Source organism: Medicago sativa, chromosome 3, assembly GCF_051527215.1.
Source record: "Medicago sativa cultivar Bolivia chromosome 3, Bolivia_mono, whole genome shotgun sequence".
Taxonomy (NCBI): Eukaryota; Viridiplantae; Streptophyta; class Magnoliopsida; order Fabales; family Fabaceae; genus Medicago; species Medicago sativa.
Window position 1 is genome coordinate 86062418 of NC_140751.1, and position 70430 is coordinate 86132847.

At 33.5% G+C, this 70430-nt stretch overlaps 6 protein-coding genes and 3 long non-coding RNA genes across 17 annotated transcripts; 5 read left to right on the top strand and 4 right to left on the bottom strand.

Annotated features, from left to right (window-relative positions):
* Window positions 1-701: 701 nt before the first annotated feature.
* On the bottom strand, window positions 702-5481 carry LOC146941302 (3-oxoacyl-acyl-carrier synthase-like protein (Protein of unknown function DUF455)). The gene is made up of 4 exons (XM_085755062.1): window positions 5257-5481; window positions 5050-5169; window positions 2710-2940; window positions 702-1209 (listed from the first exon to the last, which is right to left on the bottom strand). The coding sequence occupies exons 1-4, from the start codon at window positions 5437-5439 to the stop codon at window positions 847-849; spliced, it is 897 nt and encodes a 298-aa protein (XP_085611188.1). The 5' UTR covers window positions 5440-5481; the 3' UTR covers window positions 702-846.
* Window positions 5482-7812: 2331 nt separating this feature from the next.
* LOC146941303 (S-adenosyl-L-methionine-dependent methyltransferases superfamily protein) lies at window positions 7813-13305 on the top strand. The gene is made up of 10 exons (XM_085755063.1): window positions 7813-8029; window positions 8106-8203; window positions 8304-8375; window positions 9011-9120; window positions 10638-10760; window positions 10857-10949; window positions 11261-11329; window positions 11466-11554; window positions 11668-11765; window positions 12833-13305. The coding sequence occupies exons 1-10, from the start codon at window positions 7825-7827 to the stop codon at window positions 12962-12964; spliced, it is 1089 nt and encodes a 362-aa protein (XP_085611189.1). The 5' UTR covers window positions 7813-7824; the 3' UTR covers window positions 12965-13305.
* Window positions 13306-17572: 4267 nt separating this feature from the next.
* LOC146941304 (type-1 restriction enzyme mjaxp r protein (DUF668)) lies at window positions 17573-21613 on the top strand. 2 transcript variants are annotated; one of them, XM_085755074.1, is made up of 2 exons: window positions 17573-18423; window positions 19154-21613. In XM_085755074.1, the coding sequence occupies exon 2, from the start codon at window positions 19211-19213 to the stop codon at window positions 20990-20992; it is 1782 nt and encodes a 593-aa protein (XP_085611200.1). In that variant the 5' UTR covers window positions 17573-18423; window positions 19154-19210; the 3' UTR covers window positions 20993-21613. The 2 variants fall into 2 exon arrangements, with proteins under 2 accessions (XP_085611200.1, XP_085611199.1); XM_085755073.1 differs by having other exon boundaries at window positions 17573-17700.
* Window positions 21614-22435: 822 nt separating this feature from the next.
* On the bottom strand, window positions 22436-27700 carry LOC146941305 (GHMP kinase family protein). The gene is made up of 10 exons (XM_085755075.1): window positions 27420-27700; window positions 27182-27335; window positions 26996-27093; window positions 26177-26286; window positions 26026-26078; window positions 25509-25889; window positions 24919-25023; window positions 24271-24498; window positions 23685-23807; window positions 22436-22951 (listed from the first exon to the last, which is right to left on the bottom strand). The coding sequence occupies exons 1-10, from the start codon at window positions 27425-27427 to the stop codon at window positions 22685-22687; spliced, it is 1527 nt and encodes a 508-aa protein (XP_085611201.1). The 5' UTR covers window positions 27428-27700; the 3' UTR covers window positions 22436-22684.
* Window positions 27701-29339: 1639 nt separating this feature from the next.
* Window positions 29340-31837, bottom strand: LOC146941306 (putative RING-H2 finger protein ATL21B). The gene is made up of 2 exons (XM_085755076.1): window positions 30925-31837; window positions 29340-29893 (listed from the first exon to the last, which is right to left on the bottom strand). Exons 1-2 carry the CDS (start codon window positions 31643-31645, stop codon window positions 29448-29450), a joined length of 1167 nt encoding a protein of 388 aa, XP_085611202.1. The 5' UTR covers window positions 31646-31837; the 3' UTR covers window positions 29340-29447.
* Window positions 31838-33857: 2020 nt separating this feature from the next.
* On the bottom strand, window positions 33858-54141 carry LOC146941307 (uncharacterized). Of its 7 annotated transcripts, XR_015032317.1 has the most exons (7): window positions 53684-54141; window positions 52975-53105; window positions 51949-52057; window positions 50735-50782; window positions 50387-50472; window positions 49900-50041; window positions 48596-49321 (listed from the first exon to the last, which is right to left on the bottom strand). It is a non-coding gene; the product is annotated as an uncharacterized LOC146941307 (long non-coding RNA). The 7 variants fall into 7 exon arrangements; XR_015032314.1 differs by lacking the exons at window positions 48596-49321; window positions 50735-50782 and adding an exon at window positions 33858-34286 and having other exon boundaries at window positions 49900-50038; XR_015032311.1 differs by lacking the exons at window positions 48596-49321; window positions 50735-50782 and adding an exon at window positions 33858-34286.
* On the top strand, window positions 50169-50552 carry LOC146941308 (uncharacterized). The gene is made up of 2 exons (XR_015032318.1): window positions 50169-50271; window positions 50364-50552. It is a non-coding gene; the product is annotated as an uncharacterized LOC146941308 (long non-coding RNA).
* A 150-nt stretch (window positions 54142-54291) lies between the features above and the next one.
* On the top strand, window positions 54292-57360 carry LOC146941309 (uncharacterized). Of its 2 annotated transcripts, XR_015032310.1 has the most exons (3): window positions 54292-54566; window positions 54703-54815; window positions 55538-57360. It is a non-coding gene; the product is annotated as an uncharacterized LOC146941309 (long non-coding RNA). The 2 variants fall into 2 exon arrangements; XR_015032309.1 differs by having other exon boundaries at window positions 54292-54815.
* Window positions 57361-60625: 3265 nt separating this feature from the next.
* ATO (splicing factor-like protein) lies at window positions 60626-69807 on the top strand. Its single transcript, XM_085755078.1, has 12 exons — window positions 60626-60952; window positions 61027-61140; window positions 61386-61490; window positions 61897-62039; window positions 62145-62241; window positions 64094-64258; window positions 65058-65129; window positions 65803-65958; window positions 66091-66168; window positions 67813-67941; window positions 68276-68422; window positions 69261-69807. The coding sequence occupies exons 1-12, from the start codon at window positions 60779-60781 to the stop codon at window positions 69405-69407; spliced, it is 1527 nt and encodes a 508-aa protein (XP_085611204.1). The 5' UTR covers window positions 60626-60778; the 3' UTR covers window positions 69408-69807.
* Window positions 69808-70430: the final 623 nt, after the last annotated feature.

Consider the following 70430-nt stretch of genomic DNA (forward strand, 5'->3'; position numbering starts at 1 on the left):
TGTAGTTCATCAAATCTAGATAAATAATAAGAATTTATATAAAAGAATAATATTTAGAATATAAAAAAATAAAATGAATGAATTCATATTGTTTTTATTTTAGAAATAATTATTATTTCATATATATACACATATTCCTTCAAAAAAAAAGTTATACACATATAAATTAATTTTTTCTTTACTACTTGGATTATAAAACGTTACAAAAAATATATTACTCACTAATAGCATATATTTTGCTTTCTAATTCATTTCATCAAATAAGTATAGGTCAAGTGGTTAAGCTATATGTTCAAGTGTGTGTGCGTGCTGTGGTTCGATTCCAAGGAGTGATTTTTTTATTTTTAATGATTTTTGTAAAGCCATTCTTAATTGGAATGAATGCATGTCATTGTTCTTTGAATGGTTGAAGAAGATAAATTGAAGAACAACAATGATGAAGGATGAACCCAGATTTAAAAAAAAAATAAAGGGGGGGTTGGAGAGTGATTGGATTTGAAAGGAAAATCTAATTAATTTGATGGTTTAAATTGTAAAATGTCATTAATTTAAAATGGGGTGAATATGCAAATAATAAAATACATGCTAAAATTGTTAAATAAAATAAAAAAAAATTATTTTTGTAATGGAGGAGACATGGCTGTTTTTGATTGGTTTGGGTAAATTGCCCACCAATTTTCAAAGGCAGCCTAGGCCACACCTCTCTAAAATCATTAAATCTCGATTAAAACATCAAATATTCGGAAACATATTTATAAAAAGAAACGGAATAATTCCTTCAAAAAAAAAAAAACGGAATAAACAACAATATATTGAATTTTAAATATAAAAGGCCTAAAACTGTTATTATGCATTGGGCACTTTAACAGCAAGAGGTTCATACCATTCGGGACCAAATCCAGCAGCTTTTCTAGCAGCCTCATTAAAAGGTGGTTTTAAGGGTCCTCTGAAACATGTCCTTACTACTGCATGAAACTTTGAAATCACTTCATCCCCCTCTGTTGTTGTTCCAATCTCCACTGCACAAATTTCTTGATCTGAGGTTGGATTTCTAGACCTCTGGCATAGATACCTGAACCATTTGACTCCAGCAGCACAATGTGTAATTTCTTCTGGATAAACTACACTTTCTAATAAATTTGCTGTAGTGTCATCACCACCATTGCGGAAACGTGAGATTGTTGTAGGCAGCACATCAAGTCCTCTGGCCTGTTTTGACACTCAACCAAGGGGTACAGTTTAGATTAAGACCAAATTGATGTTGTGTAACTACGTGTGTGAGAAAGAAAAGGGAATAACGAGCCCATTCTAAGATAATTTTAGTCTGAAATCAGCATAGCAGCAAGCCTAAGAGATTTAAAGCCTAATGGCAATAATACTAAATTAAATGGAAATATATTAGCCGGAAAAAGGGAAACCGTTAATGTTTACTCCATTTTAGTTGTTGACCTAATAAACAATAAATCGATTTTAATTTAGATATATCGTCAATATAAAACTTCTTTTATACAATAATGCAAAATTGTATTTCCACCTCAATTGATGAGTTTGAGCATGTTAATGTCAAACTTGTTAATGATGAGTTTGAGCATGTTAATGTCAAACTTGTTAAAACAGTTAAATGATGTAATCATGCAATAAGGTAATCATGTAATAAACTTTTTTTACACTGATAAACATGTAGACAGCTTTGAATTACACTCAAAGAAGAGCCTTGATGCAATAGCTGCAGTTGTTTTTATGTGATTAGGAAATCATTGGTTTGAGTAGTGAAATTAACCTTTTGCAAATATAAGGCTAAAATGCTTAAAAAATATCCACAATAAAGCCAACTCCTCCCAGATCATGTCATGGCTGGAGCTTTATAGCACTGGTTACCCTTTTAATTCAATAGTTATACTTTTTCTTTCCAACTTAGCACCAAACCACATGTGAAACTGTGAAACGCTTTTCACTAAAAAGTATACTTTATATTCTTTTAAACTAAACTAACATAGAAAATAAATTTTACGAGAGAAACATCCTTATTTTCACTTGATTGTTTCATGAATTCTTCATTGATTTTTATCTAACAGTGTAGGAGAAAAAAAATACATAACCAAAGGATAAAACACCTAATCACATCATTGGGGAAGGGAGTAAAGAAGAAAATACACATGACATTAAAACAACAAAGCCCTTTTAAGTCCTGCCGAAGACAAGAGTTCCTAATTCAAAATTTCTGATATTTTGCACCAGCTACAAACATTAAAGAACTCCATATGGTGCTACCCCAAAACAAAATTTGCTGATAAAACATTTAACTGCAACTTGTGTTTGAAAACCTAACTCTCTTCAGTTCTCCAAAGGAAAAGGACTTGACCAATACTAGAAACTATAAGACCCCAGGAGATAGGACAAATTCTTGTCTCGCTCAAGTATCACAAAAAGAAAACTATATGCAGCACAATGATTTCTTTTCAGTAAATCAGAGCTTCTGGAGGTTTTTTCCCCCAAAAATCGCTTAAGCACTCCACTCCCACCTTACCTCCCAAAAAAATACCATAAATCATACATTGACAAGCAATCATCTTGATTCAATCTTCATTTTCAATAAAAAGTGATCTAGTTGTCTAATGAGGTTAATTGCATCAAATTCATCATAAACATAAAGCAAAACCATAAACAACCAAAAATGGCAATGGCAGAAAGGACCAATGTAAGACATACCTCATGGACACAATGTTCAACTGCTAATCGTGATAGTAAATCCTCGGAAGTGGAGGTGGCAGAATCCCAAAGACCGTCATGAGCCGGTAATGCTCCATAATAAGAACCTAGCTCCTCAAGTCGTGCAGCAAGAAGAGTGAAGTGTCTCCCTTCATCCTGTGCCACCTTCACAAAATCCGTAAAGAATTCTCTAGGCATTGCCTCTTGCTTACCAAAACGAGCTATTATATCCTGCAAGAATTCATTATACATCTGAATACTTTTACCAATAAAGCAGGCCAGTAGCCCATCAACTGTATGAAAAAACTAAATGTTTTCCAAACAAACGATAACAAATGCACAGCTAAAAGAGCCAACTAAATTTTAGTTTAACAATCTAAAACTAAAAGTGCAATTTACTCAAATTTTAGGGGGCTTGGGTTACAGAAATCTTTTTTGAAACACTTGATTTAGACTAGAAGATAGGTACTATAGAAAACCTTGCAGAGACAGAGAAGAGGCGAACACATGTTTTTGCCACCAAAGAAGATTTATGTTTAGCCCATAGCTTAGTCACAGAGATAAGCTAAAAGCAAATGGGAACATGAAATGATCAAATGTTTAGCCCATAGCTTAGTCACAGAGATAAGCTAAAAGCAAATGGGAACATGAAATGATCAAATTTCTTTTTCATTATTTTGTACGAAGAAGAAGGATGAAGACCTCACATAAAGTGATAAAACCCACGAAGGCCGTATACAAATATATTTAATATGATGATCGTATGATACACAGATGCGAGGATACATGAAATTCTTAAATTTAAAGATATTGATATGGCCTACTACGACATGACATAATATTTGAAAAGTGACATTGATATCTTTAATTAATGTATAAGTATATGAGAAGTATAACTACATATCTAGATGAAGATCAAGACTTACGAAAAGGTACTTGCGAATTTGTGATCATAACAAACAGAAAAAACATAGACATTATCTTTCTCTTGTCCATGTAAAAAATACATTATTGTCCCTCTAAATATGTCAGATGTATTTTGCCTTAACCAGTTACCAGTGTCACAATTCTTATGATCCAAGAAAGCATAATCCCAAGTCTATTCAGGAAGAGAAAACTCTTTCGATTCAAGATGTTGGTCACCACCATGATCAAAATAGAACATGTACATTTGCATTAATATCTCAACCATATGTCTCTCTATTTTTTGTATCACCAGATCAAAGAATTAATAAAGGGGTGTGCACGCTAGTTCTGCTCACAACTTGGTACAGAACAAGGCTGTATAGAAAGCTTTTTTTAAATTGGGCAAGGGTCCTCTAAAGCGAGTAAAGTGTAAAGTGAGAAAATCAAGGGTTGTTATTGTAACAAACTCATGACTTGTTATGATGTACCTGCAATTAATTAATGGTTGATATTGTTCACTCTACACTCTAAAGTGAGTTGCTCACTTTCGAGGAACCGGATCCTTTCAAATTGTATCTCAAATGTACTAATCATTATTTTTCTGTTAAAAAATGGAGGCTACACCTTGTTGGATGTGTATCTAAGAGCACATTATGCATATTGGTATCAGATAGATGTACAACATCGATACTTAAGCAGTTTCGGGATATCCATGTCCGTTAGTTCATAGGATAAAACAGAGTGAAAACCGTTGAATGCCAAGAAAAAGTTAAGAACTATTATAATTGGCAGTCCCCAATCTTTCTTATTACTCTAATACTCTCTCAAGTGTTTTCTCTTGTACTTCATATCAACGTGATGATATTTCATATTGCATTGTACGCATCATATACATCCCACATGATTGTTAGAGGTTAAAAAAACCCACCTTCCACATGCAAATGCATGTGCCGCGAGGCTCTTAATACTAAACTATTTGTCTAGCTCCATTGCTGTTGTGTAGCACATAGCCCTTAACAAAACTTATTTTAAATGAAAATTCCACATTGAAATGTGCAGTTTACATACATGGTACTCTCAAAATAAAAAATAAAAAATCCTTCAATATGGAGACAGAGAGACAAAAAGAGAAGAATTCCATAAAATTTATTGGTTTTTAATAGTGGGATCCACCTGCTCTCTCTACTAATATGAGGCTGTTAGAATATAAATGTGGGAACGGTCATAACCCAGATATTTTTCTGTTTTTTCAAAGTGCCTTGATGTTAGAGACTCGCACACTGCAGAGAATCTCGGGTTCTAGCTAGCAGGTACCAACTAAGTTGCACTTTCTCGTAAACTGAATATTAAACATGTACATATGAACCACATTATTCAGATTTCACAGGCAAAAAGTAGCATGTATAGATACACAGGGCATGAAAAAAAGAGTACCCACGAAAGATCAATGGCCCAACTCTCAATATGAGCAAGACTGTGCACAATGTTTACCCTGCTTTGCAAGCTTCCTGCTTTACCCAACTTGGGCATGAGACTCGGAGCCACCAACTTCACCTGCAAGACATCAAAATAAGCCATTTATGTCAGTGAGGAATTTCATCGAACACAAGAAGAGTATTATTGGAAAGAAAGTGCAGAGACGCTGGAGAGCCTTGCGGGGCGATCGGGGATGTGAAGGTCGATAGAAGGGTTGTATGGTTCAGCGATGGTGCCATCGAGCCACCGTGAAGCGACTGAGTCGCCGAGTCGCGCCTTCTCGAATGGGTCGGCGGTGTTCAAAACTCGGAGCGCTGCTTCCACCAAGGTTTCTTCGTGAGCTCCCATCTCGATATGTTGAAAAATGAAAATTTCTCTATCCAGCTCCTACGTCCAAATAAGTGAAATGTATTAAATTTATGGAAAATATTAAGAAATGCACTCAAAACATTTGTTAAGAAGTTTAAACTTTAAAAAATAAACTTTATCTTGAAAAGGATGCATTCAATCTATTGAAACTTTAAAAAGTAACTTTTTTTTTTACATAAAACTTATCAATTATTTTTATTATTGAATTATTAACAAGTGTCCTGTTAGCAAGACTCTAAATTTAAATCCACTTGATGTGAATTGGTATGACCGTCTTGAGTAGGAGTGTGTTTCTCTCAATATTTTATATTGATTAGTGTACTTGTTTTGGTAGACTGGTTTAGTTTAAAAAAAATTGAAATGTATATTATTGATATTGTGTTAATGTTTTGTTGCATCTTTAAAAGAGGGAAAAAAAATATTACATAAAAAAAAAACTGAGTGCAAAAGAGAACAAAATCTAAAGAGAAGAGAAAACTAAGAAATTAAACGAATGCCATAGGCATGCAAGCCTCATGAATGTTATCAAATAAAATACGTTCACTAGGGAAAGTCTCCAAAATACGAGAATCTAGAAAATTCATCGAAATGATGAAAATTAGCAAGTCAGTATCCATTTTTGTTTCCTTCACATCACGTATGAATAATTTTGACTATCCAACTCAAACTCAAAAGCTTTCAAATATGGCTAACCAAAGTAGAAGTCGTCTCACTAAAATTGCAATTTTCAGTAATCATATCGATAAAAATATTTGAGTCGCTCTTCACTATAAGATGAGTGGCGTTCTCCCTCCACTCAATGTCCAAACCTAGGTATGTGTCTCACATTTCGACATGAAAAGCATCACACTTTCCGATCTTCATGAAGGGGCCTTTGATCCATCTGCCAGCACACCGTGCAAGAGTACCATATCCATTCCAATAACATCGTAATTGAACTTAACCTAACTAATTGGAGGTTGCATCCAACTGATGTATATAAGTAGGGGAAATACCAACCTCCCATTTGCTGCGACGACAATTGGCAAGGATCCTCAATGAGCGACCAACCAAATAAAGGTTTGGATACGATGGGGACCCTTCCGGCTCCGTAAGGTATTCAAATCACCTTCCACAACCAAATAGGTTTCTTGCTGCAAATTATATGCACTTTGGATAGTAAACTGATGGGTGTTTGTTCCTCCCCTCAGTATAGTATATGGACCATCAAAATCAGAAGGGGTTGGGAGTGCTAAAATTTGGTCAACAACGTCCATGGATTTTTGTAAAGTTCGTGGAGACATGAAGAAATCTGTTTAAAAGAATACATATCATGGATTTCTGTAAAAGTTTGTAGTTTATCCACAGAGTTATGCAATATGCACAAATATCATATTTAACCAACGCGATAGACATGAATATCATAATTTTTGTGTCTGTGGATAACCATTGCTATTCCTAATATGGGTTTGTTAATCTAGTAATGAATTTTAACAAATTAAAAGTATTGAATTGATCGTGTCGGAAAGTATGGATGATTTAACTTCCTTCTTCCTCAATAAAATCCAAGTAATTAAAAAGTTATACACTACCATATCGACCAGATGTTATTTCTCTAAACATAGTAGAAATATATGTTACTCAATTTCACTTAAACCAAACCATAATCACTTCCCACTTTATCAAAACACATGCATATGGCTGGAAAGACTTCTAGAGTTATGTTACCTTTGCTTTCAAACAAAAGTTGTGTTGACAAAGTCAATGGATGATAGGAATGTATATTAAACACAAATTTCTCGAAAAATATGGTCATGTTTAGGATAATTTCTCATCTACTTTGTTTTTTCAGAGACCTAAATTGAGTTATAGAGTATTAAAGAAGATCATAAATTTCAAATTTCTAACAAAACTTAAGTGTTATAAGCTATAAAATGATATAAATAATATTTGTATTATACTTTGTATCAATTCAGTGTTTGATGATACAACAAGATACGATAAGTTAAAATCCTTATCTAAAGAATGAGTTGGGGTAGATGCAAATATGGCGGGTTAAAAGAATTATTATTAAAAATTGATTAAATTAACAAATAAAAATACCAATAAATAAACAAAACCAATAATGAATTTTTAAAAATTGGTCCTTACAAATTAGAAAAGTATGATTATTAATTTAAATTATGTAAGAAATAAATTATGATTTTGTTGGAATCCTCCTCCATTGAAACCTAGCAGGAAGCAACTGGAGTAACAGCCTTGTCTGGTAAATACATTTTCTGTTAGTTTTCTACAGGAAAAAAAAAAAAAATACCATTTATTCTCTTCACCTCTTCTCCCGTATAAAAAGCCTAGATTAGTTTTATTAGACGCACTGAGGAAACGATGAGTAGCAGTAGTCAATTAGGGAAGAGCGAGTCGTCTTCGTCGTCGTCAATGTCAAACCATCAACGTCTTTATGATTTTGCGAAAATGGCTTTGATAAAGATATTCGCTCACCCATATGCCACCGTCTGCGAGTTGTACTGTGGAGAAGCCTCTGATGCTCATAAATGGCTCGACTCCCAAATTGCCAACTACATTGGTATCGGTATGTATACATTCTTCTTCTTCTTCTTCATTTCTTATCTCCTACTTCATTAATTATTATTGCTTCATTTCCGCAGATTTTTCTTCTTCTGCGATTGAACAAATTCGACAATCACTGGGGGACAACAACAACAAATCTTGCACTACCCATTTCTTTCACCTTGACCCTTCCACTGTTAGTTTTCCCTTTCTTCCTTTGCTATTTCCAACTCTTTTAACTTAACTTATTAGGGTTTTTATAAATTAAACTTCTTCCTTAACTTCATTTTTTACAGGAAAATATAGAAATGCGTTTGGAAGACAAGACCAATACAGTTGATTTTGTCTGCTGTTTGCAGCATTTGCAGGTACTTTCTATTCTTTTTTTTTTTTTTTAACCATCTTTTACTTTCACCTATTAACATTGCTGGTTACTGTCTACCTCCTAATTCAGGGTATCTTATTTTCTGGGGTTAAATGCATTTTAACCCCTGCAATTTGACTCAATTCCAGTTTTCACCCTATCATTTTTTTTTTTAGATTCCAACCATGTAATTTAAACATTCTTCTCTTTTAGACCTTCATGGCATCATATTTCGAGCTTAAAGGTACTTTAACAACCTGCCATTTTGGCAAATTCTAGTTTAGCCGCTGTCATATCATCTATTTTGTACAGTCAAATTTCATGAAGGACTAAAAACAAAGAATCTTTAAATTACAAAGGTTGGAATCTATTTTTTCAGGGGGTAAATAAGAATTCGCTCAAATGGCATAGCGCAAAAGTGCATTTAATCCTATTTTCTAACTTCTTGTTTTTACTCTATGATAAATCTCCTTTAAAAAAGAGGATAGAGTAAATGCAAAGATAGGCAGTCTCTCCAGTCCTTTTGGTAAATTATAGTTTTTGCTTACTGTCATTATCACTTCGGTCAGCTTTTCCCTCTCTTAATCTGTCCCCTCTGATTTGCTTACTGCTCTTTTCTGATTAACATCTCTAATGCAGTTGTGTTTTGAAACCGAAGAGAAAGCACGGAGACTTCTTCAAAACGTGTCATCTCTACTGAAGCCAGGGGGATATTTTCTCGGTATTACTCCTGACTCATCTACTATATGGTACGGGACTTCATTGTCAAAGGCCTATTATTATTCCCTTGTTTTTAGTTGCACGCTCTGTTTTATTTTATTTTTTTGGTGGAAGGAAATTCGTGACATATGTGTCCAAATAAATTTTTGTCGATTTCGTGGAGAGTTTACCCATTTGACACGACTTGCATGGAATAAAAGTGTCGTTATACGTATATATTTCATTTTGAATGAACTACTTCCATGACATTGTGTAGTTTTGCTTAAAGATAGAAAATTTGGATTTTCTTGCATTCTTCTGTATTTTTATCGTTACTGCAAGCAAAAACATTTCCATTATTCTCAAGAGAAACAGCGCCTAGGGAATCTAATAGACGTGCAAGTACATTGTCCCACTTATTCAGTTTTATCTCTCAAGCTTGATATGAAATTGTATAAAATCCTTGTGTTTACTTTGTAGGGCTCAATTTTCCATTGGGGTTTGGGTGGATACTGTATTAGAATACCTAATTTTCATAGTGAAATTTCTACTAGTTCTTTTCTAGTGTCACCTTTGAGCTATGTTTTTGCCTTCTTCCAACCATGACATAAATTTCACACTTATCAGTCTTGTTTTACACTGTTATTACCATATTGTTCAAGTAGCGTCAAACTTGATCTCCGGATTGATCTTCAGCTTAAATTTACGATATGTTGGATGGAAGATTTTGGAGGGCAGGATTTACTTTTATTTTCTAAATTAAAGAAGTTATGACATGTTTCTAAAAATAAATTAAGTGTGATTGAAATGTTATTTGGTTGTCTATCATATTATTCTTTTTTTTTTTTAAATCTCAAATGTATGCCAAAATATTGACTTATAAAAAATCCTCCCCTCCAATACCCTCCATCCAAACATACCCTCAGATTTTTATGCTAGTGGCTGTATTTAAGGTGTTCATACTTTTTGGTAAAAAAAAAAGGTGTACATACTCCTTTCCTTTTTTGTCAGGATGATCTATTTATTTGAGTTCTGGCCTGCTCTTATGATAATATTGAGATCTATTTCTGTCCAGTGTTTTCAGACGAAATCGACGTAAAATGAAGTACAAAACTAGAGAAAGAATGATCTTCTCGTGTTTAAACAATTTTCCTTGTTCTTCTATTTGTAATTTTTTCTAGCCATTTTCATCCATCACATCACTTTTGCAGTTGAGCCCTATTACTTTTTTCATTATTGTTCTTTCCAAAAATCAAGTAAACACCTAATTTGGTTCATGAAATTGTAGGACTGAGCGGGGTTGGTCACATGGATCAAGCGACATCATAATGTTCTATCATATAGCACATCCCTATCCAACTCATTAATCTCTAGATCTTTTTTAATAGTTTCTTTTATTGTAAATACCCAATACATTAACATATTCCAAAATTGGAATCCTAGGGTTTGATACAGTCTTACAATTTCAGAGGTCAAATTGGGTATTTACTCTCCTAGAATTCATTTAAAGTCTGCATGAGATCTTATACACAAATATACTGGTTGTGTTAACATTGGCATCGTGTAGGGCCAAGTATCAGAAGAATGTTGAATCCTATCACAACAGAAGCAGCAGTATGAAGCCAAACATTGTTCCCAACTGCATACGGACAGAGAATTACACGATTACTTTTGAAGTTGAAGAAGAAAAGTACACATCTCCATAATGTATTAATTGCGTGTTGCATATAGTTTGCTTTCAGTTACAGTTCATTGTTATTCATTTGATTCTCCTTAACCTTTGCAGGTTTCCATTATTTGGAAAGAAGTATCAGCTGAAATTTGCTAATGATGTCTCAGCTGAAACCCATTGTCTGGTTCATTTTCCAAGTTTAATAAGGTATCCTTCTTATTTAAAAACTCGAGATTGATAACCGAGAGTTCTGCTGGTTTGTGCCAATGCACTGTGTAAATTCCACTCTGCTGGTTTGTACCAACCAAATCTGATTTAAGATGACAATGTTTGATTTTGCTTAGATTTCACTCATGATGAAATTCCAAACATGCTGAAATCGACTTTATTAGATATGGATAGTAAAATTTAAACTCCGAAGGAATGGGTGTCTGCTTGTACCTTTTAGGTTCATATCTTCAATCATGATTTGTACAATAGATCTCACTCTAATGTGTATGTTGTTTCATAAAACACAGGCTGGCCAGGGAAGCTGGTCTTGAGTATGTGGAGATCCAAAATTTGACCGAATTTTATGATGACAACAGGTCAGTGTCACCTACTCTTGAGGCGACCGATCCTTCTATGCTAAATCTTTCAATTATACAATTGCATTATTAACAAGTTTGGAGTTTGCAAATTGCAAGACTTATTGAATTTACTTTCCTTGATTGTTGCTGTAAGAGCACAATTAACAGGCTTGCTTACAAACTATGCTCCAAACCTTTTGGATACTAGGGGTAGACTTCCTCCTCGATCATATGACGTGCTTGGTAATGCATTAGTTGTTTCTTTTTATCATGTTATTTCTTGTATGTTTCTTAAGTTCACTTCCAGCTATTGTTTATGAGAATACTCATATATCGGGTTTTCCACTCCAACGCAGGTCTCTATACAACATTTATATTTCAAAAGCCTGACCCAGAAATCGCACCCCCAATTACAACTCCAATATTGCAAGAGGCTAGTTATAATCTCGATGAGGTAATTAATGATTATTACGAGCTATTTTACCTCGATGTATACTACTTTAATAAGAATTTATATTTATATTTTGATCAGTTTTGGTTTTATTTTCTTAGAATGTGTCAGGTGCCTATTTCTTTTCTATTATTTCACTTAACGAGTCATATGACATGCTTTTTAACATTATTTTAAAACACAGCGCCGACCACCATGCACATGCACTAAAAGATTTAGTTTTGAAAACTTATGTCTGGACATCTCAATCCAATTGAACATGACTTGTTAATGAAAAGAGCTGTCCAACATGCTCAAAATATATATTTCAAATGTGGTATGGTTCTTCCTTACACTGAACATAAGGAAAAAAAATCTTGCTTTTGGCAAATACTGACCATTTTGTGTTGGTTCCACAGTTTGTCCCTCACATTCTACTGTCCTCTTATTGTGCATCTGTAAGAACTTTCATGTTGTCATGCTTGCTTTTCTTTGAGTCTCATATGCATGCAATTGTGGCGTACCAGCAAGAAACACCAATTCAAAGAATGAAAAAGTAATGAAAAGTTCAATTCTAAATAAAATAAGAAATTATGAAGAAAATCAAATAAAACCTTGGTTATTCACATGGTGGGTGACACTCTATATTGTTCAATTGTAAATTAACTAGTAAACCTTCCAATATATCGACGAGTCATTCAAGAGAATAAAGGTGAAAAAGCCTGAACCCAGAGTGATAAATTTTGAGAAACTTACATCAAAATTAAATTGTAGTGAAAAAGTAAAGTGGTTAACTTTAGGTTCCTCCCTTTTTCATGTAACTAACTTCCTTCAAGGAAAAGAAATCAACTAATGAGCTTGTTTCTTTAAGGCTGATAATTCTGAAATTGCTTTTGATTTGCCTAACTGTGACTTTATAGAATTATTATACTGTACTAATTTTGTGCAAATGCTTCTACCTCATGGGTTTTGCTTTGCAGAATTATCTTTTTCAATCGTTTTACAAGTTAAAAACTAAATCATTTTGCATCTAAACCATTTTAATTTTGTGGATGGTACTGACCTGCATTTGCATGATACATTTTTGACAGGGAATAAGTTGGTGGGATGAAGAAATAAATGGGCATGTAGCGGATTCTTCTATTGGGCTGGGCATGATAAGCGAGCAGAAAGGGATATTGGGCCCTGGCCCAGCAGAACTACGATTCCCAGAAGCACTTTGATATGGCTGTTCAAATGAAGATATAGGTTTAGCTATTTTCATTGGCTTAATGCTGTTAATATTTTACTTGCATCCCAAAAAGAGGAAGTTAGGCTCGTACTTTTTCCCTTTGTTTTTGTAAGGTTAGGTGTTTTATCTGACATGTAGATGTAGTCAATATTGAGAGGTTAGGTTATCCTATTTTGCCATATTTTAGTCGCATGGTTTTCTTTGGATCTTGTCTCCCCCACCCCAGTGTCCCAAACAGTAGAATCAAAACGAAGTAAATACTCATTATTGAGAGGTTAGGTTATCCTATTTTTACTATTTAACATATTATTTATTATCGTTATTTTGAATAAAGAGGGCGTAAGCCATTGCGTGCTGGGTAGCATCACCAGCGTTATCAGCTTATAAATTCCTGGCTCATAACCCCTGGGTAAACTATCTTGAGAAGGACAATGCTCATACATCATCAATTCACTACCAAAATCTCTTTCTCATGTTTCATGGAAATGTAGGGTCTCAATTAACTTTGGTGTGAAGAAGTCGAGTGGAACTGGAAGGAGAAGGAGATGGTGCCATTGCCTCTGAGTGGTACAACATGAAAGAGAAGGAGATCACCTCCTGCCTGTGTATCATCAGCTATCTCTCTGGTGTAATCCAACAGCTGAGAGACAAAAATTAAAACAAAAAAACTCCAAAAGGGAGAGAAAACGTGAACGAAGTTAGATGTAAAAAAACCTATCAAAATTTAAGTACCTTTAATTGTATCAAACAAGGCAAAGTGGTGCCCCTTGTATCATTAGCTAAGATAATGCTTAAAGGAGGAGGAATAACCTCAACTAAAACTCAATCAGAAGAAGTAACCCAATGGCCCATATTTGCCAAACAATTTGCACAATGATTAACCTCATTATAGACATGAGTAATGGAAGTTCTCCAATCTAAAAGTTGGAGATGATATATGAACTCTTGGAGGAGAGGTTGAAGATGCACCTTGGACGTAGATCCCGATTGAATCATATTAACTGCAACTGTTGAATCTAGTTCAAAAATAATTAAGGGAGGGTTTTGAGTCTTTGTAAGCTTTATACCAAGTCTTGGTGTCCAAAGTTCAGTCCAAACAAGCGAGCAAGAATCAACTCTACTAAAAATAACCTTTCACAAATCTATCATTAAAATCTCGAATAAGGTCTCCACGCGTAGCCCTGCCCGACGAGGCTTTAAAAGGACCATCAACATTAATTTTAAACCAACCATGAGGAGGTTTAAACCATCTAACTGCTGCTGCCTCTTGCTTAGTAGGCATCAAGTGGCACTCATGACAAATGAAAACATTATCAATGGCCCTACCTTGACTAAGGAATTGGAAGAACAAAGAGTCGTATATGGAAGAAGACTGGGGAAAAACAAGATTATTCCGATAATTCCAAAAATCATACACAAAACCAAAAAAAGAAGGTCAATTATCATTAACATTTTCAATATCCTTATTAGAAATATTCCATTCCAATTTCCAACCAGTTATATAGTCTAAGATTGAAGAATTGACTTTAGTAATCTGGCTTAATTAGATCATTCTATAAAGTTCTCATATAATCAATATTGTGAGGTTAAGTTATCCTATTTTGGCATTCTTTAGTCGCACAATTTTCTATTTTGGATATTCTCTCCCCAAGTGTTCCAATTCCCAATCAGTAGAATTTTTAAATGAGGTAAATATTGAATATTGAGAGGTTAGGTTATCCTATTTTGACCGTTTGAGATACTTTAGTTGTATGCGTTTCTTTGGACATTTTTACATAGTTTGGTTAGATCTCAAAAACTCACCAAAATAGTTAACATCAAAGTTTAAAAAGTACCGATTATGTACCCAAAAAAAAATAAAGTACCGATTAATATATTATGTCTTTGAAGCTTCTCGCTCGATGTTTCTCATAATAATTTTTTTTTAATAGCAATAAGAAAATTCATCTCCTAAACAATCTCAAAGCATTCATTTGAGATCGAACGATTCAAATTACATAATAACAAAATTAGTTTTACAGACAAAATAATTTATTTACACTTCATAGAAGGCAAGCGGGCAATAATCTGCGCCACTAGACCTTTTTGGATGGCAAAACTAATCATTGTAAACACAATATTCATGGACCTAAGAGACATGACATTGTTATGCATAACTTTTTGAACTCTATGTAGAAGGTCAACAATCTCTGGTGCTATGAAACCGAAAGTGTCAAAAACAAAAGGTATAAAAGCATTTGTCAGACCACATTTTCTCATGTTTGTCCAATTTACTTGACGTAGCTTTTAAAGCTACATATCCTACCGTAAAAAGCCCGACACCTAATCCCACAAGTGATGAAATATTGTTTTGTACAAACTAAAAGATAATTTTGTTTAAGAGGAGTGATATTTGTACAACTAAAATTAGACAACTTTGGTGACAACCACTTTTCTCATCTCGTGATTGGACAAAACCAATGGAGATAGAAAGAAGAAGAGAGAGAACAAAACCACGTGTGAGTATGAAAGAGATGATTGTTTTAAAAGTTGATTTCTCTTTGTCTAATAAGCAAGTTTTAATTTTACTTTTCATTGTGTTATTCACTCAATATTGATGCAATGATTGATTAAATAAATAAGAATTTGCCTTTAAATTAGTCAAATCTAATAACAATCATTGCAAACACTCAACAAAGCATGTGAGTTTGACTAAGTGCCAAAGTAGTAGGTTCCATTCTTCCCCAATTCCCGTTTCATTACTGTTGTGCTTGAGTTTATCTGGCAATTATTTTTTAACTTTGGGTTGAAATAAAGTTTCTACACCTACAGCAGCATCTCAATTTCTCAATTCTACTACCAATCTAAAACAGTTGTTTTAGTTTATTTTTGAGTAATGATATTTTGACATCTATTTGATGATAACTTTGTTGACAACCTTGTTTTTCTCACTTCTTATTGGTCAAAAACAATTGAGAGAGAAAAAGGAAGAGAGTGGATAACAACATCATGTGAGTATGAGAGAGAAAGTTGTCCAAAAGTTGTCAAAAAATGGTTGTCAAAATATCATTTCTCTTTATTTTTACCGGCTTTTGTTTGATAGCAGAAATGAAGGAGGGGTATATCAGTAAAACGACACGATTCCGCGTTGTTTCCATTAATGATCCTTCAAATTTTTGTCATGAGCATCGTCAGACTCTCTTAAATATGGCATTAAATAGGAATAACAAATCTTCAACTAAAATCATGTTTTTTTCAAAAAAAATGTTTTGGTTGTTCATCTTTAAAGCGTCACAATAATTTTTTTTTTACGTGCAAGCGAGATTTTAAACGAGTACAACACATATACATCATTCATTTGTAATAAGTTTGATTTTATTTTTTGCCTCTATTTTATTAGATTTATGGAAATGATCCCTCCATTTTAAAATTGAATTCTTTTGTCACTTCAATTCTATTTTAAAATTGAATTCTTCTTGTGCATAAAAGATGTGAATTTTAACCTTAAATGCTGTATTTCTCTTTAAATTCAAGATTACGATGGTATCAAACCACTTTTGGAGCCAATAATCATATTTTTTTTTTAAGGCTAAAAATATGAGTTGGGGACTAAAATAAATAAATCTAATAATGAAGAGACTAAAAAATTTAATTTTTAAAACTTTAATAAAATAGAGAACCAAAAATGCAATTAAATCTTTTTAATATTAATACCTAATAAAAATCAACATCTCCAATGTACTTTATCTACAAAATTTACTATATAGTCCCACCAATTTCTATACATTATTACATTTCAGCAATAATTTATATTTTTTATATCAATAACTCTAACTTTAGTTTTTCTAGGGGAACTCTATTTTTGTTTTTTTTTGGATTAGGGGGAACTCTAAATTTAGTTATACTGTAGTATTCAACAACAAAAAATATATTCTTAAAAAAAACAACAAAAATTATATTGTAGTATTTTTGTTAAAAAAACTTATTGTGGGTGTTTCAATAGGACATGCTTTCTTTGGAGTTTGTACAACTAAAATCTTCAACACTATTTTGTGCATGTGAGCATGGTCTTGGTTGGATATCTGAAGTATGTAAAAAAATGGTAATTATTTGAAGAGAATTAAGTGTCTCATTTAGATGCCTGTTATTTTTTAAGAAGGTTTAGCGAATTGTAGTTCACTAGTTTCTCATATTAAGTTGGTATCTTAAGGTTGGTTTGTTGGTAGAGTTTGTAGGAAACCTAATTTGGTTTACTCTAATCTAATAGGTGGAATTGTTTCTTAGATTGTTTAGCTAAATGTTAAGTTTGTACTTCAAGATTATATTGCAATTTTAAGTTATTATAATGCAACCTTTAACTACAAAAAAATGTCTCAACGACTATATCAAAAACATGTTTTACTCTCCTAAAAAAACATGTTTTACTCAAATGACATTTTAGTGAATTGCACAAACTTAAGAAGAATAAAAAAAATACTATTTTATTTTTTGAATAAAAAATACTATTAAAATATTCCAATCTTGAAATCAAAATATTATGAGCTGTGGAATATTGATGAAGTATTATTAATTATTATTAATTTGAAAATAAAATAATTTATTTTGGATGTCGTTGGTTTTCACTCGTTTTCTCTCTCTGCTTTTCAATTTCTCAAACTTTGTTTCCATTCCAATCTCCATGTGCACCAACACTTGCTTGTACCTTCCAATCCCATTTCCTTCATCTTCTACTCTGCTTTTCTCTGATCGGTGAGTTTTTATCCACTTTGCTTTATCACACTCTTTTTACCTTTTGCTTGCTATAATCACTTTATGGTACTGAGATTTGAGTTTTTTTACTAAACTTTTTGACCCATTTAACCAAAATGTCCTTAAAGTATGTTTAATGACATAAAGTTTGTAAATTTGTGTTTTTTGTAAAGGTTTTGGAATCTGGGTTAGCTTGTGATTTGGGTTTAGTTCTTGGGGTTTAAGATTTATGTCATTTTTTTTTTCTTTTTTAATTTTGATTTTAGCTTGAATTTTATTTGACAATTTAGCTAGAAAAATGTAGTCTCCTTCAACTTTGATTTGAGTAGACAGAGAATAGGATCAATATTAAGGTTTTTGTTGTGTAGCTTTCTTTTTTAAGTATATATTCTTGAACAAGATTTTTCAGATAAGAAAATTTTATTCCCTTGTTGCTTCTAAATTAAGCATTTTTATCCATCAGAAATTTCAAAGCTTGGATAAACCAAAAAGAGTAACTAGGAGAAATGTGAGCATTGTTACTTTTTGTTGCTTGTACCGGAAATTGTTGGGTAGGAGTAGGACTGATTTGTCCTCGGTATAAAAATGTCAGAGACTAATTTGGGTTTATTTTTTGTTGGGGATTAAATTGAGTTGTGAGGAATCAAATTGGGTCTTTACTCTTATTTTTTGAGCAACCGGAGCCAATTTTTAGGTGGTTTGTTGTTGGTGGTTCGATGCAAGGTAAAACATGAAGAATGTTTTCTTTTATAAAATCAAGTCTTCTCAAATGTAATGTTTTGGTGTAAGAACTCTTTTAAACTATTTTTTTTAATTCAAAATTGAGAATATTCAGAGCATTATATCTCCATTTAATTTAATCCTCCATATTTCTAATTGATAGGTTATCACCTATTCATCAATCCCCATAATATTTTCATTTCAAATTTTAGCATTTTGATTTTGCTATAATTTTCCAAATAATCCTAAATTTGGCTACTTTAAGATCTAAAACAGTAATATGTACGATGTGATACTAATGCACCTAAGGATGACTTATCCATTCTCTCAAAATGCTTATTATGTAAAACAAATTTGAACCATAGAAAAGGAATAGGATGCTATGTCGCAGGTTGAGTTAAGACTTAACCAGTATGCACTATACCAAAGTGAATCAATGCAAACTCAATCCCACTCAATCCCCTTCTGTCTGCGTAGAACAAAATGGTAAAGGGAAAAAGATAGAGCATATGTTGTCAGATTGTTTTTTATTAACAAGTATTGACATTATAAACACATTTTGTCTCCTTTCATGCAAGTAATTTGCAATAGCTTCTTTAGTATTATTTTGAGATATTACACTGAACATCTTAAAAACATTTAATACAGGTTGAATGCTATCTGAAGTCTATATTAGATGTATAACATCCTTCTTGACAGTCCTATTTTGTGTTTTATTTGCTGAATATTACAGAGCTATGATGAAGAATTCACCTTAAAGAGCATAGTTTTTGCTGTTCCTAGATAAGCAATGGTTGCGGAATCATGGTTTCGTAGTCTGTGGAGGACTCCTCGGAAGCATGATGCTAATTCTGAGAAGGAGGTGATTGGAGTATTAGCATTTGAAATAGCAAGCTTGATGTCCAAGCTGGTTAATTTATGGCAATCGTTGAGTGATAAGCATATATCTAGGTTGAAAGAGGAGATCACAAATTCAATTGGCATAAAAAAGCTTGTTTCAGATGATGATCATTTCATTGAACGATTGATCTGTATGGAGATCGTTGAGAATATGGCACATGTGGCCGAGTCCGTGGCTAGGCTTTCAAAGAAATGCCATGATCCGATTTTGAAAGGTTTTGAGAACACCTTTTATGGGTTTATCACTACGGGTACAGATCCATATGGGTGGGAATTAACTTGCAAAAAGATGGAAAAAAAGATTAAAAAGTTTGAAAAATTTATATCAACTAATGCAAGTCTGTATCAAGAGATGGAGGTGCTTGTTGATCTGGAGCAAACTCTTGCAAGAGTGAAGCCTAATAATGAGTCGGATGGCGCGAGTCTAAGTGAGTATCAGAAGAAAGTTGCATGGAAAAGGCATGAGGTGAAGAACTTGCGGGATGTTTCTCTGTGGAACAGGACATATGATTACACGATACATCTTTTGGCAAGATCCTTATTCACAATATTCTCTAAGATCAACCATGTTTTCGGGATTCAAGAGATGGTAGATGATGGTGGAACCAATAACTCGAGTGTCTTAAACTCTGATAGCATTTATAGAAGTCAATCAGTTTCTGCATTATTTCAATCTTCATTCCACTCATCACAGAATAATAATATTGCCAGATTTTCTTCAGGACCCCTTAATACTATTACTGCTAGATCAGGTCCAATTGTTAGAACAAATAAAGCCAGCATTTCTCATTCAGGTCCTCTTGGTGACTCATCCACAAAATCAGGCCCAATTTTAGGAAAGCATACAAATGTCAATTTTTACTCAGGTCCCCTTGGAAGGAACATGAATCAATCAGTCCCACTCACTACAACAAAAAAAATGAGCAAGATTTGGAACTTTTATAAACACTCTTCCGCCATAACTGGGAAGGAAACTCACGCACGACATAGTCGAATGACTCAAGTTGGACCTTTCAAAGGATGTATGGCTTGGGACAGTTCCTCTGTCATTGACTGCCATTCAAATGCAAGTGGCGTTCATTATGGGATTCAGAATCCAAAAGTAGTTCATCATACTCAATCAGTCTTCAAATCTCTGTGCAAGCTATTAAACCCTCCACCTGAAACCCTTGGTGCAGCTGCTTTATCACTTCACTATGCAAATGTTATCATTGTTATTGAGAAGCTAGCAGCTTCTCCACACTTGATCGGTCTCGACGCAAGAGATGACCTGTACAACATGTTACCCAGACGTGTGAGAATTGCCCTCAAGGCCAAATTAAAGCCATATACGAAGACCATGGCATCGTCATCAGTCTTTGACACAAGTCTTGCAGGAGAATGGAACGAAGCAATGTCAAGCATATTGGAATGGTTGGCACCGCTTGCTCATAACATGATACGATGGCAAACTGAGAGAAGTTTTGAGCAGCAGAGCTTTGTTTCCCGAACAAATGTGCTGCTGGTACAAACCCTTTACTTTGCAAATCAAGAAAAGACAGAAGAAATAATCACCGAGCTTCTTGTGGGTCTGAATTATGTCTGCAAATATGGCAGGGAGCTCAATGCAAAATCTCTGGCAGAGTGTGGCAGTTTTAGGGTTGGCAATGAATATCTTAATCTGAATATATAAAGACTTTGCAGTAAGGCTAAGGCTATGGCCATTTCCCACAGGAGTCTTGCCAGGGACTGGAATGAGGACTTGGAGAAAGACCTTGGAGAAAGACCAACGGTCATCTTCTTGAATCGAAAAATGAAATGAAATGATAGCTGAAGTATGGGATAAATATCTGCGTTCCCGTTATCATGGTAATTTAGTATCAGAATGTGTTTCTGGCGAGGATTTTTTTTTCCCTTGGTTTTTGAATATTTATTGTTGATTCTCTTTGATGAGTTTCAAACCATTAGAACTAGAACTTGGATGGCTCTTTTCAATGTTGTCATTCTTCCTGTTTGAAGAGTTCCTACATGATGTTTAGGGTGTGCATATCTATGAGCATCATTATATGTTAATTGTATAGTGCGATCACACGACGATAATTGGTTATTTATCTATATCTTCTGAATTTGTCAGGCAAAAAATTGTCATAGTACAGATATTAAGTACCGTGATCTTCTCTCTTTTATGCAACAATTGCACAGATTGAAACGCTGCTTTCTGTCATTGTGTTATACTATACTAGCAATAGCTCTATGACAAACATAGACACTCTTGCAAACCAAACCATTTAAAAGATTGTTTCTTGTGGATTTATGGGTTTGTAACACTTTTAGAAGGTGTTGGTAGTTTCTGTGGTTTTTTTTTTTCTCTTTTTAGACATTATTTTAGCTCTGTTTTAGGTTTGTATGTTTTTGGTATGCTCTCTAGTCATTATTCCTTTCTTCATTCCTAGCTTGCCAATACATGATTCTGTAGATGTATAAGTCAGGAGCTGGTCCCGTGCTTTAGTTTTTTATCTGTTTGATTCGGCAAAATTCTGTACTTTACCCCAATAGTGGGTAGTGATCTACACATGTTGTAATTTGGGCTGTTATGGCTTCTTGAATGAATGAAATATTTTTTCGACCAAAAAAAAAAAAAACCTGGGTGAGTGGGTGACCACATTTCCCTCTCCCCTAACTGTGTATTTATTTCATTATGTATGGCCACTAGGCTAATAGCCAAATAAAAAATAAAATAATTGCTATAATTTATTGACAATACAAATTTGTTTTAAGGAATGATATTTGTATAACCAATTTTAGACAAATTTTGTGACAATCAATTTTCCCCTCTTCTTATAAGACAAAAACAATTAAGAGAGAGAATAAAAACACAAGTGAGTATGAGAGAGAGGGTTGTTCCAAAAGTTGTCTAAAAATGGTTGTACTAATATCATTTCTCTATTTTAAAAGAGACGTTAGAAAACATTACAACCTTGTTATCTGAAAAGAGACGCAAACTAATTAGAAGGGTTTTGAAAATACAGAAATAAAAGTGTGAATTAAATAAGTCAAAATCTTTTTTATACACATCAAAATATTTATTAAAAAAAATTAGTAATGGAGAGATATAAAAAACGTAGACGAGCCTTACTCACGAGTCACAAAAAAGTGGATAGATGTAGGCAATGAATATCTTGGAACAACACATTTGAAATTTTGATGATACACTTCACTATTCAAAGAATTTTCTGCTCAATTGGAAACCCAAACACTGTTGGAGGAGAATACAAAAAACCCACTCATTTTTCCCCCGAAAATCGGAAAGAAACAAATGCCTAGTCTAAAAGCTACATTCCACATAATATTTTCGTGGTGACTTATTTTATTGATGAAAATAAACTTAATCTATATGAATAGAAGACACAGCTGATGTGATTTCATTGGTTCTTGGGTCAGCACTTTCTAATGAAACTCCACAAGGATCTTCTTTAACTAACATGGCAAGAACATTAAGTGAACTCCATGTTTTCGTCACGTTGCTGTTCGAATCTCCCAAAGTAACAGCGAAGACTGCATCATATCCTCCTGCTCCTGGAACTCCAGCTAACAATACTCCTTCCAAGTTCATTGTAGTGTCTAGAAGATGTGTTTGTGATTCTGGTTCAATCTGTATACATTGCAACTAATGAGATTGCTGAAATCATGAACTGTTTAAATGATCGATCAATCAGGAAAGTAAATGTGAGTTTCTAACACCAAAACTCTGACTACACTTCAATACATATTATAAAATCTGAACACCGTGTAAGTATAGCATTTATGCTAATATGCTCTATAAACACGATGTAGATGGTATCTGAACAGTAAAAACGGTCTTATGAATGAATCATAGCGTTCATAACTAACAAGTCAGAACAAAGCAAGTCTTTTTTTTTTTTAACTGAACCAGAGTATTCTTTTTCTTTTATGGTTACTTTATCAAATGGCCTGATCAAAGGTACAAAAAGAAACTGTCCATACAGCAGGTTCATAGGTAGTAAATTGTATTTTCTCAGCCAACATGAATAATCAAGCGCATTCTACGATGTCAGAAATCTTGATCAGTAACTTTTTTCCAGTTCTCTATTCATGTATTATGGCAACTTTATATTAAGTTCATTATAATGAAACCAAATCCAGGACCCCAACTGAAAAGTGGAAACCCTCCTAATCCCTCCTAACCACTATGGACTGGAACAATATCCAACTTTAGCTTGGCAATCATATTATGTGGCAAGATAAGATGTTGTACCTCATGTGCTGTTAATAAAGTAAAATCACTAAATTTCATCAAAATTAAAATATCATAAGGGCAGCATGTATTCCATATAAATAAGTGCTCATCTACTGAGTTAACTTACCGGAACACCTGCAGCCTCACCCATTAGGCGCATATGATATCTGATCCCCACCATTGCCTCTTTGGAGCCGAGCAGTGCTTTAATAACTGCTTCCTTGTTAGGGTCAGAAGCTTGTTCTATCCACTGATTATGTAATTTGCATTTCAAAGATCAGCATGAAAGAAGAAAAGCCAGAAGAAACAACACAATATATGAACGATTGCTAAAACTTCTCAGCATGAAAGAGCAGTCTCAAGAAAATCATACCACACATCTACTTATGAAGTTCGTAATTTGAAAATGAAAACTAAGGTTCCAATGGCTACTAAACTTTGTGTAAAACCAAGGTCATATCAAAAGTAACAGGAGATGTATGAGTCTAATAATTAAAGATATCATATGTCATGAAGAAAACAATAGAAACAAGTGAGGAAGTCTAATCCTCAATGCAAAAGAAAAGAAAATAATTAGGACAAAGTTTAAGTTGTTTCAGTCTAATGGTGAGAACTGTCAACCAATATACATTAGTTGCGTAAGAAGAATAAATTCTCTTATTTTCAAATTACTTCTATTGAATAAACAACCACAAATGATCTCAAGAAAATACCTTGTCTGATCTGAGGATGCTGCAGCTATCAATCACAGATTTATACGCATCCCATTGTTCTTTTGCTAATTTTTTTAACAAGTTCAGTTGTATTTCCAATGCTGAATTTGCCTCAGACAACCTTCTCCATGTTTCCAGAGATTTCTGAGGGTCAGACTTTTGCCATTTTTTGACAGAACCAACCATTGATGGTGTGGATGATCCACCAGTTCCAGGTTCTCCCAGTACCTAAACGGAGAAACATTTTAGTGCAGAGATCAAGATAGTTAGATTCTATTAAAAAATCGAAGAAGCTTTGTGTCTGGTAGACTTGTAACTTGCGCAATTAGGTTAGTTAACTTGATTTTAGGATGATTATTGCAAGAGAAGCAATTAAGATAGATCTGTCTCTTAGGTCAACAAAAATAATAACCAAAGCCTTTTTCCACTAAGTGGCATCAGCTACATAGATTATATGACACTATAATGTCCTAACATAAATTATTTCTAATAGGAACAAACCATTCAAATTCAAATCCTTTATGGTTTGGCATATAGTTTTCCTTGGGGAAGAAGGGAAGCAGAGCAGGGAATAAATGTTCTAGCAATAATTACAAGAGATGTTAACACATATAATAACATGAAATACGCAAAGTTTAAGCTGCTTACAAGAGTCATCAAAGGTGGTAAAGAGAACTCAGTCCTGTCATGGTCCCAATTTCCTTTTAGAATGTCACTGATTACTTCTGGCAAGGGCACTACCGTAGCTGCAACCTACAAAATTGTTGAAATCATTGATGTTTATGGAACATTTCTAACAATCCCGAAACGATGCATGGTCAATCAATGTAAGAGTAACGAACAGAAGAATCCTAGCATTTTTTTTTATCAATAGCAGGTAAACTAAAATAATGCGGCTAAAGCAACAATTAGTTACCTTTGGCTTTTTTTCACTTCAAGAAAAAAAAAACATATGGAAGGAACACGGCACCAAAGTTACAAGTTTGTGGAAATTGCACGAATGCAGTGTAAAATGGTGACTGCATAATATTTATTATTGAACATATTTGTCCAGGGAATTTGAAGAATTCATAGGTAATAGCTGTCAATAATCTCAAGATAGAAGCCAAAAATAGGTCATATAAACAAGGGAGGATGCATTCTACCGGTTCTACATTGAATTTACAGACTCTATTTTGTGTGTGTGTGTTTATATGATGAACTTGAATGATGAGAATTGTAGTATTGTTGCATAGTACCTGAGTGGAAGAAATCACTTCGGGTGAAAACCGCACATAGCGGTGACTGCCATACACAGCTGAACTTACATCAAACCCACTACCCACTTTCCCTTGTGCAATACAGTGTGCAGTTTGAGCTATTTTATGAACCATATCAAGATCTGCAATATCCTTCCTCTCCTGACGATCTTTTGAAGAGGAAATCTTTACGACACCGAGGTAATGAAGCAAAGCAGCAACCACAGCAGTTGTCATTGCTGCAGATGAGCCCAAACCAGTTTTGGCAACTTCAGGCTTACAATTTCCTCCATTAGCATCATCGGTATTGAAGGAAATGGAGGCAAAAGGCGGAAGGGTGGCCAATGATTCTGGTGTCAAAGGGAGTCCGCGTCTCTCAATCTGCACAAGTATTTATTAAGACAAACATCATGGTCTGATTTTTTAATTACTATTTGAAATCTTCAAACCATCAAAATTAAGGGAGAATGGATGAGAAAAATGATGTACAAAAAGTATACAAACAATAGCAAATTACCTCATTCCTATAAGAATAAAAATCATTGGAACCCAAAATTGTAATGTCAAGACCTGCGTGATCAATCCATTTATAAAATTGAAAGTTTGAAGCTGTTGTTACATGTTCATGAATATCAATTAAAAGGGTTGAGGAAAGCAGCAATTTTTACCTTGTAAAAGTAGTTTGTGTAACAAGTCCTTTTTATTCTGGTCGGCCGTTGCATAAGCGGCAGCCACAGAGTATTGCACAGCATATTCCACAAAAGGGTTCCTTGTTTCACTGAAATAGCAAAGCAATTCCTGTAAGCCCCGCCTAAGTTCTGTTTGGACAACCATATTGATCGAGCGCTTATGGTAGAAGTGTTTATCATATAAGTGTTTATGTATAACTTCTTATAAAAATTAAAATAAAGTCAAACTGTTTTCATATTAGTTGTAAGCTGTTTTCATGAACTATCCTGGAGAAGTCATGAAAATAAGGTGAAAACAACTTATGGACATGTCATAAGTTGTTTCTATAAGCTCTCACAAGTGCTTATGTCAGTATATAAATTCAAATAAGTCAATCCGAGCCCATAAAACTACGAACAATGAGAAACTACAAAGAGCACAGTGTGAGGAGTCCAATTCTGCTTACTTGCTAATAAACACAACAACAACAACAACAACAACCAAGCCTTATCACACTAAGTGGGGCCGGCTACATAGATCAAATTACACCATAATGTTCTATCATATTTGGTTCGGTTCAACTCATTAATCTCTAATCTTTCTTAATAGTTTCACTTATAGTTTTTCTAGGTTTTCCTCTACCTCTAGCGATCCGACTATCCTCCATTTGATCTATTCTACTTACTAAAAAATCTACAGAATTTGTACCGAGAACAAATTAATTTGATCTACTCTCCAAACAATCTAAGCATATTTATATGCGTTGATAATAAAAGAGGTGTAAAATTGAATATCGAGAATTGAAGTGTGGAAACAACCTTGAGGAAACAGTTTGGATGGTGAGATTTTTGAGTGCTAATTTATACAAGGCTTCTCTGGAGAGTTGAGGAGATGTTAATCTGACATCTGACCAAGCCTGAAGGAAAAGCATGCAAATTGAATTTGAATTACATATATCAAAGGAACGAATCATCAAAATGGAAATAATAGTAAATTATACAGACCCAAGCCCAAGAATCAGGTTTGGTTTGAGGATAGATTGGTTTGACAATAGCATAAAAACGAGCATTAGTACTAAGAACAAGTCCAGCATTGGGTCTCTCCAAAACAAGGTAACCACCAGTCATTAACACCTTACCAGGAGCAGAAGCAACCACTCTGTTAATATCAATTACAAACAAAATTATCATTATAATAATTAAAATGAATGCAACAAACAGAGTAAGATGAGTGAAAGCTTACACGGCCATTGATATTGGGATCTTTCTTCAACTCAGACAGATAACAGAAACTGTAGTTGCTGTAGATGAATGGATAGATGCGATATTCTTCTTAAATCTTGTTGTGTATATGTAGCATTTGGCTTCACAATTGTTCAGGAAAATACAACTATTCAATAGACAGACACGCGTTGCACGAGGGAGGGAAGGAATGAGTAATACTTATACTGCTACCAACTAAACTACTTCAATCGATTCTTCCTTTCAACCAAAAAAAAAAAAAAAAACACTTCAATCAATAACAACAACAACGTTGTTGCCTTTGTCTTTTAAACGGCTTTGGGGAAATTTTTTAACTTGTTTGGGATCTTGGATACATAGTTATTTATGTCAAACCGCTTTTGTTTTGTTTTTCTACCAAATTACCATTCAGGACATACAATTATTTTTCAAACAACATAGTGTAAACCTATTTTCATTTTATTTTTGAAAAATGTTAACTATTGTTCAAGGCACGGGTCAAAGTTTTAAAAGTGTAAGAGATGATATTTTTAATGCAAATACTCTCTTTTGTTATATTTTATATAAACAAAATTCAATTTTTGTATATGGTCTTTATGTAGACCAAATACATTAGTCATTCAATGAATCTAACAAGTTATTTTTTTTTTTATAAATACGATTGTTGGGAGTATTTTTTTTTTTTGTTCTTAACTATGCTCGGAGACACTAGTTAGAGAGACTTTTTTTTTAATAAAGTTACATAAACTCGTTCAAATTGACATCGAAGATAATCAAATTTGAAAAATTGAAAGGAATACACTCTAAGGTTCCAACCAAACACTATAAGAGAAATAATGTTTATACAACAATTTTGTGACAAATTTTAACAATTTTCTCTCTCATACTCGCATCATATGCCTACTCTCTCTCTTCCTTTTTTTTTTTCTATCTATTGTTGTTGATCAATAGAAAAGAGAAAAATGAATTTGTCATAAGAGTTGTCACTAAGAGCATTCATATCCATGTCACCCATATGGGTGGTATAAATGGGTCCCACTGAATACATTATATTATCTCACGCTTCCTTATTATTTAAACTACTCAACTAAATTTTCTAAATATCCTTCCTACTCTCCAAACCTTTAAAATGGGTCCCACAAAACTCTACAATATACATCACAATTACATTTTATATTAATATATATAGCACCTTTTGAGGTGATAATTAATTTTATATTAGTTTATAAGATCAGCAAAGAACAAAGCCACGGTAGTAATGCAGTGCTACGGTTGCCTCAATATGCCATTGCCAAAAAGCCAAATATCTTTACCACACTGACACATTGGCTTTGGAAAAAGTGAAACCATGGCAAGAGTCAACCGATAATGGTGCTCTAAATGGTTGTAAAAATATTATTACTCTTAATGTAAACATATTAGTTATAAAAATGATATTTATACATCCACGTTTTGAACAAGTTTTGGAAATCTGTTTCTTTTGGTACACAATATAAGTACGAGCATACAAGTTGTAACAAAATAATTATCTAAATATCATTTCTCATTAATTATTACTTCATTAGTTTCGTAATATAAGTTTTCATTGTTCTACCAACAAAGGTTGGGTCAAGCGTACAAAGTTAGTCTCTGATTGACGTACTAAGTATTGAATTTTGGTTGGGAGAGACACTCATATTTATGTTTGAAGCATCTTGAATCATATTATCTCTACTGAGAACAACATATGAAAATACATATAGATTTAAAAAAAATAAAAGAAAGAGAGGTCCTTATTCTTCTCTTATGCATGTAAGGTAATTCACTTTACTCTTATGATACGGAACAAACTTGCATCTTAATTAATTTAGTAAATAATTTTCAAGAATTTCTTATCATTAGTAGTTTTAAAAATGTGTGTCAACCAACGTGAATGCACAAGTAAATGACAATTCATTGAAAATTTACACTAACTTGGTGATTTCAAGTCCAAATTACAGTATAAGTTAACTCAACAATTGGTTCATGTGTAAATTAAGTATTGTGGTCACTAGTCACTACCACCTCTCGCTTGTGATTGTAACCTTGGAGGAGAAGTTCTACAAATTGGGCACGAGGCATTCAGTGGAAGCCATTCATCAATGCATTGTGCATGAAAGCAATGTTCACATTCAGGCATAGTTTTCACCGTCTCTTTAGGCATATATTCTGACAAGCATATTGGACATGTCTTACCATTGGGTTTTGGTAAGTGTATGTCATCACCTATCACTATTTTTGGGTATGATTCAATTGTTGGCTTATCAAGACCTGAAGTGTTGGTGTATTCATGATCAAGAAGAGACTCAAAATCTGCAATTGTCTCACGTGCCCAAGTCCAACCATGGGTACCAATTCTGAACTTGCTACATATCCAGCTTAATAGTGAAATGAAGCACAACAAAGCTGGCACCCCTGCACATATGGCTATGGCGTAACTTGCACCACGGGAAATCCCTGTCAATGTTTCAAATTTCATCGATCATTCTTTTGCAACATTCAAGATAACTATAAGCAATTAAGCATATGTTTGCACCACCATCTAAATTCTCAACCCATGGAGAGGAAAAATTGACAAAGAAAAATAAGTTTAGTACATACATAAAATAAAATGTTTTTTAATTTTTAAAAATGTTTATTTACTACGGAAGTTAAGTCATGACTTGTGACATCTAACGAAAAGATGTAAAAATTTAATAAAAGGTTGCTTGATGATTTAGAATTTTAGACATAACAACATATACTACATATAGAATAAAAATGACAAATGCCGACAATTTTTGTTGAGAAAGACAAATGCTAAAAATTTAAAAAGGACAACAATGTAGTATTAAATTGTTCTTGAAGAATTGGTCTGCGATTCACGGTTTTAGTGGACCAAAATGATTAAAAAATTCATCATGACTCATCTCCCACAAGAGTATTTTAATTATATATTTATACATATGCTTCTGTTTGAAAGAAAAAAAATCTTCTATTTTTTAAAATAAATTCACGACAAAGAAGTTTCGTTGTTTTCCCTGCTGTTTGAAACTTCAAATTTCCATATCTAATTAGTCATGGGAAAAAATATAATACAATATTTAAGTTTCACTACAGTTACTTATGCTCTCCGTCTCTAATAATCTCCCTTCAAACTTAAACAATAAGGATCATTTCTCCTTAAGATAGCTGATTGATTAAACTAAGGAGTAATATGATTAAAATGGTTAGGAAAAATTACAACGAAATCTCGAACATAATCGAAGGCAAGGAGAGAAAAAATATACTAAGGGTGCATTGGTTGAATAAAAAGGTATAAATGTAAATGATAAACGAGAGGGATCAAAATAAAAATTGATCCACCAAAAATGAATTGGTTCAAATGGTCAAAAGTTTTATCATCAACCTCTTGCGTATAAAAAAATATTGGTCGAAAAGAGATAATTCACCTTGTGTGCTCGGCATATTCATCGACATAAATAGTTTAAGCTTAGTACTATTATTACCTTGTCGTGGAGGGACATTGTAGCAAGCAATTTCAAAAGTAGAGTTATTTTTGAAGCCACAACGTCCACCATGAGACTCACACCTTCCACACGATGGCGAATTCCATGACAACCGGAGATCATCATTCAATTCAGACGACAACACTTGATCAAAAAACGGTGATTGAACCGGCACGTTAACGGTATCAACCAAATCACAAACAGACGACAAGTGCACAAACACCGTAAGTGAAGGTGTTGCAAAAATGTTGTACTTGGAATAATCACTAAGACAAGCTATTGGTTTGTACCTAGAGGTAAGATATTCCAAGTTGTATGAGCAGTTAAAAAAGGTGAATTGTTGATAGTAAACGGCATCAAAAGGAGAGGTAGAGAGGTTAAGTGAGAGAAGTTGTTTTGGGAGACAGTTATTGGGATCGTTCACAAAAAGTTCTTGTTTGGCATAGTTTATTTTTTGGATCCTAAGATTTTCCATGTAAGGTAGATTAAGGAGTGTTTGGCTTTTTTCACTTTCATTGCATAATACTTTGAACCCTGGGTATCCACATGTATTTGTATGTTTTCCTTCTATATGGAATGGGAATCGGATTAGTGGTTCATTCGTGTGGCAAACAGTGTCTAAGCATGTTTCTATGGTTGCTAGTGACACTACTTGTGTTTGATTAAGGTTGAAGAGGAAAAGGAAACAAATTAGGATGAGTTTGGGATTGGGAGTCTTCATGTTTGTCAACGGATTTTGGGTTTGGCTAAATTATTGGTATTTAGGATTGTCACCAATACTGACATTAATCTTGCCAAATATGGTGGTGGGGCGGTGGTGGACTACGTCACATTGCATACTATAATGTATAGGACTATTGTCATCAATAGTGTACATTTGTTAAGGTATCATACTATGATAATGTATAATGTATAGAATTAACTTGTGTATTTGACCTTTTAAAAGCTTAACTTTTTTTCTTCTTCTTTGAAGTTCTATACTTCTAAATTGATGAAGTAATGATAATCTTGCACCGATATTATTGTCAGCAATAAATTCTCCATATCATTAATTAAGGAATCATAATTAGCTATAATAAAACTAATTTGAATTTGTTTCCAAAAAAAAAAAAACTAATTTGAATTTGTGTAGTCAATCTTTTACAAGTGTAAAAAAAAAATCAATATAATTTTTTTTTTTATTTCCTTAACAAATTTCCTACGGACACTATAGTATTAATATTCAATTTTAAGGGCATACTATGATATTGGTTTAAATATGATTTTACTCTCCGCAATTAGAGTTTTTTTGTTTTTTTCTTTTAGATTCAATCTTTGAACTATTATTTTTAATTATTGACGTCATATGTGGTTCCATAAACTCACGCCATGTGTCTCAATAACCTACTGTCATAGACCAAAAACAACATTTTTAAAATTTACAAGGACTAAATAAAAAAAACTTACAAAAATCAAAACAAACTTTTAACCAGGAAAAAAAATTATGCGTAGCAAAAAAAAAAATACTCATGTTTCCTCGTTTTCTTCTAATTTTTAACCAGAAAAATCCAACTTTTGTAAAACATTTGAGAGTTTGACTTCAAGAATTAGATTCAAAGCAATTTGTTTTTTTTATTAGGCTATTGATATTCAATCATCAATCGATTTCTCATCCCCTCTGCTACGTAGAGAGGAACAGTAAGCCCTTATTTTACTTTATCTTATTTGATTTAAGCCCCTAAATTTGTTGAAGATTTCTCAATTGCCCTTAAACTTACAACATTTTATCGGAAGCACACTTTTGAATTTTTGATAGTGTGTGGTAAAACCTTCTAATAGTGTATTTTAACAAATTTGAACATAGATGGAGAAAGATCGAGAAATCATCAAAATAGTTTTGTTATATAGCACCTTATTAAAGCTGTAATGTGCACACTAGTCTCTTTCAGACCAAAAAAGTTAACTTTCACTTCGAAAAGTTAGTATATTTATAGAGACCAAAAACATATTTAACCCAAAAATATATTAATACATTAACTTTCACTTTGAAAATATAATTTTTTTTTGAAAGAAAGAAGTAAGTTTGAAAGAAATATAATTATTAATCAAACAATAAACACATATTTAAAAATTAAACTAGGGTTCGATTCGGCAATGATTCTGTTTAAGTAAATCCTTAAAAAAAGGTTTAGCAAAAAATATTTTGAATTTTTTTTTGGTTTAATTATGTTTTTGGTCCCTATAAATATGTCAATTTTTTGTTTTAGTCCCTCCAAAATTTTCTTTCAACTTTTAGTCTCTATAAAATTTTTAATCACTATTTTTTGTCTCTATTTTTAAGTAAATTTTTGTATTTTTTAATGAAATTGTACATAATTTTTTTTTTGAAGGAAAAATTGTACATAAATATATAGAATATTGTAAAAATCAGTCTAAAAAAATTAGAATTTTTTAATAAAACATGAATTAAATATGAATTTTTTACCGCAAAAAATATAAAAAAAATCATATTTAATTTATGTTTTGGAAAAAAATTCTAATTTTTGTTGGGAGAGATCCTTATAATATTACAATTTTTTATGTAATATTTTTTTTGAGAGATATGCAATATTTTATTTAAAAATAAGAATTTTACCTAAGTTTACATTAAAGGAGAGACCAAAAGTAATAATTGAAAATTTTATATAAAATAAAAACATATTATATAATCCTTCAAAAAAAAAAACATAGTATCCAAACACGTGACTTTAGTGCTGTTGGGGGAGAACTGTTCATCAACAATGGTATTTTCTCAGAATTTTGATTTATTTTGGATGGGAAAATAATTTTTGTAGGGGATGGCCCAGTTAATATTGCTAATAACTAGCCAAGTACACCTAAATAATATAATTAATTCCTGATTTGGCTGTTTTAGTACTGCATGTGATCTGCACAATGTCTACATGTTAGCGCGCTTAGCAATGAAATTTATAGCCTGCCATTTTTAAAGGAAGTCAAAAAGCCTATTAGACTACACAAACAATATTATAAACAATACAACCTATAGAGGCTCCAACCTATAAAGCAAAAAAAAAAAAACATTATTTTAAACACTATAAAGACAAGATGAAAGTCTTGTCTTATTTGATTTTATTTTTCTATAAATATATGATGCTTTGGTTGCACTAATCTATTTCTTTCCATTCCCTTCCACTTCTCTATTGCTTTGTTGCTGAAATCTTCACTTTGCCCATAATTAATCTAATTGTTCTGCTATATGTTCAATTTCCCATTTCCTTCCACCTCTTTATCTTTAGGTCGAGATTTGGCAGGTTCAATGATACTCAACAGTTTCCTTATATTCTCCAATTGACATCTTATTTGTTCCCTCTTTTTTGTTTTCCCTGCAGAATTGTTTGAAGATAGATAAAATTATTATAAAAGCCATTGCATGAGAAAGGTGATGAATGAGAAACAACAGATATGAAGGAATGTGGGAGAAATTGTGTGCTACAGCAAACCAGTGTTTGAACTCTTCATTTTTTACCTTTCAGTTATACAAAGATATTCCTTATATTTCTAATCCTTTTGTGGTTTTCATTATTTTTTAACATCCTCTTCATTTTTGTTGATGGAATCCTTTATAATGAAAGCATCTGATATACTTGGGGGTTATTATTAGAAAAGCTATTACAAGATAAAGGTGATTAAAGAGAAACAACAAATGGAAAGGAATAAGAGAGATTATTCACTACTGCCAACTGCAATATATAACCCCTACATTCTTTTATTCACATATGCAAAGGTATTCATCAAATTTCTGCTATACATCATTCTAACGTATTCATTAAATCAAATATAAAGTTGGATTTTTTTCACTAAATCATACACAACTTAGACTGAAATTCAAACTCAAGAAATTATAAGTTTAAAGTTTAATTTTTTTTATCCATAAATCGCTAAATCATAATAACAGATATACTCAAACTCAAAAGAGACAATGAATAACATTAATATAATAAGTTGTAGTCCACCCAAATAAAAGTCAGGAAATAAAAAAGCCAAACCACACCTTTTGTCGAGCTCTTTGGCTTTTTCGCATATCTTCCACAGGATTTAGTCACCAATAAATGTCAAACAGAAGCGTATTGAAGCAAGTTATCAAACAAAGAGGCAAGCTACTCAAGATGAAAACACAAGCATTAAATGCCTCTTAACAAATATGAACATTTGAAAGAAAACAGTCCAATGTATCACCAGTAATAGAATTTCATGTTTCAATGTTAAATTGCAAGAGGAGTAGAGTTCAAGATTTAAATTTGGAATTTGCGATAGAGACCTGGAATGACTTGACCTACCTGTTGTGGAAAAACATAGTAATGGCCCCTGCACTGACTCCAAGTGCTGGTAATGATTTTTCTAATCAATTGTTTCATTTCCATTTTTTAGCTTCTAAAATGCAGCATTCAGTCCCTTTCACTTTAGAGGAACCAAATCCACATTGTTGTGTTGGTGTGAGGAAAAGAATTAACAACTAACAAGGAAAAGACTAAAGAGACACAGATGAACAAAATATGTTGGAACAAAATGTGTTTAACAATAAACCTTAAAGAGTTTTGATGATAACAAGGTATTAAAAATTGTAAATTGGATTAGCTAATATTTGTTCAAGTGTACAGGACCATAATTATAAAGTTACATCATCATTGGTTCTGAATGAGCAAATAAAGAGCTATGGAAACAACAAAGATTTGAAGCTTGGATGCTCCTGAAGGCAACTTGCTCCTGAAGAAATAGCGCTCCTGAAGTAAGCTGCTCCTGAAGAATAGTGCTCCTGAAGACAAGAGGTCCAGAAGTCACATCATCAGAAGCTGCAGAAGTCATCTCATCAGAAGCTACATCATCAGAAGCTGCATCATCAGAAGCTGCCTCATCAGAAGCCATTTCACCAGAAGCTGAATATCAACTGGATTTGCAAAGAATCAAGAATTGAAGAATCATCAATGCAAAAGCTGTCTATTGGATTCGAAAACACAAACAAAGGATTAGTGGAGCTTGCAACGGTCATTTCAAAGGTGTTTGAAGGTGTGTGTTTGCAATTTGGACGAAAGCGTTGACATTGTACTTTGTACGAATTGTACAACCACGTTCTCCACTACTCTGTTTTGTGTCTGCACTTCAAGACAAGAAAACAGCTCCAGAATACGGTCTCGCCTGCATAGATGTTCCTTTGGATAAGGAATGGATTTCAAATTTGTTCTTCATAGGACAACAACCAAATCAGGCAAAGGATCATTGGTGAAAGATCAAGCTTCAACAACGACTCTTTGGTGTGCTGGCAATTTCACAACGTCTCTTTCACACCTCTATATAAAGGAGTGAAGACCTAGAGAATTGGTAATGCAAGAACGCTGAACGAAAGACTCACAAGATTTTCACAAGTACCAAACCTCTGCTGAAATTGTTCTGCATTCACTTAGAATTTCTGTGTCTCAAAGTCATATCTTAGAAATTCTTAAGTCCATTGAGTCTGTATCTGATTTGTATTGTGAGCACCTCTGATTGTATATCAAGTGTTCAACCTTAAACAATTTTCTGTGTAATTTTGTTTAGTTAGGAAGTCTCTTGCAGTTGTGCTTGAGCAGGAAGTCTCTTGATTGTGTTCTTGAGCAAAGGAAGTCTCTTGCTTGTGTGCTTGAGCATTGGAAGTCTCTTGCTTGTGTGCTTGAGCATTTGTAATCAGATATTACTCATAGTGAAATCTCCTTGGAAGTGCAAGGGGGACTGGACTACTTCCGGATTGTGGAAGGAACCAGTATAATTGCTTTGTGTCGTTCTTCTTCTCTCTCTCTGTTTTATTCCGCTGCATTTAGATTCTGATCATCACTTCAGAAGCTGTCTCACTTAGCTTCTGATCAGTGTATTCAGTTATTTAGAGAAACGAAGAATTTTTCAAAACACAATTCAACCCCCCTTCTTGTGTTTTTCTCACCTTCAATTGGTATCTAGAGCCTTGGTCTGTTGTGTATCACTTAACCGTGCAACAGTCAAAGATCTGAGAAAAACATGACTACTCCTCCTCCTGATGGTGATACTAGCTATAAAAATGTCTCACATGATTATAGTGATAGTAAGAAAACCAGTGTTGGAAAAGTTCCAAAGTTCAATGGAGATGCTGAAGAGTTCTCTTGGTGGAAGACCAATTTTTACAGTTACATCATGAGCCTAGATGAAGAATTGTGGGATATTCTGGAAGACGGCGTTGGTGGTTTAGTCCTTGATGAAGAAGGAGCTGCTGTGGATAGAAAGAAACATACTCCAGAACTGAGGAAACTTTACAAGAAGCATCATATTATCAGAGGAGCTCTTGTCACTGCCATACCCAAAGCAGAATACATGAAGATGAGTGACAAATCCACTGCTAAAGCTATGTTTGCTTCTCTCTGTTCAAATTATGAAGGGAGCAAGAAGGTCAAAGAAGCAAAGGCTCTCCTGCTTGTACATCAGTATGAGTTATTCAAAATGAAGGATGATGAAACTATTGAGGAGATGTACTCAAGGTTTCAAACCTTAGTTTCTGGTCTACAGATTCTAAAGAAGAGCTATGTTGCTTCTGATCATGTAAGCAAGATTCTCAGAAGCTTACCTGCCAGATGGAGACCGAAGGTGACTGCCATTGAGGAAGCTAAAGATTTAAACACTTTAAGTGTCGAAGATCTTGTTAGTTCTCTCAAAGTTCATGAGTTAAGTCTTAATGAACATGAGTCTACTAAGAAGAGTAAATCAATAGCTCTTCCATCTAAAGGCAAGTCATCAAAAGCTCTCAAAGTGGTTGAATCTGAAGAGGAAGAACAGTCAAGTTCAGATTCTGAACCAGATGCTGCAGAAATGGCCATGCTCTCAAACAGACTTCAATATCTGGCCAAGAAGAACAGAAAGTTTCTCTTCAGAAGGGGTAACTCCAGAAGCTCAAGGAAAGAAGATCAGAAGATGAAAATGAGGTATATTCCAAAATTCCCAGAGATGAACTTGTTGAGTCACTTAAAGAACTTCTTACACATTTTGAAGTAAGAACCAATGAGTTGAAGGATTTAAAAGAAAAATATGCTGATTTGGTACAACAGCAAAAATCAACTCTATTGGATCTGAAAGCTTCTGAACAGGGACTTAGGGGCTTTGACTTCATGTGTAAAACATATGAAGACCAGCTCAGGTTCTTATGTCAGAAGCTACAAGAAAAGTGTAATGAAAAACCTTTAAGTAATCATGAAATTGCTCTTGAAGACTTCATTATATCTGGCATTGACAGAAGCAGAGTGGCTTCTATGATTTATAGCATTTACAAGAACAATGGCAGAGGAATTGGTTTTCCAGAAGTGAAACTGGAGAAAACCAATCTAAAGTCTTGTTGTGAATGCATCAAGGAAGGTCTGAAAACATTCTTTGTACCAGAAGGGGCTGAGTTGGAAACTGTTGTTCAATCAGAACCTGAAGCTTCTAGTTCTAAGGCTAAGATTACTTCAAAGCCAAAGAACTCTAAGTCAAAGGCTATGATCAAATCTGATTCCAAAACTTCAAAGGTTAGGATCCTGAAAAGATCAGAACCTATTCCTCAGAGTCTGGTGAAACCAAAATCTGGGGTTCTGAAGTCTAAGTTTCAGAAGAAGACAGTTACTGCTTCTGAAGTACCAAAACCTAAGGTGATGGTTAATCAGAAGCAACCCAACTCACAGCACAAGGTACAAGAAGTGAAGAGTAAAGCCTTAAGTACTAACCTTCCAGGACCCATAGAACAATGGGTACCTAAATCTAAAAATGTCAATGATGCAGGTATGTCTAAGAGCAGTGCCAAAGCAAAGATCATGGTACCTAGACAGCGGTTGCTCAAGACACATGACAGGAGACAAGTCCATGTTCCTCAGCCTAACAATGAAAGAGGGAGGAAATGTGAAATTTGGAGGCAACCAGTCAGGCAGGATCATAGGTACAGGAACTATTGGTAATTCCTCTACCTCAATTAATAATGTATGGTTGGTAGATGGTCTTGAACATAACCTTTTGAGCATAAGTCAATTTTGTGATAATGGTTATGATGTGCTTTTCGAAAAACCCAACTGTACAGTAATCAACAAGAAAGACAAATCCATTGTGTTCAAGGGAAAGAGAGTTGACAATGTCTATAAAATCAATTTTTCTGAACTGGCTGATCAGAAGGTGATTTGCCTACTATCAGTGAATGATAAGAAATGGATGTGGCACAGAAGGTTGGGACATGCTAACTGGAGGTTAATCTCTAAGCTTAGTAAGTTACAACTTGTGAAAGGGCTACCAGACATTGACTATCATTCAGATGCACTTTGTGGTGCATGTCAGAGAGGGAAAATTGTGAAATCATCTTTTAAAACCAAAGACATTGTCTCAACCTCAAGACCTTTAGAATTACTCCATATTGATTTATTTGGACCAGTGAGTACTGCATCCTTATATGGAAGTAGATATGGATTAGTCATTGTTGATGATTACAGCAGATGGACTTGGGTGAAATTCATAAAGAGTAAAGATGTTGCGTGTGATGTATTCAGTAGCTTCTGCACTCAAATTCAATCTGAAAAAGAATCAAAAATTTTGAAAGTCAGAAGTGATCATGGTGGAGAATTTGAAAATGAGCCATTTGAAGTTTTTTGTGAAAAACATGGAATTTTCCATGAATTCTCTTCTCCTAGAACACCACAACAAAATGGAGTTGTAGAGAGAAAGAATAGAACTTTACAAGAAATGGCCAGAACCATGATTCATGAAAACAATTTACCAAAACATTTTTGGGCAGAAGCAGTGAATACAGCATGCTATGTTCAAAACAGGATCTATATTAGACCTATTTTGGAGAAAACAGCATATGAACTCTTTAAAGGAAGAAAACCCAATATCTCTTACTTTCATCAATTTGGATGTACTTGTTACATTCTGAACAACAAGCTCTACCTAAAGAAATTTGATGCCAAGGCCCAAAGAGGAATCTTTTTAGGTTACTCTGAAAGATCAAAGGCATACAGAGTGTATAATTCAGAAACACTCTGTGTTGAAGAATCTATGCACGTTAAATTTGATGACAAGGAGCTTGAAGATAAAACTTCAAAGCAGGGTGAAAGTTTTGCAGAGATACAGGTTCCTGAAGCTACTCCAGAACCTGATCAGATAGCTGAGTCTGAAGATAGTCCAGAAGCTGAACCCACATCAGAAGCGCAAGATGAAACTGCTTCTGATGAAGCACAAGATGGCTCACATCAAGAAGATCCTCCCAGAAACACATTCAAACACAAGTCTTCACATCCTGAGGAGCTAATCATTGGAAACAAAGATAGTCCAAGAAGAACAAGATCACATTTCAGACAAGAAGAGTCAATGATTGGACTAATCTCAATGATTGAACCTACAACAGTTGATGAAGCACTTTCAGATGATGGATGGATTCTAGCTATGCAAGAAGAGTTGAATCAATTTCAAAGAAATGATGTGTGGGATCTGGTACCCAAACCTCAGCACAAGAACATTATTGGAACAAAATGGGTATTCAGAAACAAGCTGAATGAGCAAGGTGAAGTAACAAGAAACAAAGCCAGACTTGTTGCACAAGGGTATAGTCAACAAGAAGGCATTGATTACACTGAAACGTTTGCTCCAGTTGCAAGATTGGAAGCAATCAGGTTACTTCTTTCCTATGCAGTTAATCATGGCATAATATTATATCAGATGGATGTCAAGAGTGCATTTCTCAATGGTGTCATAGAAGAAGAAGTGTATGTTAAGCAACCTCCTGGATTTGAGGATATTAAATATCCTGACCATGTTTTTAAACTGAAGAAATCACTATATGGCTTGAAACAAGCTCCCAGAGCTTGGTATGATAGACTAAGTAATTTCTTAATCAAAAATGATTTTAAGAGAGGACAGGTTGACACTACACTCTTCAGAAGGACCCTTGGGAAAGATATTCTTGTTGTGCAAATATATGTTGATGATATAATATTTGGTTCTACTAATGCATCTCTTTGCAAGGAATTTTCTGAGTTAATGCAGGATGAATTTGAAATGAGCATGATGGGAGAGCTGAAGTTCTTCCTTGGCATTCAAATCAATCAATGCAAAGATGGAGTCTATGTTCATCAATCAAAGTACACAAAGGAGCTTCTGAAGAAGTTCAAACTTGAAGATTGTAAAGTGATGAACACTCCAATGCATCCTACGTGCAACCTGAGCAAAGAAGATGAAGGAGCTAAAGTAGATCAGAAGCTGTATAGAGGTATGATTGGTTCTTTGTTATACCTCACTGCATCTAGGCCAGATATTTTATTCAGTGTATGCTTGTGTGCAAGATTCCAATCAGATCCTAGAGAATCTCATATGACTGCTGTCAAGAGAATCTTCAGGTATTTGAAGGGAACAACTAATCTTGGACTCCTTTATAGGAAATCCTTAGATTATAAGCTAATTGGATTCTGTGATGCTGATTATGCTGGTGATAGGATTGAAAGAAAATCAACCAGTGGCAATTGTCAATTTCTGGGTGATAATCTTATATCCTGGGCTAGCAAAAGACAAACAACTATTGCTATGTCTACAGCAGAAGCAGAATACATTTCAGCTGCAAGTTGTTGTACACAACTACTTTGGATGAAACATCAGTTGGAAGATTATCAGATAACTGCTAACAGTATTCCCATTTATTGTGATAATACTGCTGCTATTTGTTTGTCTAAAAATCCAATTTTGCATTCAAGAGCTAAGCACATTGAAATCAAACACCATTTTATCAGAGATTATGTTCAAAAAGGAATTTTAGATATACAATTCATTGATACTGAAAATCAATGGGCTGATATATTTACTAAGCCTTTAACTGTTGAAAGATTTGATTTTATAAAGAAAAATTTGAACATGCACTTCGTGTCTGATTAAATGTTTGCTTGCTCCTGAATAGGATTTTAGGTTCTGAAGTTAGTTCAGAAGCAGTAGTCCATCAGAAGCTCTTTATTGAGGTTCTGAGGAAAACTCGCTTCTGATGATGACATCAGCATCTGAAGTCCAGAAGCTGGATTTGTTGCTTCTGAATAGTTGAATAAGTGGAAACGTTGGGAGTTACTTTTTAAAGTAACTTCTGGCCCACTAACTTGGTTGTTACTCTGTGAACTTCTTACGTGGCCTGTATGTGTTGGTGTATAACTAAAAGGGCAATGATGATTTAAAAGCTTTGAAAGTACTTTTCACGCGCCCCCAATTTTGTCATTAATATTATGTTTGTTTGTCTCTTTTGAATTGCAATCGTTTTACTTTTAACACTTTGTCAATTCACACACTACTCAATCACAACAAACACATTTGCTCTCAAACCGTTTGCGAAGTAAGCGCATTCTCTCAACCTTAGAACCCTAAAAATCTTCATCTTCTTCAAATCTTCGTCAATCATCAAATGGCATCATCAAGCTCAAAAGTTTCAGAATCTACTTCAAACAAGCAAAGCGTATCAGAATCTGGGTCCATCTACAAAGAAAAGACTATGGATATTCCATGGGAATCCTTGATAGTCCAAATAGAGTCACCAGTGGATTTTACTTCACTCAAGAAGTACGAAGTAAACATGGAAGGTTTAATAGAAACACAGGAGCTGTCTGAGTATTTCAGAATGCTAAATGGGCCAACATATGTGAATTTGGTCAAGGACTTTTGGTTAAAAGCTGAAGTGTACAATGAAAAGCCTGCAAAAGTTGTAAGCAAACAAGCTGGGTCAAAGAAAGGAAAAATGGTCATGGATATGAATCCTACATCATTTGACAGCTTAGAAATAAGGTCTGAAGTGATGGGCATTCCTATAACCATCACTGAGGAAGTTATAGCTAAAGCTTGTAGAAGGCATGCAGAGGGAAGATTCCAAGAAATAGTCAGGAAGGAAGATGTCCTGCTACAAGGTTACTACAACACTCTTTTGGGTGGGAAGAAGGATGCAAAGCCTTCTGAAATGGAGATTCACAACAGGATGTTGGTGAAATTCAGTAATGATTGCTTCTTTCAAAGAGCAGGAGGATCTGACCAACCCAACAATCAACAGAAGCTAGCAATTTACTTCATGGCTATTTTGGAAAAGATAAACTTCCCAAGATATGTAATGGATCATCTCTGCTGGGCCATAAATGAAAGCACTATCAGAGGAAGAAAACAAGTACCCTATGGAAGATTGCTGTCTGAAATCTTTTATCAAGGAAGGGTGCTGGAGTTCTTAAAAAGGACAAGGAGTGCTTCTGATAGATGTTTCGAAGTCTCTACTGCTGAAAGGACTATCAGTAGCAGGAGCTTATGCTCTATGAAGTTCATCAAAGAAGCCCCTAAAGATGAAAAGTGGTTAGAGATGACAACTGCTGAAACTGAGATAATCAGGGACTTTCCTCCCATCGTTAAGGAAAGTGACTCTGGTTTCCTAGTTCAATCAGTAGCTGAGTATGTCCTGGAAGAAGATGCAAGCACTCAGGAGGAAGCTGTTCCTGCTAAAGTAAAGAAGGTAAAGAGTGCCACTGCATTAGAAGCAATTACTGATAAGGGCAAGCAAAAGAAGGATGTCAAAAGAAAGAGGGGGAAAGCTGAAACAGTTTATCACAAGGAAAAACTGGATGAAGCTTTGGATGAAATAGAAAAGGAGGAAGTTGAGCCCAAGCTGAAGAAGAAAAAGGCACCTGTCGATATAAAAAGCTCTATGGTTGAGCTGACTCCTGCCAAGGCCAGAATGGCTAAGGAATTTGCTGCTTTTAAGTTATCAGAGTTACAGGAGAAGAAGAGAATTAGGGCTGCTTCTATTCCCATAAAAAGAAGCAAGGACAGATCAGAGTCAGTCATCACAGAAGAGCATCTGAATAAAGCTCTTGATGGGATAAAGGCAAATGAGCACAAGAAGAAGGCATCTGAACTAACCTTCACTCCAATGGTTGAAGTAACTTCTGATATGGAGAAAGAAGCTGATGGGCAAGCTGTTCAGATGCTAGCTGAATTAAAAAGGAAAGAAGCTCAATACAATTTGGAGAGGGATCAAAGGCTCAAGGCTTCAGGTCTGGAGAATTGTGATGAATTTTTCAAGAAGAAGTCTGAAGAAGTCAAGGAAGTGGCTGTTAAAGCTTCAGAAGCGGTTCTGAAAGCACCTAGTACTATCACTTCTGAAGCTGGCCCTGCAGATCAGGTAATCCAGATTCCAGTCACCTCCATCCCCACTTCACCCTCTTCACCATTAGCACCTGAACCAATAGAAGACACTTCTGTCTTAGACAATCTTGCTCTCCACTACTCAGGTGAGTTACCCATAGACAAAGCCTCAGAAAAAGCCTCTGAAACAACTCCAGAAGCAGCTGCTTCTGAAAATGTTGTTTCAGAAAACCCCCATCAACAAACACCTGAACCACAAAAACCCACAACACCCCCACAATCACCAATAGCTACCATTGACCCCCAACTCAACACTCAAACATCAACTTCACCACAACAACCACCATCTGAAACTGAATTTCAACCTTTACCTGAACACTCTCCTGAACCAACTCCCATGGATGTTGACATCTCTCTAGTCAATGTTCAAGCCTCAACCTCCACCACACACATTGATTCTGACCAGCCCTCATCTTCTAACACACAAACACACCTTACCATTCCAGTTCCTAACCCTATTCAAGACTTAGAAATCAGTGATTCTGATCTTGAAATCCTTGAACATCCACCCACAAACATCCTGGAATCTGGATATATCAATTCTGAGCTTCTGACAATCCTTAGTCAATTGCTTAATCTTGTGGATCAACGAAGGACAATTGATCTCACAAGTGCATATGAAGACTCCTGGGCATCACTTCAGAACCGGGCAACTGAGCTAATTGAAAGCTTAAGGGCTAAGTGCATCAGAAGCAAGGAAGCTTCTGTCAGGAAGTTAATGGAGCATCTGAATCAGAGTCTCAGAGTAAGAAGTTCTACACTGCTCCTGGCAAACCAGCCTTTCTTCTTAGAAACGGATTACTTGACCAGAGAAGCAAGGTTGTGTAAGCTTCTGAAGAAACAGATGGCACAGCAGCAGCAAGAAGCTAAGGAAAGGGAACAGGCTCTTCTCCAGAGGCAACAACAGCTTGAAGAACTGTTGCAGAAGAAGATTGAAGAAATGGAGGAGATGAAGAAACAACATCAAACCAACACTTAGTTGCACACCCTTGTGTTTTTCTTTTTGTTTGTTGTTTGTTTTGAATTCGTAGTCCTTGCTTCTGAAACCATTCTGTTTTAATTCTCTTTACCTCTGAATGCTTACTGATTCTGACTGTTTAGCTGCTTCTGACAATTGAATATACATGATTTTTGCTCTGATTTATTTAGTTCATTGCTTAGCATACTCTCTCTCGTTTGAGTTTTTCTCATATCTTTTTGTCTTTTGTGCTTAGATTTATTTTAATTTTTTTTTGATAATGACAAAAGGGGGAGTATATGTGACAAGTATTTAAAGGCTCTGAGCCCCATTAATGGCATTTGAAATTTTTGAAAAACTTCTATCTTTTTACCTTATTGGTATAAGCTATGAATGAACGAAGGAGTATCAAAATTCAAGTAAAGTTAATTGAACCATTCTTCTTATCTATAAGTAAAATCTTTCAATGATTCAATTTTGCTTTTAATCTCTGATAATAATTATTGCGCAAAATGAATTTAATTAACCTGGATAGAACTTAGGGGGAGCTTACAAACCTCACCTTAAAGACTATCAGACTCAGGGGGAGTTTGAGCTTACAAACCTCAGATTCTGAGCTTACAAACCTCAGAACCCCAAAGTCAACTTGTTAATTAGATTAACAACAATTGATCAATTTTAAATACTGTTGTTTGTCATCATCAAAAAGGGGGAGATTGTTGGAACAAAATGTGTTTAACAATAAACCTTAAAGAGTTTTGATGATAACAAGGTATTAAAAATTGTAAATTGGATTAGCTAATATTTGTTCAAGTGTACAGGACCATAATTATAAAGTTACATCATCATTGGTTCTGAATGAGCAAATAAAGAGCTATGGAAACAACAAAGATTTGAAGCTTGGATGCTCCTGAAGGCAACTTGCTCCTGAAGAAATAGCGCTCCTGAAGTAAGCTGCTCCTGAAGAATAGTGCTCCTGAAGACAAGAGGTCCAGAAGTCACATCATCAGAAGCTGCAGAAGTCATCTCATCAGAAGCTACATCATCAGAAGCTGCATCATCAGAAGCTACCTCATCAGAAGCCATTTCACCAGAAGCTGAATATCAACTGGATTTGCAAAGAATCAAGAATTGAAGAATCATCAATGCAAAAGCTGTCTATTGGATTCGAAAACACAAACAAAGGATTAGTGGAGTTTGCAACGGTCATTTCAAAGGTGTTTGAAGGTGTGTGTTTGCAATTTGGACGAAAGCGTTGACATTGTACTTTGTACGAATTGTACAACCACGTTCTCCACTACTCTGTTTTGTGTCTGCACTTCAAGACAAGAAAACAGCTCCAGAATACGGTCTCGCCTGCATAGATGTTCCTTTGGATAAGGAATGGATTTCAAATTTGTTCTTCATAGGACAACAACCAAATCAGGCAAAGGATCATTGGTGAAAGATCAAGCTTCAACAACGACTCTTTGGTGTGCTGGCAATTTCACAACGTCTCTTTCACACCTCTATATAAAGGAGTGAAGACCTAGAGAATTGGTAATGCAAGAACGTTGAACGAAAGACTCACAAGATTTTCACAAGTACCAAACCTCTGCTGAAATTGTTCTGCATTCACTTAGAATTTCTGTGTCTCAAAGTCATATCTTAGAAATTCTTAAGTCCATTGAGTCTGTATCTGATTTGTATTGTGAGCACCTCTGATTGTATATCAAGTGTTCAACCTTAAACAATTTTCTGTGTAATTTTGTTTAGTTAGGAAGTCTCTTGCAGTTGTGCTTGAGCAGGAAGTCTCTTGATTGTGTTCTTGAGCAAAGGAAGTCTCTTGCTTGTGTGCTTGAGCATTGGAAGTCTCTTGCTTGTGTGCTTGAGCATTTGTAATCAGATATTACTCATAGTGAAATCTCCTTGGAAGTGCAAGGGGGACTGGACTACTTCCGGATTGTGGAAGGAACCAGTATAATTGCTTTGTGTCGTTCTTCTTCTCTCTCTCTGTTTTATTCCGCTGCATTTAGATTCTGATCATCACTTCAGAAGCTGTCTCACTTAGCTTCTGATCAGTGTATTCAGTTATTTAGAGAAACGAAGAATTTTTCAAAACACAATTCAACCCCCCTTCTTGTGTTTTTCTCACCTTCAAAATACTCCAGGAATAAGAATTAATAAAAAAGCATTTCATGATAAATTATGAAACAATATCAAACATAATACTCCAGGAATAAGGATTAACAGAAAAGCATATCACAATAAAGAATGAAATGGACGTAAAAAGTAAAAAATTTGAATTATTAGATTGCAGTAGCGGCTCAATTCAAGTTCTTTTTTTTATTTTTAAAAAAGCTCAATTCAAGTTCTTAAATATTAGATCAGTAATTTGAAAGTGTTAGTTAAAAAAATATTAACTTATTTAGTAAAGCTTGTGCTTAAAAATTGTATCTATCTGCTAATTATTGCAACCTGTATGCAAGAATGAAAGTAACGACTACATAACATGAGAAACTATATGAAAAATATATATTGATACGACACAAACATAGCCAACCACATCAACACAATTTGAACAATTTGATGAACAAAAAGTCTTAACCAAAAATTGAGACATTGAGGTGGATGAATAGTCATTACAAAAAGCACACTTGTCATACAAAGCAGATTTAGCATACACTTGAAAGATATTTTGAAAAGGCCAAGTTAAATTTCATGGATCATTAAGAGACCAAGGTACATAAATGTTCAAAACAAATAGAAATCTGCAAAACTCACATCCAAACCCTAACTCGAAAATATATAAACGTTGGTCAATTCCTTAACTCTAAATGAATGAACTAAATCCATCCAAATACAGCTAAAAAAAAATCGTAAACTAAAGAAATTACTTTATAATAAATGAATCAACCATTGGGTTAAAAAGATCATTATAAATGTGAAAATATTTGGATGAGTAAGACTACAGAAATTACCTTATCAGAAATTATTTATCAACAGTGATATATAGATGTGATGCTGAATTGTGTTTTTTATTTTCATCACAAGATAATTTGAGTGAAAGAAAAAATTGAAACAGAATACTACTTCATTGAAAAATAATAATAATAATAATAATAATAATAATAATAATAATAATAATAATAATAATAATAATAATAACAACAACAACAACAACAACAACAACAATAATAACATGTAACATAACACTTCGATAGAAAAAAAGGCACATCCGACAAACCATAGATAGAAATAGCTTAAAAATAAACACTTATTTGGGTTTGGCTCAATCAATGATAATCTTAACAGACTACTTGGTCGTTTTTTTTTCCATTTTTAAAATGCAAGTTTGAAGGGTTTAAGCGCCGCATTATGTTGTGAATTTTTAATGAAACAATTAGATTTTATATGATTTAGTATGTCAGAAAAAATACACCTCCATTACTGTGATAATAATTTTAAGTTGTAAAAGATTGGCGCCAAATTGCAATTATATTGACAGAGGTATAACTGAAAGAAAAAAAACTAAGGGTGTTTTTGGATTGAGGGTTTAGGAGGGGAATGAAGGGGAGGGTTTATTTTTCTTTTTTAAATTATGGACTATATAACATGTTTTTCTAAAATAAATTAAATGTGATTGAAATATGATCTGACCGTTTATCACGTTAATATGTTAACTTTTTAAAAAACATTTCATAATGTCCATAATTTAAAAATTAAAAGTAAACATTCCCCTCCCTTCCCCTCCTAAACCCTCCATCCAAACACACCCTAAAAATCTGGAACTTTTTACTTAAACTTATTAGCTCTTCATAGTTCAATGTAGTAAAATCTACGCTTACTTAGTTCCTCCTAAATGACCTTGGGAAAAGGCAAAGGTGTTGGGTTGCCGCCTGATGCAAAGCCTTTAATGATTCGGACACTGGCCACTGACCACTATTTGAATCAACCTTCTTTGCATCTTTGAAACTCCTTTAGATGTTATGGAGCCTAGAAACTCATCCTATCTTTCCTAAATGCATTTCCTTACTGGTATAGAATTGACTGTGTTCTAGTGGTTAAGAGTCTTTAAACCATGGCTGTGAAACTCTAAAGTTATCTCAGAATCGAACAGTTTACAACTCTAAATTGAGTTTATCTCACTTACAAAAGTGTTTTGTGTAAAATAGGGTAGACTCACATAACAGACACTGGGATTAAATGAGTCTACAATGTAATGGTTATGGTTCCCCAGACATGCTCAAAATGAAACATCTGCAAAGGAGGTGAATAATATCGTATCAAGTCTCAATCCTATAGCTCATAGTAATTGAAACCGTTAACTAAAAAACATGAACAGATCCATTGGTGCTAGATTGGAACGAACCCAATAGGCTAATGTGGAAACAAAATAAAGATTGTTTCATGTGAGTGAGAAAATAAAATAAGGTATGTTGAGTATGTGCTCACACAGAATGTTCCAAATTTGAATACTAAGGAAATTAAAGTTCAATATAGAAATTGGGAATTTATGATTTACACATAAATAAGTCCCAAAATAAGATTACGCAACAAATCAAATACAAGATTAAATTCAAATTGGAAAGGAAAAAATATTAAAATCTCAAATGATGGTTGAGAAATTCAAGTTATTAAGCAATCCGTCTTAAAATAATCTCTTTTTTTTTACTAAATATTATTTTATTTATTTTAAAATTTGTAAGAGATAATTATTGTGACGGATTAAGAGATAAAAAAAATATTATCAACTCATCAATTAATATTAACCAAATACATTGATTTTCTAAACATTTTTTCAAATCAAATCACACTTAAATAAAAAATAATGGTACCTGCATGGCTTCTATAAGGCAACGTTTCCTTATCTTTGGGAATTTCCTCCAAGAATTGAAGTCCAATATGTTCCATATGTTACTTCTTCAATAGTTGTTTTCTCCAAACCCACCAATGGTTTGGATGATGAATTTGTCTCTTCTTGCAGATCAATAATTCAAAGAGGTTTTCAATTAGCATAAGAAAAAATGAATCATCCAATTTCTATGGAATATGTCCAAGGTGTAAATATAATTTAACAAAAAGGTTCTCATGTTATATTCAAGAATGTAGTTTATCTATTATTGATTATCTATTCAAGAATCATTGATTTACAATACACCAGAAGTCCAAGAAAGGTACCAAAAAGCATGTTCCACCTAATAATCAAGGTAATGAAACTCATCCATGCACAGATTGCATAAAATGCACAAGGTTGTATATTTTTTTTCTTTAATATTGTCCATTAAACTTTTTAATGTAGAGATAAATTTTGGCATTCCTTACCAAGGTTGGTTGTCTGATTCCAGCTGGCAGAGTGGAAGATGCTTATTACGTACCAACGTTCTTCCTAATACACCCTTTTGAGGTTCCTGCACACGATAATTTAGTTTATTAACAGCAAACTTAAGTGATAGGTAGGACCATGTGCAGTTAAATTTCTACTTTAAGGTAATCTTTGATTATATAATCCAATATCAATAACTTTTTCGTAAATATTTCCTCTTAAGTTTATTCTAAAGGTTAGTGAAAAATGGAGAATGTTTTTCAGGAAGATAAAAAAAAAAGACAAGAAATGGAGTAAGGAGGAAAATCATATGCAAATGTTACACAACACAAGAAACCTACACAAACCTATTGGATGCAGCAAATGTAAGTCCTACATCTCAAAATGCGAGTCCTCTGCGAAGAATCGTAACAAAGCACAATGCAAAGGTTAGATCCTTTTAATGTTTATAATTTGGTCAAGGTGATTATCACCTAATAGTTTAACCAGTTTTAAGAGAATGATGATATTTTGTTTTCAAATGTTAAAGGTAATTACAATAAACTAAAAGTAGTTTTGATGGAAGGGCAAGTGAGGAAAAGAATTAGTAAGTAACAGGGAAAAGGCTAAGGAAATACAAATGAAAATAAACTAAAAGAATGTAGATGTTTAGTTCCTAATATAATACTCCAGGAATAATAATAACTAATATGAAACGTTATGCAAGTAAAAGTTGAAGACAAAAAATCCAAACATAACACTTTTATTTTAACAGAATATCATATATTATTTATTGACTTTGAAGATATAAAAGGTAATTACAATAAATTTTGATTGAGGCTTTGATCAAGTGTTAAGAAAATATTACTAATTCAAAATTCAGTTTAACTATCCTGTAATTACTCCAATTGAGAAAAAGTGATTAAGTGATTTAACTATCCTGTAATTACTCCAATTGAGAAAAAGTGATTAAGTGATTTTTACTACAGCCATTGTGTCATAGCTTGCAGCTGTAAAAATTTCAAATCTTTTATTTAAAGATGCCTTTCTTTATTCCCTTAGATTTGAAACAAAACAACAATCAAATCTGCCACCAAAAAACGACAACCACAATCTTAGAATATTTTTTCCAAATGAGATTAAACAATACTAAAAATTTCAATCTAGGTTCCAAGACGAATTTTCAAATTTTAACAGTAAAAATGAGTTTGGATATCAAATAAAAATTATCTCTTTTAATGTTGAGACTTAAACTGAGGAATTTAAAATTTGAATAAAACAATCATATCTATCACAAAAAAAATAACATCCGATTTAAATAATGAGAGGAAGTTTGAGTTCAAAATAGAAATTGGGGATTTGATGACTTATATAGAAAAAAATCTTAAGATTAGATCATGCAACAAATTAGATAAACTCAATGCTAAAAGTACAAATTTGAAATGAAATTTCATTAGAATTTGAACGATAAATTGAAACTTAACTTTATTTATGTTATCTGTCCAATAAAGAATGAATAAAACTATTATTAAAGAATTAAGCAAAGAATAAAACTTTTATTAAAGAATATTGTCACCATTACCTCATTATTATATGAAGGCTGAGCATCAACAGTCAATAGCTGCATCAACAGTCAGTAGCTCTACCTAAAATTTTGTGAAATCAAGAGATTGTGTCTTTTTATCATTTATCTGCATCAAAATAAAAATCAAAGAAGTTAGACAATATTAAATCATTTGTCGCAATACCTCATAGTCATGCTCAAGAAGTAATAAAAAATAGAACACCATAATTTTTAAAACAAAATTAACTTAATTAAACATAAGCTTGAACAGTAAAAGGGGAATGACAATTCTAAATTTTGTTCAGCAATCCTTACAAACAATAAGCACCTCAATAAGTCAAAACTGAGAAATAAAAGAATATTGAAGAGGAATAGTTTATTCATTAACAAATTGTATAGTGAATTTCTCTTCCTGTAAGCATTCCTTTTAAGAGGCTAAACTACCAAAAGCAAGAAACCAATTATTCTTATGACAAAAAATTGTATGCAAAAAGGATCTAAAATGCTTAGACTTGGGAAAAGAGGAAGAATATGATTTGATAAATGAAGAATTAGAGACAAAAATAATAAGTTTCCAACATTGGAGTTTCAACACGGATATCACTTTTTCAATGGTGAATTTAAGGCCTAAAAAGGAAACAAAAAAGAGGCAAAAAGTGTTAAGTAGTCCTAAATAAAAGGCTATCTGTTAATTTTAGACTAAACAGAAATTATTGTTTTTGTTAACTTGTTTATTAGATATTGGTACTAAACTCAGGATGCTAACATCACATCCTTGCTTTGTTTGACTATGAAATAATGAAATGACGATGACAATTTTCAAACATAAAATTTAGGATGATTATTTGCGTATTTAAACTATAGAAATAGAAATGGGTTTTGACATCAATTAAAAAAAACTGTAGAAATGAGTTTTGGCACCAATTAAAAATAATCCTTTTGATGTTAAAACCCAGTTTGCGCAACATGAAATTTGAGTGAGTGAGAGAGAACTTTACAAGAGTTGTAGGATGGGAATTATGAGAGATATGTAAGAGTGGTTACCTTTTGCTTTGAGTGTCATATATAATATACATTTTTTTCAGAAAAATAATGTCCCCCTGTTCTGCCTCTAACACACCAATTGTGTAAAAAAAACAGTATTAAACTTTTCCTGTATGGCCATTTCATAAATCCTGCCAATCAAAAATGAAGTCATATAAGTCTAATCTAATGCGAGATGCACTTCCATGAAGAAAACATAAGCTTGAAAGATCAAACTATCTTAGTATTATGATCATATATTGTAACGTTCAGTTTATAATTGGTTCGATTAGTTTGAGAATCAGTCAAAGATATGGAAAATGATAATGACTTGGTTTGGTTACAAAAAGATACTATTAATTATTATTAAATAATAACAATAGATTAAAAGTTTGTGTCATTTTTTTAAGAAAAAGTTGATGCCTGGAAATGACACAACAATACCAGAGAATTTTTTTGGAAGTTTTAGATTTAAATTTTCAGATTTATGCCATAAAAATAATAGCTTCAAAGCCTCTAAAATAATAATTTCTTTATTTACTAACACAAAGTTCAAAAACTGTGCACACCCTGAAGAAGAAAAAAAAAAAGAAAACATGCATATTACATACAAAATAAACAAAAAGAAGGAATACAATATTTATACAGTTAATAGTTTAATCAAATAAAAGGAGGATCTAACAAAATGCATATTTACATATACAGAAAAAGACCAGTAAAAAAATCTGACCTAGATCTCGACACAAACATGCAAGATTGAGAAGAAGGTAGTCCGATCTCTGACCGGCACGGTGGTTGCAAGCTCCGGCACGGTGGTCACCGGTGAAGGTAGTCCGATCTTGATTTTTCTTAATGGGTTTTGTAGAGGAGATGGAGGGGACTCTTTTTATGGTGATGGTTTTTCAAAATCTTGTATGTGGTTGTCCAGATCTAACCGAAAAGATGGCCGTATGGATATTTAAAAACATCTTTGACCTAAAAATAGATTTGATTGAATAAAACTATAGATGAAAAGGAGAGGATGGAGATGGTGGAACAACAAAACGAGGCCGGAAACACACTGAGGGAGGCCGTAAAATTTGCGGCAGCGGCTAGGGTTTGATAGAGGGTTGGGAGAGTTTTTCAGAATTGGTGAAGAGAGAGAAAAATAACTGTGAAATGGCTATAGATGAAAAAAAACACTCGTATGTCTGTGGACCGAAATAGAAAGGGGTATATGCATCTTTTCTTTTTTAAAAAAAATTGAGAAAGTAGTTTTTTTTAGGGAAAAAATTTGAGAAAGTAGTATTATCTATACCTATTATAAAGGGAATACTTTTCTTTTGGTGTAGCCTATTTTACTTTCCAATAATACCCTTGATAGTTTTGTTTTATCCAAAACTACCCTTTAATTGCAGTTAACCAATTGAATTAAAAATCTAAACTGCATAATATAACCATCGATAATTCCTCAGACTCACTTCTTAACATGGTTTCTAAAATAACATACAAATTTAAATGGAGAAAGTAACTGATCACTGCCATTTTTTTGGTTGATTGATTTGACGGTGAAACCTATTATGTGCAACAGAAGAACATTTCAATGCAAATGAACGATTCTTTGTCCATTTTATGTATTAATTGTTTGTTTCTATTATCTTCATCAATTTCATTCTCCATTTTTTTAAACATTATGCTACACTGGTTCTTCATATATTGTTTGGTTTTTTTCCCTAACGATATGTTTTTCTTCCTTTAATATTGTTTAAGTTTTAGGGTATCACACACTTCAAATTTTGAAGGCATTTGGCATTGATGTATCCAATGAGGTCAGGATTCAAAAGCTTTTCTATAAAATTTGGAGCAACATGCAGTGAGTTAAGGTATTGTTCAATCCATCTATTTCACTGGTATAAATTATATGCTTCAATTTTATTGTTCAAATTTTTTATTTTACTAACATCGATTATATTCTTCAAATTTTCTACATTAGTTTGTCATGTATCTCTATTTCCTATGTTAATTACTGTGGTTCTATGTTCTTTTTTTCCTCTAGCAAAACAATGGAACAACTTGATTTTAAAAGAGTAAAAAAGACAACCACCCCTATTTTCCAACCGTGTCCTTTCAAGTTGAGGGTATTTTTTTGAACAAAAATAAGCCACACCAATTTAGTTTTGATGATTCAATTTAGTTTTGATTCTGATTAATTGATTTGAAGGAATTACATGTGATTTATTGGTCCCTGTGACTATGATTCTCATTCGGTTTTTAATCTCTCTTATATATTTGTTTGTTTAGTTAGATTTATTAAAAAAAATGTTCAATTCATTTGTTGATTCAAATCCTGCGATATTATGCTATGTGATTGATTGTTGAATTCATTGGTTCAATTTAATTATCTATGTTTGCCCCCTTCTCATGTCTCGGTTTGTTTCTGTTTTTTCTTCTAATTTGTATTTTCAAATCAAGATTTTTAACTTTTACACTTCTCTTTTCTGAACAAAAAGTGTCGTTTTAGAAAACATGTACATCTTTGAGAACAAATAGAATCATACTTATGTGTATGGATAAGATTAGTGGTTTCTCTTTGTCCTTTCATCAGCAATAGAAAAAAGGAAAACAATTGGAAAAAAGAAGTATGGATGAGAGCCGCTACAATAAAAACAAAGACGGGATAACAAAATTGATACTAAAAGCAAAAGAGAGCAAAGGTTGTGATGGATATGGTGCATCAGGCCGGTGCGAGGCCAACAAATAGTACAAAATTTTTAACTTTGCTCTCATTTCTTATCTTCTTTTAAGTTGAGATTTCAGTTATGTTTCTTTTCTGTTTTTTTTTCCTTCAGTTTTTGTTTGTTATTTCAAACGAATAACATATTTCACATGCATAATATAAGAATTGGGTGTTTTATATGTTGCTTATCAATCATATCCGACATTTGTCGGGTTTTTGGGCTGATTTTCAAATAGATGTTTGTAAATGTTTTGGTTGCTATGAGTTTATCTATATGTTGCTTATGCTTTGTGATTTAGTGACTTCAATTTCAATTAGCTTTTTATTTTTTTTATCTGACACTAATGTCCAGCCTGTCTGTCCGCTCTTTCTACTGCGCTAACTTATGTAAATTTTGAACAATATTTTTCTTGCAAAATTTTGATTATGATTTAAATTACTGTTTTTTTTTTGTATAAATTTTCATAAAATTACTAATAACCTAATAGAATTTGAAGTATATATTTTTATATATTACCAATTATACAAATATAAATGTACAACATTAAAGTATAACTATTTAACTAAACAAATCACATACTTTTGGTGTTGCGTTGCCCTTTTGAATTGAACATTGTGAATAGACCCCAAAACAAAACTTCTTTAGTTCAAACCTAGAAAAGTTAATACATTAATGAAGACTCTAATCCTTTCGTGTATTCTATATTTTCTATATGGGAATTTGGTACACTCTATTTGTGGCTTTTATCTATAGTGGTATTATGATACTACTCTCTTTGAGATGTTCTATATGGGAATTTGGTACACTCTATTTGTGGCTTTTATCTATAGTGGTCTTATGATACTACTCTCTTTGAGATGATATCTCTTTGTTGCAACCACACTCAAAAAGCAAAAATATCATTTCCCTCCTATTTTTGTTTAAAATTATTTTCTCTACATGGAGAGGGGAGGACTATACTTTGAGCACATGGTTCTGGTAAAAAGGTAAGAAACCCCTTCAACAATTTCAACAGTGTGCTCATCTTTTTGTTTTATTGCTTGATTTACACTTTTTAAGAATAAGTTGATTGATCTTCAAAATTAAATAATTCGTATTGCTATGCCAATTTTGTGTAAATAAAAAATATTCGTAGTTATGCCATGTGCTCCCTTTGATTGAACAATGTGTTCTTTTTAGTTGATTATTGTTTAAATTGAATTGAATAAAGTGTGGATTGCCATTCATAAATGGATGGTTTTTAGTCTTTGTTTAAGTAGACTATGGTAGGAGTTGGCTACAACACTTGCAGCCACATTAAAATTTCTTTGAAGGCCACCTTCAAAGAGAAGTACCTCTATCTAACGTCAAGATTTGAGACCACCTGCAAAAGAAGTACCTCTATCTAATGTCATGCAACATAAGATTTCTCTACTAAAGCATAACATTGAAAATTATTACTTGGAACAGTTAACGAAGCTTCAAGAGAAACTTATATGGTCCATCCTTAATTCCTTATAGAAAAAATGAAGATATTTAGAGTTTTTGGTAGCATGTAAAAGGGAAAACTTTGGTAAAATTATTCATTTTCGTATATCCTTAGTCTCTCTTTTCTTTTGTGTTATCAATTAGTTCATGATATGTTTTTGTGTTATGTTCATTGTTAATATTTAATAGATTAATGTAGCTTAATAAAATGTTCAAGTATGAAGCATATTGTAAACAAAGAAACATAGAAAAATATATACATACATTAGCGCAGTAGAAAGAGCGGACAGACGGGCACGGGAGTGCCCGTCTGGACGCTAGTAATAATAATAATGAAAGTAGTATAATAATAATAATAATAATAATAATAATAATAATAATAATAATAATAATAATAATAATAATAATAATAATAAGGGATATGTTAACTTCTGCCCTTAGGGCACATGTTAATATTAATTTCATTTCATTAATGGTAAAAATTTAATGAAAAAAAATTATATTAAATATTTTGAACAATAAATTAACACAATTTTCAATACATAATTTCTATTAGTGGAATTCTTAACATGTGACCTAAGGGCACAAGTTAACATTTCGCTAATGATAATAATAAATGTATGTCTAACATGTGCAACATTGCACGTATTAAAATAACTAATAGTAGTGACTTTTTTTGAAAAACAACAATTATTTGATCAAAAGTTTAATATTTGATATTAAATGTACAAGTTTCAATACAGAATTTGATAATAATAATAATAATAATAATAATAATAATAATAATAATAATAATAATAATAAGGAAAATGTTATCTTGTGCCCTCAAGTTAAGAAGGCAGAGATAGAAATATTTTATTGGAAATTGTGCATTCAATTTTCTTGAAATTTGAAATCTTATCTTTTCAAGACAAAATTGATTATTTAATTCCATTTTTAGATTCTTAACATGTGCCCTGAGGGCACAAGTTAACACTACCATAATAATAATAATAAAACAACAATTATTTGATCAAAAGTTTTATATTTGATATTAAATGTACAAGTTTCAATACAGAATTTGATGATGATAATAATAATGGTTTAAATTACCTAAAAAATAGTTTAATTGATGATATTTCACACATATATCTAGAGCCGTCAAAACGGGTTACCCCGCCCGCGACGGGTCGGCCCATGACGAGCTCGGGTTTTTTCAGGTCTGGCCAAAAAGACCCGGAAGATAAACGGGCTCACAAATATTTGTCCAAGCCCGGCCCTTTGCGGACTACGGGCTTTCGGGCCAGCCCGGTTACTTAAAACTTTTAATTTAAAAATAAAATATTACACTAAGAAATACCTACCGACGTGTGTTTGACAGTATTGGCTTAGGACCTACAAGTGTGTTTGTTCTCCAATTGTGCCATTGTTTTTTCACTTTGACATTTGAGTATTTTTTATATGATATGATATTTTCCTATGTATTTGGGATAGTTATGACTTAGGTTGCTAATGTAATCTCTCAAAGTTTGCATCATATTCCTATTTAACATTAGGATGTATTTATCTTCCAAGACGTGCAAAATTGATGTACCGCTTTTGAATGTAAAGGATATTATTTGATAAAAGGATATGCAGTCATTATTGATATATTTGATACAAAGGTAATGACTAATATTTTTTTCTGTTCGATATATTTCAATCTGCATTGTTTGTTTTTGCTATAGAATAAGTATTCTGCTTTGTCTCCTTCGCAAAACTGGGAGTTAGATTTCGAATTTTTTTCGCTTGTTGGATGTGAATGACAGACCAGGGGAGATGAGGACAGTATCATTTCATGTTGTGCTCCTCTCACGTGACCATTTTTTATTGGTTTAAATATGTTTTTAGTCCCTATAAATATGTCAACTTTTCGTTTTAGTCCCTCTAAAATTTTCCTTCGACTTTTAGTCTCTATAAAATTTTCAATCACTACTTTTGGTCCCTATTTTAAATTTAATTTTTGTATTTTTTAATGAAATTGTGCAGAAATGTGTAAAATATTCTAAAAAAAAATTCCTAAAAAAATTTAGAATTTTTTAACAAAACACAAATTAAATATGAATTTTTAACCATAAAAAATATAAAAATTCATATTAAATTCATGTTTTGTTAAAAAATTCTGAATTTTTTTTGGAGTGATTCTTATAATATTTTCAATTTTTCAGGAAAATTTTATTACATAATATGAATTCTACATGCGAGTTTACTTTAAAAGAGGGACCAAAAGTGAAGGTTGAAAATTTTATAGGGACTAAAAGTTGAAGGAAAATTTTAGAGGGACTAAAACGAAAAGTTGACATATTTATAGGGACCAAAACCATATTTAACCCTTTTTTATTTGTATCTTTGAGTTGTTATCTTTCTCTTAGACTTATTACTTCTTTTTTGGTAGCCTTTGTTGCTTGAGTATGCAGGTCTTTAGTTTTCCATGTGTCTACTTATTTACTTTTGTTAGATGGTTGGTCCTCTTTTGTTTGTTGCTGGTGCTTTTATGCTAGACTATATTTCAGTTGCTTGAGTATGCATTTGTTATTGAACTATAGAGCGTTTAAGGTGGCACGAAACGTGCTACCATTTTTCTTGCATGAGTTGTGGTGGTGAATGATCTTAATGTTTCTTTTTATGCATACGCTTTTGACATATTGTGATATCGTTTACAACTTTGATGAGTTTGATACATTTTCACCGGACACATTAATTAATATCGTTTACAACTTTTACGATTGTGTATTAACGATTATTTATTTTTTTGGGTTGTAGTTTTTTTTCCGGAAGAGGTTTTGATTTAGTTTGAGAAACAGAAAAAGGCGTCAATTATTTTGATGGATCTTGACGATATGGAAATGTATATGTTTACTGTTGTTGCATCAAAATATGAGGAAAAGAAGAAATGCATCTAAGATGGTTGGATTCAATTTGCATTCGATAACGTTTTGCATAAGGGAGACAAAATTTGTTGCAGTCTTGAGTATGCTTTAAATAGCTTATTTGATGAGATGGCTAGAGCAGTTTCGAAGAGTTGGAAGAAAATTAAAATATTAAGTGTTTTAGTGGATGTTTGTCTATTGTTTTTATGCTTGCTTTTGAACTATACGTAGTATGCAATATAAATAGAAGTTGGTGTAATACGTCCTTTTTTTTTAGCCCGGAAGACTTGTTGAATATTGGGACAAATCATTTACAACTTTTGGCGAGTTTAATGTGTTTGTGTGTTGTTGTATTTTTTATCTTCACGCAACTATTGTTAATCAATGGTATTTATCTTGAATTGACGACAACAATAAATAACTTAATTATGACATAATTTCTACCACGATGTAGAATTAGTTTGTTATTGTCGTTTTCAACTTTAATTAAAAATTAATTTCGTTTTTGTAATTAAACTAACGTCGTATTCAAAGGTTGCCGAGCCGTGCAACGCACGGGTGAGGACACTAGTTATATTTAACCCTACAGTTTATTTTAACAATTTATTTGCAACCAATAATTTTTCAGTCGATAGCGCAAGGTAACCTAATTCATCACAGCAGCACCGTTAACGAAACCCGCACCGTCGTACCCACCACCGTCGCTCTCAAACTCTCCGACAAAGCAAAATTCAACCTCCACTCTGAGCGAGAATGTCTTCAACGTTGCTTGAAGCAACTCGAGCAGCACACGAGGAAGTGGAGCGATTGGAGAGGGTAATAGTGAAGGATCTCCAGAATGAACCAACTTCCAACAAGGACCGTTTGTATCAGAGTCACCGTGTTCGGAATATGATTACTACTATCACTTCCACCACTGGACGACTTGTAAGATTCCATCTTTATTATATTAGGGTTTATCGTTTTCTATCGTAATTCGTAACACGTTTCTTTGTTTTCAGATTGAGATATATGATGATAAAGATAATGCAAGGAAGGATGAGATTGCTGCACTTGGTGGCCAAACTGCTACTGGAATCAATGTTTTTAGTGCCTTCTATGATAGACTCAAAGAGGTTAGTTAGCTTTTACTCTTTTTCAATTTCAATTTTCATTCTCCTTATTATTATTATTATTATTATTATTATTTTAGGTTTAAGAGGTTAAATTTCAAAATTGTTGCGGTTTTTAAGTGGAAAACAACTTTAATATTGGACTTTAGGTTATATAATTGGATTTGGTGGAAATGAGTTCTTGCATTTATATGTTTGAATCAATTGCGTGTCGGTAACAGATTTTGGTTATTTTGTGGTATGTGTAGATACGAGAGTATCATAGGAAACACCCAGCTGCACGTGTTGTTGACGCAAATGACGATTTTGAAGATCTTCTTAAAGAGGAACCTCGAATTGAGTTTAGCGGAGAGGTATCTCTCTCTCTCTCTCTCTCTCTCTCTCTCTCTCTCTCTGTTTGTGTGTGTGTGAATATGAGAGACTATTGATTGCTCTGGCTGAAATTAGACTTTGCCCTAGGCCCTAGCATGTGTGATGCATGGTTAAATATTGAATTTGGGAATTCTTCATATTTTAAGAATTGCAGTGGCAAGTCATTACGGTATTTGGATTCATCTCAAATCCTGCTCGTGCGCATTCGAAATGCAATGAAGAATTTCTTGTCTAAGGGGCCTATTTGTTCCAGAGAAAACATTTACATTGAATATGCATGAAGTCTAAAATATTATACTATTAAGAGAAACAATATCACGTTTGCAATACAATTTATGCTACTGCAGTTTTTTCGTGGTCACTGATTATGTGATAACTGTTTTCCAGGAAGCTTTTGGTCGATACTTAGACGTGCATGCGTTATACCAGCAGTATGTCAATTCTAAGTTTGGAGAGCCAATTGAGTATTCTGCATACCTTGATATTTTTTCTGAGACAGATAAGATTCCGCGCAAAATGAAAACAACCAGGTGAGTTGCATTCTCTATCTATCTAATATGTTGATCATTTGTCGGCATCCTAGTTTTGTATGGAATATGTACACTATTCTTCTTAATCCCTGTTCAATTCTACAGGCAGTACAGGGTGTACCTGAATAGTCTTTTGGAGTATCTAATATGTTTTTTCCATCGGACAGAACCCCTGCAAGATCTTGATAGAATCTTTTCAAAGGTGATTGATTTTATATTGTTTTGAACTTGTATCTTTTTTAGCATAATTTTAAGTCTCAATTTTCTCTTAGAATGGGATGTTTTGAAAATTTCCCTCCTAGCTCTGAATTTTTTGGTGCAGAAACTTCATGAATCTTTGTTTTAAACAACTTGCATTAGTTTTTTTTTTTTCTGAAAGTTGTCTCACTGAAATCCAGTGTTATGTTTGGGCAAACAACTTGCTTATAATTTTTGTCAATGCAGTCGACCATTTTTCTATATTTTTATGTGATTATAACAAGTTTAACCCATTTTTTATTCCAGTATGATTCCATTTTTATAACACTATATACTGAAGCAAAACAATTATGAACTAAAGGTAAAGAGAAAAAAAGGATACACACCATCAATGTAAACTAGTTTTACACTAACACCCAATAAGAATAGAGTGTGTGGTAGTTATTTTTAAAAGACACTTACAAAATGGGCATACATGACATGATGGGTTCCCATTGGAAGACAATATAAAACTATTTTACACAATCGGTGCATAGCCATTAAACTCAATTAAAACTCCACAAGTGTTTGCGGTCCACATAAATATTGAAAGACTGTGGACGGACCTCCCATCAAAATCTTTCATTTCTCCACAGCTTTGAATGTTATGTGTAACTAATTTTGAGCACTTTATTATTGATTTTAAGACTCTAGAAGATTAAATGCAGTTTTAGATAACCACTTATCAGTTTTGGAACTTCACCCAAAATCTTTAGTTCATCTACGTTAGGGCTGGCAATGAACCGAACCAACTCGATAATAATTCGGAACTCGATTCGACAAATAACTCGTTGAACCTGGTTCATGAACCAAATGAGCTGAACTTGAGCTGAAAATTAAGTTCGTTAAATAAATGAGCTGAACTTGAGCTGTATATAGTTCGACTCGGTTGGTTCACGAGTTGGCTCGATAATATATATATTTGGAAGTGAAGAGTTTTTTGAATGCTAAAATATGCAAGGACGTAACATACTGTCTCTAGTTTAAGTTTAAGCTCTCAAATTCACATTTTAATATGTCCCACATCGGACATTTCAAAAGAACCTGGAGGAACATCACTTTATAAAATAAGTTCATATGCGCGTTAATGAAGTCACCAAGGAAAAGCAAATGTATAATGCAAATTAAGCATTAATTACAGCTTCCATTGGTTGGCAGTTTAAGCTTTAAGGTGTAATTAAAAACTTCTTTGTTTTTAATTTAATATCTGCCTTATAACAAATTAAAATGGTAAAAAAACAATCTAAAATTGATTTTTGAATCATTTTATTTGAGCTAACGAAATGAACCTAACGAGTTGAACCGAGTTGGTCGCGAACTTTAAACGAGCCGAACTCGAGCTACGAAAAAGGTTCGTGTTGAACTCGAGTCGAGTTTCGAGCCGACTCAATTCTTATCGAGTCGAGTCGAGCTTAGACAAGTTCGACTCGGCTCGACTCATTTCCAGCCCTAATCTACGTACTAATGTCCTATAGTTTTGACAGTAGGGGTCCGGAAAGATATGTTAATTATTTCAGGAATAAAAAAAGTAAAGGAAAAAATGTCCCTGGAAAGCTTCTTTATTTTAAAGTGGACCGAAGTTAAATGCATATTTCTCTTTTATGGGAGGGAGTGTAGCTTTGTAAATTTTCAACTTTTTTAAAATAAAAATGGAGGGTGCTTTATCATATGCCTTCTCTTGCAGGAGAGAAGAGAACTGTAATTTTCTCCTATCTTAAAGCTTTCTGTGTCAGAAGTGATTGCATTGTTTACCTACTCGTTTTCTTGTGATTTAGTTGCACTTTTCTATTTTCTGGGATCTGATAATGTTGTGGCAGGTAACAACTGAGTTCGATGAAAATTGGGCTACTGGAAGGGTATTGGGATGGGAGAATGTCAATCAGGAGAATGGACATGTACCTGCTCAGCACACTGCAATTGATCTTGATTATTACAGCACAGTTGAAGAGCTTATGGAAGTGGGTCCTGAAAGGTTAAAGGAGGTAAAAAACTAAAAATTGAGGATTGTGTGTGTGAGGCATGAGTATTATAAAATTGAAGATATACACTTACTGGTTTTGTACTTGTACTTAGTTTGCGTGTGTATGTAACAAATACAATTCAAAATATTCGAAAACAATTGGAGTACTCAATTTGGATACATGGGTACAGATTTGGTAAAATAAGGGTGAGAGCAAAATATGGGATATTGGTTGAGATAAATGGGATATCTGAAGTTGTCACTGATGATATTTAAGAAAACGATGTGATTGGTACTGTTTAAGAAAATGATCTGAAGTTGTCACAGATGATATTTAAGAAAATGATGTGATTGGTACTGTTTACTTGTGATATCCATAGCCATGTTTAAGTTTTATATGATGTTGATTGTTGAATAACTTTCATATTGTAGTTTCATTAGGAGGTCTTTTGCTGTCATGTTGAACTGAGTTAAGCTCTTTTTATTTTTTTATACATAATGCTTGATTGTGTTTTTCATAATCTTTTATGCAATTTAGATGTTTATATAGAATTTAATTTCCTTATATATGTATATTTTTTAAAATTTATATTAATGCACCCATATCTTAGACTTTTAAGAACTCTATCACTACCATACCCTTATCCATGCAACATTGGTATAGTACAATACAATACAAGGATTTACCCTCCCTTTTTATAAACTTGAAATTCTTTCAATATTCATGAAGTACAAACATTAAGTATCTTTTCTTGCTAGTCATTAATTTTTTATTGATAACTGATTTATTCTTCCGCCTTTTGTCTTGATTTTTCATCTAGGCACTTGCTGCATTGGGACTGAAGACTGGTGGCACTGTTCAGCAACGTGCAGAGAGGCTCTTCCTCACAAAGGTGATTTTTACCCATTACCAGGGACATGGTTACACTTTTTTTTTTTTTGCGGTTTTCTTGGTCTTTTCTGTGGACGGAGTAGGAATGTAGGGATTATCTTTGCTGCAGTACCTCAAAACAAGTTCCATAAGATATGTATTCTCGCCTTTTCCTTCAAAGCTGATTGTCGTAAGCTTAGTCACGAACTGGGATCTCCAGATAGGCTCAAACCGTTCAAAACTAATTGAAGATGATTTAACTGACTTAAGCCCCCCCACCCCCACCCCCCCACCCCCCACAAAATAAATAAAATGCATAGTTACAATCCCTTGAAAGCCAGGTATTAGATAGATCATTGGGCCTTGAAATATTCTAAAATTTTATATGCTTTCTTGGTTCCTGATCATAAGTACCTACAATTATGAATTTGTTCAGGATATCATTATCTTGTAGGTTTTTAATGCTATGAAAACATTAACTCCTTTAATATTTGTGAAGTGATATTTCCACCATATGTTGTAGATCAAAATCAGTTAAACCCTTCACGCCCAATTTTCTATTTGCCTGGAAGATGCCCTGGTTGCCTGAATTTTGATTGAAGTTACTTTTTTTTCCTCTAAGCTATGACTGCATAATCTGTCTTTACAGCTCGAGTTAACAAATTTTCTCTCACTTTTTTTTTCTTTTCATGCAGCACACACCTCTTGAAATGCTGGACAAGAAGCATTTTGCCAAGGGGGCGCGTGGTTTAGAAAAAAATGGGGTAGCTGCTGCTCCACAACATGGAAATTTAAAAGAAATTGCATTAATGGAGGCCAAAATGAATAAACTGTGTGATTTGTTAGACGAGGTTAGCAAACGATGCTTCATTATTTCTTTAAGTTTAGTTCCTTTGATGATTTGAAATGCAACATTTTGGGCATATAAATTACTTTATCTATAGAAAATTCTTTGGTGTATAATGTTTATCATCTTTCTACAGACAATTACTCGAACAAAAGACAACATTGTAAAGAAGCAAGCCCTAACATACGAGGAAATCGAAGCAGAACGTGAGGAGGTGAGTTGAAGCAATTTATGAATCCTCTAAATTTTAGGGGACCCATACCATAGTGCATTACTGTGACATTAGTTTTTCACAGCACTGATTCATTTTTTTTGTCAAAGAATACACTTACCAATTATATTTTATATCTTAGACGGTTGACCATAATACATTAAAGGGAAATGTTAACTTGTGCCCTTGGGGCATAAGTTAAGAAGACAAATATAGAAAGTTTTTCTTGAAACTTGTGTATTCAATGTCTTAAAAGTTGCAAAAGTTATACTTTCAATGTAAAATTTATTTTTAATTTCTATTTTAATCTCCTTAACCTGTGCCCTTAGGGCACAAGTTAACATGACCCTACATTAAATGCACTTTACTTGTTTGCTTTTAACATCTGGGGGTTGGCTTTAATGAGGGACTAAGGTCCATGTGCAACAATTGATACTGTCATATGACGTATGCATTGTTTCTAGGTTCAAAACGATCTCCAAGACGCTTTGGTGCACTTCATTGCATCAATCATATTCATAGTTTATCATGGGTGTCCTGTACTTATATTTGAAGGGGATGTAGAACTGGTCTTGTATATATGGCCAACATTATTGAAGTTTTTTTTTTTGAGGGGAACATTATTGAAGTTGATAAATCCTTATTGTAACCAGAATTGTGAGTGTAAATTCATCTATAAAATAGGCTAATGCTTAAGCTATCTATGATGAGGTTGACCTTTTTCATTAACTTATTCTCATATTATTCATGATATGAGTTGCTTTAAATTATCATTGAAGCACACATGATGTTTTGAATTGTATGTGTGCCATGGGACTTAGCTTATGTGGTGGATGGGGAATATTCGTCCGGAAATGAAATTTGTTCTGAATGCTACCAATGAGACTTGATTACATGCTTTAGATAAAAGGTGTGCAGTTTTGGCTTGAGTATAACTGTGGATCTTTTACTTCTAGTTCTATGTTTCTGGATAGCGTATTCTGTTAAAGATTGCATTATCTGATTTCTAGGCTTTGATAAGGAGGGGTAAACATAAGTACGACTTGACCCAACAACAATACCAACAACAACCAAGCCTTACCCTCTAAGTGGGGTTGGCGATCTAATTACGCCATAATGTTCTATCATAAACCAGATTTTGGTTCAACTCATTAATCTCCAAAGGCTTTCCTAATAGTTTCTCTTAAAGTTTTTCTAGGTCTTCCTCTGCCTCTAGTGATCCGACTGTCCTCCACCTGAACGACTTGACCCTGCCACAATTATTATAGGAGAAAAAGTATTACTCACTGGAGAAGTTATTCTATGGCATTCACTAAAACCACCACCTTGAAAATATGGGTTTGAGAGGAGACAATTGTGGCATCAAATGTTAAGATGCACAAGAATTCAATCCTAGTTGATCGTTCCAAGTCACTATTCACTTTTTTTTTGCCTGTTTTCTTTGAAAAGTTTTCAGACAAATTGAAGCTTTTTTATTGCCATTGTTGTTCCGTGGTCTATATTAACAAGAGAGAAAAATAGTTTCAAGCTTTCATCTGTCCTCCTGATTCACATAACTCTTCATCTGTTTTTGCCAATTTACTTCTGCTCCTTTCTCTCTCAATTATTGCTTTATTTATAGTACATAATATTAAACATTCATTGCAGGAAGAGACTCAAGAGGACTCTGAAAGCGAAGATGACGAGCAGCAGATTTATAATCCCTTAAAATTACCAATGGGATGGGATGGGAAGCCTATACCTTACTGGCTGTATAAGCTACATGGTCTGGGTCAGGTATTATTTATTTGCAATTAAAATTTTAGAAATTTGAACTGTCGTTTCTTTTGCTGGATATATCTCAAGGGTTGGTTTTATTATTGTCTATTCACGAGTCTTGACAGTCCCAAAGTGGTGACTTACAAAATTTATCTCTTTACTAGAGGAGCAGATAAAAGCAAAAGGAAAAAAGCTATTAAAAGAAATTGTTGTTATTGTCCGCCTTTGCTTGTTGGCAGTATTGCATTAGATAGTTTCATTGACTTAATTAGAAAGTTAGGGGCTTGTTTATTTTATGATTCCTTATGGCTCTCATTATTTTGATCACTAAATAATATAATATGCATTTCAGGAATTTAAGTGCGAGATATGCGGAAACTATAGTTATTGGGGGCGTCGTGCTTTTGAACGACATTTTAAAGAATGGCGTCATCAACATGGGATGCGATGCCTTGGTATACCAAATACAAAGAACTTCAACGAAATTACGTCAATTGAGGTACGCATTTTGATCAGTTTTATAGCATGCATGTCATGATTACCAACTGAAATAATTTGACATCACCGTTAATCAAATATAGCATCCATTGGGGTATAACTTTATCACCTAGCATTAAAACTTTCTTGCATATACTGTATTTTGTGCTACATTTCACTAATTTAATTATGAAGTATATTTGACTGCATGGTCTTGGTCTATCAGTGATGTGTGTGCGGTATCTGTAATAGTATTTATTTCCTCTTCCCTGCTAAGAAAAAACTAGTTATCTACTTGTAATCACGGTTGCTATCAATACGCAGTTTGTTATTGTCCCTATCATATACTTTACTATGGCCGCAAGTGCGCGTTTAGTTTGTGTCTCACAAGTGCACGTTTAGTTTGTGTCTTACTGAAATCACATTTCAATAAGTACCTACACTTGCAAAGTGCTTATGGAAATTTTGAAACTCAATTTGCGGTTGTTAACTCTGAATATCTTTTCCGTTGGTCATATTTTGCAAAATATTTTGTGGGGGTGGGGTACTTCATTGTAGACTATCAAATATGTCGTACGACTGTTAATGGTAAATACTCCTATTCTCTTTCTACTAATTTATTCCTTTTATGCTGAGGATTTCATATCTTGGTCACAACAACCCTAGTGACAATATCTATTCGCTGGTCCTATTCAGATAATATGATCAGTTTTAAAAATGAAATTAGCGAGATCACCTCATGAAATTAGAATAAGAAACTTGAAAATACCAGTGCTGTTTCTCTCCAGTCCTTTACAAATAGTTTTGGACAAAAAAAACTATTTTTATGGTACCTTAAATGCTACTATTCTCTGTTGCAGGAAGCAAAAGAGCTTTGGAAGAAGATACAGCAGAGACAAGGAGTGAACAAGTGGCGCCCAGATCTAGAGGAAGAGTATGAAGACAAAGAAGGCAACATCTATAATAAGAAGACATATACCGATTTACAACGCCAGGGGCTGATATGAAAAGAAAGAATCTTCTTTCCAATTCTTCTTCTATTACTAAAAGGAGGGGGAGGGGAATCCTTTTTGTATCACCTATGAAGAGGAAGCAATTTGTTTTCGGCAGGGTTTTTAGGGGAATGGTTATATCTTAGCAAAATATTCATCCCTGCCGGGGAGAAGAGTGGGAACTGACAGAGCCAATATTTTGTGAATTGCGGTGCACTTTCTTAAATAACTTGTGAATTTGTGACTGATATCCTCTAACAAAACAGGAGAAGAAACAAAGATTCTTATCGCTGTTGCATTTTACCAATGATTATTGTTATAGGTTTCTGAGTGATATTAGCCAAACTAATGTCCTTCTTTAATGTAGATTTAATGGGATATACTTTTCTATTTGCATGTCAAGTTATGTTTGGAATATACTTTGCATGAACAATAAACAATACCTTAGAGAAGGGAGGGGAGCAAAATATCTCTTGATCCATTTTAGCTCCCCAACCAGGAATAGATGATTTGGATTAGAAGATTTAGAGAGTTGAGATCGTCATTTTTTAGAGAGTTGAGATCGTCATTTTAATGAACATTTCTATTGGGAGAGACAGACAGGTAATAATAAAATAATATTTACTATATTTTACGGGTTTATTTCTTTCTAAATAGAAGTATTCATTAAAGGGAGACAAGCGTGTTAGAAACGGGTATCTATGTTCGATTAAATTAGGACAGAACATAATTTTTGAAATAACCCTTGCAAGATTTGAGTCTTGGTCTCTTCTTCAAATTAGAGTTTGGGATCTTACTCCGTTAAAATTGATAATTTTTGTGAGGATTGAGTATCTCAATTGCTTTTGAATGCTAGTTGACCAATCAGCAGTGACATCTCATCAAATTAGTGACGTGGCCTTCATTAACTCGGTTGAAGGACCAAATTTTAAATTATTAATAATTTGTTGGCTGTTTGAAAAGACTAGTAAGTTCACGGATCAGACTTCAAATGAGTCATATTTGCATAGACCAAAGGTAATAAGCTATCATATTTTG

Coding starts and splice junctions, on each gene's coding strand:
- LOC146941302 (XM_085755062.1), bottom strand. CDS start 5,439: ATGGGAGCTCACGAAGAAACCTTGGTGGAAGCAGCGCTCCGAGTTTTG. Junction 5,170..5,256: donor GCCCCGCAAGGCTCTCCAGC/GTCTCTGCACTT, acceptor GATGTCTTGCAG/GTGAAGTTGGTGGCTCCGAG. Junction 1,210..2,709: donor TTGAACATTGTGTCCATGAG/GTATGTCTTACA, acceptor GTGTCAAAACAG/GCCAGAGGACTTGATGTGCT.
- LOC146941303 (XM_085755063.1), top strand. CDS start 7,825: ATGAGTAGCAGTAGTCAATTAGGGAAGAGCGAGTCGTCTTCGTCGTCG. Junction 8,030..8,105: donor TGCCAACTACATTGGTATCG/GTATGTATACAT, acceptor TCATTTCCGCAG/ATTTTTCTTCTTCTGCGATT. Junction 9,121..10,637: donor CCTGACTCATCTACTATATG/GTACGGGACTTC, acceptor GGCATCGTGTAG/GGCCAAGTATCAGAAGAATG.
- LOC146941304 (XM_085755074.1), top strand. CDS start 19,211: ATGGTTGCGGAATCATGGTTTCGTAGTCTGTGGAGGACTCCTCGGAAG.
- LOC146941305 (XM_085755075.1), bottom strand. Junction 27,094..27,181: donor AACCTGATTCTTGGGCTTGG/GTCTGTATAATT, acceptor CTTTTCCTTCAG/GCTTGGTCAGATGTCAGATT. Junction 24,499..24,918: donor TACCACCTTTGATGACTCTT/GTAAGCAGCTTA, acceptor TTCTCCGTTTAG/GTACTGGGAGAACCTGGAAC.
- LOC146941306 (XM_085755076.1), bottom strand. CDS start 31,645: ATGAAGACTCCCAATCCCAAACTCATCCTAATTTGTTTCCTTTTCCTC. Junction 29,894..30,924: donor CAATGTCCCTCCACGACAAG/GTAATAATAGTA, acceptor AAACATTGACAG/GGATTTCCCGTGGTGCAAGT.
- ATO (XM_085755078.1), top strand. CDS start 60,779: ATGTCTTCAACGTTGCTTGAAGCAACTCGAGCAGCACACGAGGAAGTG. Junction 60,953..61,026: donor CTTCCACCACTGGACGACTT/GTAAGATTCCAT, acceptor CTTTGTTTTCAG/ATTGAGATATATGATGATAA. Junction 62,040..62,144: donor CGCAAAATGAAAACAACCAG/GTGAGTTGCATT, acceptor TCAATTCTACAG/GCAGTACAGGGTGTACCTGA.